Genomic DNA, 55,898 nt, shown 5'->3' with positions numbered 1-55,898 from the left:
ACCACTAGTAGAGTGTAGAAGGTTGATTAATGCTTCCTTTTCTTGTTTATATAATTTTAATGCATCTTTCCTAAGAGTAGTTCTAGAAAAAAATTGTGCATTAGGATTATGTACAATTTTAATATAACGTTGTCAACTTCTTTGTTCAGTAAAACTTAGTGGTTGATCTAATGTGGCTATTAATCGTGCCATTTTCATACGATCAACTTGCGGATCATATTTCCATGTGCTTAGACCGCCGGTTTGGCGGTCAAACGATAATTGCGTTTGGCGGAGATCAGCTCCGCCTCCTTGTTTTTGAAGACACTTTTCAGAGTGTCTTCTTAAGTGCGTAGTGCCGTGAATAGTGTTACCTTGTAATTTCTCACCACAATACTTACATTGAGCTACGTACTTAATGTTACCGTTATTGTCGACCTCCTCGAATGTGTTGAAGTGCTCCCAAACTGCTGAGGTACGCTTGCATTTCTTCTTACTCTTTTCAGGGGGGGTTTTGGGCCATTGTTCTGATAATTAAAAAGACAAGGAACTAAGTCAAAGTCCTAAAGTCGAGAGGAAAAGGAAAAAGATGACCATTCTAAGCAACGACCATTCTAGACGACGACTGCTGAAATGCCTCAACATAACGTCGACCATTCATATGAAAATGGTAACGACGAATGCTCGTGACAACCAAGGGTCATCAGAGCCTAGAAGCCAGAGACTTACATTCAACCAGATATCAGAAAAAAACTATCCTGCGTGGGTCAAATAAAGCATAGTAAGTTACCATCCTCTACATTTTGCATATCAACACATGCATATGATTCACTGGGAAAGCCAGTAAAATCATACATCAACACAAATAAGCAATGATTAAAGCTTACTGGTAAGTCAGAGTCTGGGCGGAGTCTGGAAACCAACTAGCTTCACGATGCACCAAAGGAAGTAAGGAGCATAAGTCAGAAATTCACAAGAAGAAATTCAGGTAGAGCAACGACAGTTCTAAAAGTTTGGGAAAGAATGGCTTCGGTTCGAAGGATATTTAAGGGGAAGCAAGCCCTCGACCCCTGACCGTTGGATAAAGTTCATGAAATCCAACGGCAGGGGCATCTCGCCCAAATCTGACGACAGCAGACAAAGGCGGGAAAATGAAGGGACGCGATCCAAAGGCTCACATTCGCCCTTTCAAAATGAGGCCTCACGTCAGCATAGGGAAGCGACCGACGCAATAGTTGCGTTCCTCGAGGAAATCTGAAGCATCCAGACCATCATTGCAGACGAAGGCTCAGGATCAGGTTCCCACACCCGAAGCACGAAGGTACGACCGAACCTAAGTTTGAGGCTGTCTGAAAGAAACCCTCGACCTGGGGGGGCAGCTGTTGTGTGGGAAAATGTGGATGACGTGTGGAAAAACAACAGTGTGACACGTGGCCTTGCTTTTCCTCAAAAGGCAACAACCCTCGACGTTGGGGACTCCCTTTCCTTCTGCTACAAAGGAAGCCCAACTTAGGATGCCGACTCTAAGTGACGACGACAGGTCGTACCGTCGACCTTACGACGGGAATCCTTCGGGAGAAAATCAATTGCCAAGAAAGACAACTAGGCTGAGCAAATAGAGACGACGAGAGGAATGCCCCAAAAAGGGGAAAGCCTGACATCGCAAGTTACGTGCAGAAATAGGGGATGTCTACAGTACATGCATTAATTGCAAACCCTTAAACCGCCCTATGGGGGACAGAAAAGGGTTACAGGTACGCACAGAGCCGTAATGGAAGACTAATTGGTTGAGTGAACAGTTCGCCAAAGTGATTAGTGGGCTACGGTCTGGGCCTAGAAAGGCAGACCACTTGAGTGCTTCTGCCTACAAAGGAAACCCACCCGAGGAAGGAAGCTCGGTTATAAAAGGGGCGAAGCCCCATACAGGAAGGAGGTTGGCTTCCTGAGAGAGAAAAAAATGAGAGAGCAATTGTTGATGTAAATTGTAACAATCTCAAAAGGAATATAAAACTACAGTGGATGTAGCTCTTCATTTATAAGAGTGAACCACTATAAATTTTGTGTGTTCTTCTACTTCAAGTATTTCTTCTCATATTGATCACCATTTTAAAAATACAACAAACACTTCATTGCATGTATTGAGTGTACAGTCAATATCAAGATGGTAATCCAACGGGATACCTAGAGGTGACCCGGCCTATTTCTGTTGATGAGTTTTCACCGTCAACAAGTACCATGAATCCAAATTAAGGATAAATGTTTGCCAAACATTTATCAAATATGAATGTAACACCTCGAAAAATTAAGTAAGATTAATTATATTAATTGATATTTACTAGTGTGTTTAATCTAGTTTAATTAATTAATTATGTTCACTAAATGTTTTTAATATTTAAGTTTAAATATTTTTAAGGATTCTAAATATTTTCAATATTTTTATTTTTATCTTGAAGTGTGTGGAAATACATTTTCTAATCTACTTTCTTAAATATCTTTTAATATTTATCCTTTACTTTTTCTTTATTTCTTTTTCCTCTCTTTTGCTTTCTTTTTCTCTCTTCCTCCCACCGCACGTCACTCTCTCTCTACCTTTCAGATCTCTCACTCTCCCTCTCTTCCCTCTCTCTTGTTCTCTCTTTCTCTCCTCTTCAAACTCATTTCCAAGGGAGTTTTTGACTAAGAATTGAACTAAAGGAGAACTTCAAGAAGTTTTCAACATTAAAGGAAGAATTTAAGGTAAGATTTCTGAAGAAAAAAAATTTTTCTCTTGAATCTTGGATTTTTCCTTTGAAAAAACTTATTTTCAGTTTAAGTTTGATTTTGATAGATTTTAGTTGAAATCATGGTGAGATTTGGGGATTTATGGTTCTTTGAACTTGCTTTAGTAATTAGAACCTAGATTTGTTGATTCCCTTTTGAAAATATCTCAGATTTGAATTCAGATTTGCAGGATTTGACCTCGTTCTCCATGGATCGACCATTTTGGCCGACCTGCTTCGCTCCCACCAGTCAACCGGTCTCCTCTCCACCGGCTAACCGGTGGAGATGAACCACTCTGTCACCAGTCGACCGGTGCACACTTGGTTTGACCCTGATTTACCTTCAAACCTTAATTTTGGCCCAAATTTCAAAGAGAACCCAAATTAGCTTCATTTGGGAACCTAAAGTAGATGGATTAACATCTTTAATCCATGTTTTGAGATCAAAATCCTTGGAATGATGATTTGAACCATGAGATGATTTGTGAAATTTAGAATTGGATTAAGGCACACTAATAGGAAATCAAAGTGTATGATTGAGCTTGATTTGTTTTAGGAATAAAGATTGAATCCTAAAACATTATTTTGTGACAATGCTAGTTGAGGAATCATATTAGAAACTTTGAAGGAAGCGGAGGCTAGGATACCGAGAGGCTAGCCACAGGTTCAGCATTTAAGAGGTAGGATTTCTTGTCCTTTTCACTGTTAGCTTGTTTTAAGAGTTTTTGGCTTATATAAATGTTTTAAAGAAAAGACATGTTTGATAAAGAAAAGTACTTTAACACGAAAGCTTGATTATTGCTATTGGAATCATAATGAGTTGTTCTAAAATTTTAATGAATGTTTTCTTAAAATAAGATATCTTGCGAATTGGTAAGCTCGCTGATGGACTAGATATGATATGCAGAGTGTATCCTCGGGGGTAGAACCCGGACCGGGCCACTACGGTGGTGTTAAGGCTTGTGCATATGGTTGTGTAAGTAATTTATCATAGTTATAAATTACTTGATGATGCCTGTCATACAGAATTTTGAGATTATATTTCCTTTCAGAAAAAAGATGTTAGCTTTCAGATGTTGTGCTGGGACTGAACACTTCTATTTATTTATTTACTTGTTTATAAAGCTTTCTTAAATACATCCTACTGGGCCTTCTGCTCATGTTTTTCTTTTGTTTCTATATATTTAACCCATTACAGGCGACGCTAGAAGCAGTGATGAGTAAGTAGTAAACTCAAGTAACTCTAGCTTGTGCAATCCAAAAGAAGGAGTTGCGCACTCTTCCATCCTTGTTGTATAATGTAAGAGTTGTATATTATCAGAATGTAAACCTTAAATATATCTAGACTGTGGTTGATAACTGTAAATGTTTCTTTACATGTTCATGTATGTACAATATTGAATATCCTGTGGAAGGGAGACCCTGAATGATGCTAGAGGCTTGGTTTTAAACCTGTTTTATCAGAAAAATGTGAAAGTCCCCATCACTTTCTGGTAATCTAATTTCATTAAAAATGTGGGGCTTGTTTGAAACTTGCTGTAATGTTTTACTTTTGACTTTGATTATTATGGCCTCGTTCGTTTCGATGATTCGAGTTTAAAATTTAAGTTGAGATGTGATTGTATGTGAGAGCTTTTTACTGTAGTAAAAAAGTTAGATGTGATTGTTTGTGAGAGCTTTTTACTGTAACAAAACTCGAATCAGCGAAACGAACGAGGCCTATATTTTCAAATACTTAATTACTTTTTTAATTATGTTTAACTTCAAAATGAGCCTCTACGTCACTAACTTTTAGGCCCCGTTCACTTTGCTGATTCAAGTTTAGAATTCAAGTTTTTCTACAGTAAAAAGCTCTCACATAAAGTCACATCTCAACTCAAATTCTAAATTCGAATCAACGAAGTGAACGGAACCTAATCTCCACATCACTAACTCCTATTTCAGGCGTGTCAATAAATTCAACAACATTTAAATAATATATTTGATAATCAACATTCTGATAAGAAATAGGATAAAAATCCATTTAACATTTTCATGAAAAAAATGTTTAAGAACAACTTTGCTTTAGAGGAAGGGTGAAAAAATTATGAATTAAATTATATAAAATTACATTGGGTTGGTTAATTTATACCTTGTCAATTCACTTTTTATCGTACAAAATTAACCTTTTTGTTTGGTAGATTACTTCTCAAATTTTATTTTTAAAAGTTTCAGTCCCTCATATTAAAATTAACCAACGACTTATGAAAATTCTCGGGAATAATTAGATGTTAATGGCATTGTAACCGAAAGTTTTGCACAAATAGAGACATAACACAAATAGAGGCATAGTAATTGTTAATTACCCTTACTCTTTAATTCTACTATCATTAACAGAAAAAAAAATCTACTATTGAAAAAAAAAATTATTCAAATAAAATCTACAGAAATAACATATAAATAAGAAGAAAAACCCTTTTCTCATTCAGATCCTAAAAGAAACCAGAGACAATAAAACTTCATCTTTACCAAAAGAACCCTCTGAGCGAAACCCCATCTTGGCCATTCTTCTTCCTTCGATTTTCATTTGTGCACAGAGAAGAAGAGAGAGATGCTGAAGTTGCAGAAAAGCAGTATTTTCTTCAACAGAAACGCCATTGAGGGTATTTTCTCTCCTTCGTCCACTCTTTATCTCTTCAAGACTTGTATCGCTTCCAATCATTCTAAAGCCTCTCCGAATACTAATAATAATAGTAATAATGGCCGCCATAACAATGCCAAAATAACAACTCTTGATGATGCTTTGAACATGTTTGATGAAATGCTCCAATTGCGTTCTCTGCCTTCTGTTGTTCGTTTCAATCAATTGTTGGCCAAAATTGCCAAAATGAAACGCTATTCTGTAGTGGTCTCTCTATACAACCAAATGGGTTTTCATAGAATATCAACTGATGATTATACTCTCAGCACTGTGATTAATTGCTTTTGTCATCTTAACCACATGGGCTTTAGTTTATCTGTGTTGGGGAAATTCATTAAATCTGGTTATGTACCAGACACTGTGACCCTAACAAGTCTAATAAAAGGGTTTTTGCGACAAGGAATGGTCGACGAGGCAGCTGAATGCTACCAACAAATGACAAGGGGAGGTGTTAAGCCCGATATCGTCACTTACAACACATTGCTAAATGGGTTTTGTAAAGTGGGCAACACTAGTGCAGCTGTACAGTTGCTTTGGAACATGGAAAAACATAGGAACTGCAAGCCTGATGTAGTTGCTTATAGTACTGTTATCAACAGCCTTTGCAAGCACAGACTAATTGCTGATGCTTTGAATCTCTTCTCAGAAATGACTAGTAGAGGTGTCATTCCAGACGTTGTTACTTATACCATGCTGATTCACGGAGCATGCATGTTAAGCAAACGAGAAGAAGCTATGAGGTTATTTAATGAGATGGTAGGTCGAAATATCACCCCTGATGCACACACTTACACTGTCTTGGTTGATATGCTAAGCAAAAAGGGGATGGTTGCAGATGCACAACATATGACGGTGATTATGGAACAGAAAGGCTTCAAATCTGATGTGGTAACCTATAGTTCACTTATGGAAGGTTATTGCTTGCGAGGAGAAATGGATGAGGCAAGGAAAATATTTGATATGATGCTTGACAGGGGTTGTGAAAATGATATTCATGGTTATGGCATTCTGATCAATGGTTATTGTCAAATTAGGAGGATAGACGAGGCCCTCGGTCTATTTGAAGAAATGCCATCCAAGGGACTTATTCCAAACATTGTAACTTACAGCTCTCTTATTGGTGGCTTCTGTAAAGTAGGAAAAACCCAGGCTGCTTGGGAGCTAATTTGCAAGATGCAAGATTGTGGTCCGATTCCTGATATTCAAACATATAGTATTTTACTTGATGGTCTATGCAACAATGGACAACTTGAAGACGCGGTGTCATTATTTCAAGATATGGAAGAGAAGAAGTTACCGATTGATATCGTGGCCTACAATATCCTCATTGGAGGGTTGTGTAAAGCTGGCAATTTGGTCGCCGCAAAGGATCTCTTTTCCCAATTACCATCCAAAGGCCTTCAACCTGATGTCATAACATATCGAGTAATGATCAGCGGCCTTATTCGTGGAGGCCAAATGGATGAAGCCACAAGCTTACACAAGCAAATGGAAGAGAATGGATACCCCTCAAACAGTGGCACTTATAATTTAATGATCCGTGGATCTGTCTGTAATCACGATCTATCAAGAGCTGTGCAGCTTGCTAATGAGATGGGGGGAAGGGGTTTCTCTGCAGACGTTTCAACCGTGGATATGTTTCTTGATTTAATTTCTAGTGGGAAATTAGATCCTTCTCTGCGATCAATGTTCCAAAAGGAGTTATGAGGTGTAAGTCATTTGAAAGGGGTTTTAGCAGGGAAGAAACTTTTTGTAAGTGTCTTTATTATAACTCGAGAACTTTTTCTGAAGTTTAGTGCCTTGGATATTTCATATTGTATTGATTGTGACGATTGTATTGATTGTGAATTTTATTTAGGATGAAGTTGATCGATGGCAGAAACCAACAACTATTTGTATTTGTGCGTGAGAGACTTGTAAGCTGCTACAAACTCAATGTTGCTTATGTTAGAGAACTCCTTGAATCCCATATTGGATTACCAAATTAGTTCTTTTTTATTTTATTTTTTAAATATTCCGCTTAAGTGTCACTTCCTTTTCATGGATGATTTATGAATGTTTGAAAATTTTCCAAGAAATTCATCATTTAGTCATTCAAGAACATAAAACTAGTGGAAGGCGAGCAATTTGAGAATTCGAATTTTTTTATTGTTTTTTATTTATTTTTTATGAGGTAGATTTTTTATTTTTTCTATTTTTTATTCTTATATATATAGAATAACCTAGGGTATTCAGGCCTCTTTGAGCACCTAATCCCTAAGGGTGTGTGATTTTGAGGTAAATATTCTAATATTGGTTTACTACGGAAGTGGTTAGGGAGGAACCATTTGGAGCAAGAGTCATGTTTGGGTAAATGTGGGACTTGATTCCGGTGGATGGAATTCCAACTTTGTTATTAGATGATTGTTTCTTTTGCGTATAAATCATAATGTAAATACCAGGTTCTTTGCAGGGTAAACGAAAATGGTTCAACTTTCAAAGGATGTTTGGAAGAATAATTCTTCTTTTTCAGAGTTGTTTCCAATAATTTTTGCTTTTTTGTACGGATACCCCTTTAATTTTTTGAATTTAGCAATTTGGTCATTGTTCTTTTTTTTTTCTAGCAATTGATCCCTTCAACTTCAAAATTTTTGCAATTGACGACTAATAAAAAACGGCGTCTGTTTTTTTCTTTTGACGATTTTGATCACATGAACACCTATTAAGGATAATGAAGGTCATTTCTCACCTTTGTAGCGTCTTTTGAGGATAATAATTGACCCTTGAAAATCAAGAGTTATTTATTACAGTTGATTGTGTTCGGATATATTAGATGACTCTCACATCTATATAACTGAACAGCTGATTCTGTAGGGATTTCTCCATACAGTAAAACATCAAGTACTTATATGATATTAAAGATCTAAGTAATTTCAAGGTATGTCTTACCAATCTCACTAATGATCATTTGATTTTCCTCTTCTAATGTTATGTATCTTGTTTGGATATTAACTCTTAAATGAGTTTGCTTTTATGCTTTGGCAGGCTAACACGGATTACAAAGGTGTATGCCATATTGCTCTTGCTCAAGAAGATCATTGCAGACCTGCAGAGGTGCAGTTTCTCAAATCTTTTGGTTTATTTGTCTTTGAAGATTTTGTGATTTTGACTAATAAATGATGTACAACGGTCTCCATGTCCTGCTAGGTACAAACTCTCACACCTGCACCGCGGGGGCTTTTGGCCAATTTTCTGTTGGAATCAGGCATACTGATGCAGCTCTTGTATTGGGCATAGGGAAGCTTCTGCTCAAGGTATTGTGATTGATAAAATTTAGTTTTATGTACCATTGGAAAGAACACGGTTTTCCTATTTTAGGAAACTGTGCTGTAATTGAGTGTGTGATTAATTGTGTATCCAGATTGTGTTGTTTCCGGATTCTAAGTGATTTGACTTTTCTTGATTTGTAAATTAGGAGATTTCTGGTTTATTCTTTCCTAATTTAGTCTCTATTGTGTAAATATATATACGTGTAAAACAACCCTAGTAATACAACTTTCGATCGATTATTTCACATTCTAAACTCTGAGATGGTATTAGAGTTCTAGGGATTTCATTGCTTCCGTTTATCGATCCTTGTTTTTCTGGTTCTCATTCCAGAATTTTTCCATTTAATCGATTCCCTGTCTGGTTTCTATTCAAAGACTCTTTTCTTTTCTTTTGCCTTCTTTCTTGCTCACTTCTTTCTCTTCATTCCGCTTGAGTCACGTCCATACATCTGAATCTCAAGTAACCAGGGTTCAGACCACTGAAGACAGCCACTATGATGTCAGAGAACTGGCTAATATTCAGGTAGTGTACAAGCTGAATGGAAGGAATTATTTGAAGTGGTCTCAATTGGTGCAGACACACTTGAAGGGCAAAGGAAAGCTGAGCCACTTGCTTGGTACCGGTCCTAAAAGGGGAGATCCGAAGTATGATGCGTGGGATGAAGAAGATTTGATGGTGATGTCCTGGCTTTGGAATTCTGTCTCCAGAGATTAGCGATGCCTGCATGTTTCTTAATACCGCTAAGGAGATTTGGGAGGCTGTCACACAAACATATTCAAAGGTTCGTGATGCTGCACAAATCTATGAGATCAAAACTAAAATTGATGCTACTAAACAAGGAAATTGGACAGTTACTGAGTATTCTAACTTATTGCAAAATCTTTGGCAAGAGATGGATCATTATCAATGCATTCAGATGAAGTGTAGTGAGGATGCAACCATGCTTAAGAGGTTCGTTGAAAAAAATAGAATTTATGATTTTTTGGTAGGTCTTAATATGGAATTTGATGCAGTACGGGTGTAAGTTCTTGGCAAGGAGGATTTGCCGTCTCTTAATGAGACAATTTCCATAATCCGGGCTGAAGAAGGAAGGAGACGAGTCATGATTGAGAATGCTTCTTTTGAGAGCTCCGCATTGGTGTCAAAAACAACAAGTGAGAAGAATGCCGTGTTAGAGCAGTCTTTCACTGAAGAGAACAAACAATCATATCCGTCAAAGCCTTTTAACAGAGATAACCTGTGGTGCACATACTGTAAAAAACCTCGTAATACCAAAGAGAGGAGTTAGAAGCTTCATGGTAGGCCGCAAGTTCCAAATAAGAATGGGACAGGAAGAAACGGACAAGGGAGAGGACAAAGTCAAGCTCACATGGCTGGAATGTAGACTGGCAAAATAAGGAAATTAGAGAGGAGAGAAACTGAACGAGAGAGAAGTTTTGAGAGAAAAGAGAATTCTCTTATTCTGATTTAATCATGTACATCCTACGATTATTATAGGCTAGAACCACCAATCATGCTAATCAGTACAACAACAAAATAAGGAAAGTAATCCCACAAGTTTGGGAAACTTATTCTATACTCTAATCAAATCTGATATGATCATATTTGTTTCTATTTCCTAAAAACATAAAGAAATAATTACAATAATCAGAAAGAAGCAATTACAGTAATTGCTTATTATCATAATCTTTTAACACTCCCCCTTAAGCTTGGAATATATGTTGATCATTCCAAGCTTGGAACTTAGCTCCTCGAACTTTACTCCAGCAAGTCCTTTAGTCATGATATTTGCCACTTGTTGATGAGTTGATACGTGATTCAGTGTTAGAATTCCTTCTTCAATTTTTTCTTTGATGAAATGTCGGTCAAGCTCCACATGCTTAGTCCTATCATGATGGACAGGATTCTTAGCAATGCTTATTGTTGCCTGGTTGTCACAAAATACCAACATTGGTTATTCTGTAGGAATTCTGAGTTCCTTAAGTAGTATGTTTAGCCACATCCCTTCACAGATACCCTGTCCAAGCACGCGAAACTCTGCTTCTGCACTACTTCTCGCAACAACTGACTGTTTCTTATTTCGCCATGTGACAAGGTTGCCCCACACGTAGGAACCTGTTGTGGATCTTCTGTCAACGATTGAATCTGCCCAGTCTGCAGCTGTAAAGATTTCCACCTTTTGATTCGTTCCCTTTTTAAAAAAAGATTCTGTGGAAAAAAGTGTATAGAGTTGGAATACAGGCTGGAAAGCCATGTACAGCTAGGTGATTTTAGGCAATTAGTTTGATGGATTATTTCCTTAGAATTAGATATAGTTTCCTAATTTGTTAGTTTCCTAATTTGATAGGATACAGACTTAATGGTAGGGGTACTGGAGTGAATGTATATATGTATGCAGTGTATACCGTGATTAATATGAATGAAAATAAGAAGTTTTCATTTCAGCTTCTCTTTGTCAATTCACCACATGGTATCAGAGCCTTAGGCTCGAATTTCTGGGATTGAAATCTGTGATTGGCCTTCATTGCCGAAGCTTCTTGGCCTTTATTGCCGGTTCTTGCTTTGTTTGTTCATCAGTCTCTGTCCAGCAATTCCTACCGTGTCTGTGAGTCCATCATCTTGCTGTCCGTCCTATCCATTCTCTTGCTGCCATCTATTCTATCGCTGGAATCCAACATGTCAGAAACAGGGAAGACTAAGGCTGTCCAGACAGAGGAGATAATCAGGCCTCAGCAACCTGGAGAATTGCAGAACATTCAGGTTGCGTATAGACTAGATGGATCAAATTACCTTAAGTGGTCACAACTCATCCGTACGGTGTTGAAAGGAGGAGGAAAGATTAGCCATCTTTTGGGAACGGGTCCTAAACCAGATCCGAAGTTTGAAGCGTGGGATGAAGAAGACTCTATGATCATGGCGTGGTTGTGGAGTTCCATGATTCTTGAAATCAGTGACACTTGCATGTTTTTGGCTACTGCCAAGGACATATGGGATGCTATTCAACAGACTTACTCCAAAGCTAGGGATGCAGCCCAAGTATACGAAGTTAAGGTGAAAAGTATAGCGGCAAAACAAGGTAATAAGACTGTCATTGAATATGCAAACCAATTGAAAACCTTATGGATGGAGTTGGATCATTATCGAGTTATTAAAACTAAATGCCCCGAGGATGCAGCTATCTTAAAAGAATTTATTGAACAAGACAGGGTCTATGATTTTCTAGTTGGACTCAACCCAGAATTTGATCTAGTAAGAATATAGATTCTTGGGAAGCCAGAGGTTCCAGGTTTTAATGAAGTAGTGGCTCTAATTAGAAGTGAAGAGAGCAGAAGGGGGCTGATGCTTGAACTAGAAACCAATAATAGTTCGGCTATGGTGGCTGCTGGGAATAACAAACATGTCACAAACATGGAGAGAGGTATAGCACCAGAAGGAGAAAAAAACAACCAGCCAAAGTTCCAAAATCGTGATAGTCTTTGGTGCACTTATTGCAAGAAGTCTCGTCATACCCGTAATACATGTTGGAAGCTTCATGGAAAGCCACCAAGCCGTGAATGGGGCCAGAAAGGGAATCAGCCACAATGCAAAGGACAAGCCCATATTGCTGTGACTCCTCAAGCAGAATCAACATCAAAGGAATTGAGCAGTCTCAACCAAGAGGAGATTGAGAAATTTAGAGCACTCATCAGCAATCTTGGTAAGACTGAAGAAACTCTAGGTACTTGTTCCTTGGCATATTCAGGTGAGTTTCCTTTCTCCATTAGTTTAAATGTTTCGGACACAACCCTTGCCAACTCCTGGGTCATGGATTCAGGAGCAACCGACCATATACAATGTGTTTTCAACCTACTCTCCATGTCCAAGCGATAGGAAAGTAACCACAGCCAATGGATCCTCAATCACTGTAGCCGGTTTAGGGAATGTCAAAATAAGCCCATTTGTGACTTTGAGAAATGTTCTTCACGTTCCTAAACTGTCCACAAACTTGATCTCTATACAAAAACTCACTCAAGATTTGTGTTGTAATGTGTTTTTTCACAATAATTATTGTGTATTTCAGGACAAGGGCTGCCACTATACCAAGAGTTGCAGAGAACAATCCGAACTGAGGCAATCTTTCCGGATTCGCTCTGCCTTACAGCCTTGCTTCCCATTGTAATTGCCATTGTAGCACGTGTGTGGCCCAGCCCATAAGGGCCATGCGGACTTGACGTCATCCCCACCTTCCTCGAGTATATCACCGACAGTCCCTCGTGAGTGCGGCACGCACCTTTTTGTTTGTTTCGGAGCCGTTTTGGCAGGGCACCCACTACGTACCACACCACCGGGCGGCTCGCCGGAAGGCCGAGTCTTTCTCCGCCGCAAACTCGACGTCGTCGTCACCTGCAAAATAAGGCCAAAAACTGGACTTTACTAAACAAGCGAGAAAGAAAGTATTTTAGTGAACCCAAGTCTTTAATTTCAAACTCAAAGGCTAGGGACCTCTTTAGACGTTCCATTTCAACTGTATTATCCCCGGTGAGAATGATGTCATCAACATATACTATAAGAACAATTATCTTCCCATCAATAGAATGCTTTGTGAACATGGTATGATCTGCTTATCCCTGAGCATATCCTTGCTTCTTCACAAATTGAGTAAACCCCTCGAACGAGGCTCTTAGTGACTGTTTTAAGCCGTATAGAGACTTCTTTAGTTTACACACCTTTGGTCCATATTTTTCTTCAAAAGCTGGAGGTGGATGCATTCTTCACATCAAGTTGTTGAAGTGGCCAATTTAGATTAGCTGAAACTGTCAAGAGTACTCTGATAGTATTTAATTTTGCCACCGGAGCAAAGGTTTCAAGGTAGTCAATCCCATATGTCTGAGTAAACCCTTTAGCTACTAGGTGTGCCTTGTATCTTTCTAACGATCCATCTGATATGTGCTTTGTAGTGAAATACCCATTTGCAGCCAGCAGTCTTCTTCTCCTTTGGCAGCTCTATCACTTCCTATGTCTTGGGCTTTTCAAGAGCCCTCATTTCCTCAAGAATAGCCTCCTTCCATTCAGGAACTTTTAAAGCCTCCTGCACATTTTTGGGAATCTCCACACTAGACAGTTGTGAGGTAAAAGCGGAAAACACTGGTGATAGGTTTTTATAAGACACGAAATTCGGGACCATGTGGGGAAGATTCGGACCCAGATGGGTGACTTGCAGGTGCCGCTGCGGAGGATGGAGGCACTGCTGGCGGCGCGGCCGATGGCCGAGGAGGCCAAGTTGGGTCGCAACGGCGAACGACAAGACGGGGAGAGGCGAGATCGCGCGCCTCGGGGCGAGGAGAGCCCAGATCGCGTCAACCTAGGCGGAGTGGAGGTGCCAAATCGGGCGAATCTTCGGCGGGAAGCGCCGATTCGCGAAGATCGAGGCCGCGAGAGGGAGTTTCGACGCCGAAGAGACGTGGGTCTCATGGAGGAGCGCGAGATCCGTCGCGATCTAGGCCTAGGTGGTCCGGATCTGTAGCGCGAGGGTTTGTTCGACGACGGGAGGAGGGCAGAAGGAGGTCGTGACCGTCGGGAGAGGGTGGCGGAGCTTGGTCGGCGACGGGAAGTGGAGTGGGAGCCAGAGTTAGAGGAGGAGAGGCTTGCTCCGAGGCTGGGACGGCATGGGCACCCTCGGAGCAGGGAACCCAGCCCGGTTTGAACCAAGCCTAGCGATTCCAGCGTGGAAAGGGCTAGTTCCGGTGCTACGGAGATAGATTCCGGCGTGACGGAGGCTGGGTTTGACGATTTGGCTACTGTTTGGATAGGGCCTCACGATTCCGGCGTGAAAGGGGTTGATTCCGGTGCTACAGAGGCAGATTCCGGCAGAATTGTAGTGGAGTCTCGCAATTCCGACTCGATTAAGGCTGATCCCGGTGAGATTGGTGTTGTTTTCGAAAATTCCGGCCAAATTTGGAGCGGGTCTCATGATTCTAACGATGTTGAGGGTGTTTCTGGCGAGGTTGGGGCTGATTCTGGCCTGGTTTGGACTGGGCTTCGTAATTTCGGCGTGAAAGGGGCTGGTTCTAGTGCCACGGAGGCAGATTCTGGCAGAATTGGAGTGTTGAATTCCGACACCCTTAATGCTAGGTTTTGTGATTTTGACGCCATTGGGGCTAGGTCCGGCGAGATGATGGCCAGGACGTGGAATTCCCATGTGAAATCCGGCGATTTTGGGGCTGAATCCCGAAATTCTGTTCAGAAGTGGACTGGGTCTAGTGTTTTCGGTATGGGCAGAGTCAATTTTGGGGTTGAGCCTCGTAATTACAATATTAGTTGGCCTTATTCTGGTGCAAGGGCAGTCAGACCTCAAAACTTTAACACGTTTGGGGCTGGGAATGGTACGATTGCAGCTGAGTATGAAGAAATTGATGAGAGTGAAGTTGAAAGGTTGATGTCCTGGTTGGCTAAGAAGGAAACTTCCTTAGTGAGGATTGATTTGCCAATATTTTTTGCGACCATTGATGAGCTTGCGCAGAGAGTTTCAAATGAATTGATAGACGTTGTGGTTGCTTTCCAAGATACAAAGAAGATGGAGAAGAAAGTAATTGATTGACTCTAATTTGAAGACGTGACTTACAAGGACAACATCAATTTGGGAACTCCAATCAAGGAACTAACAAGGCCTTTTGTTCTCAACCTATCTCTTATTTATAGACTTCCCTAGATTCTATTAGGAACTTAATATTTAAAAATCTTTTTCAATAGTCGTAAGGGGAATATAAATAGGGGGTTTAGTTGCTAAGGGAGATGGGGATGAGATTTGTAGAGTGTCTAGTGTTGTGCACTATTTTGGAGGTCAGGAGTCCTCGAAACCGCCCATCTATCATGTAATTTTTCATTTCTAGTGTTGTTAATGAAGCTCAGATTTTCGGGTTCCTAATTCCCCTGCAGCTTCTCCTACAAGTTTCCCTTACAACTAACTAAATTCAGTTACAAGCCACATCAGCCTAATTACTAATGTCGCATTTCGTCTTTCTGCTACCCCTGGCTCTCGTCTTTCTGCTACCCCTGGCTCTCGTCTTTCTGCTACCCCTGGTCTTCCCCCCCCCCCCCCCCCCCCCCCCCCCCCCCCCACACACAGGAACCTTGTCCTCAAGGCTCCTTGCTCCGCCGTTTGGTCCCCCAGTTCTTCCTCAACTGTAGTGTCAGCTCCATCTCCATCTTCTTCATCCACCGCCGCAATGAGAACCTGCAGCTGTGGGTTTTTACAAACATGCCCGAACCGCCATTTCTCCTCACACCGGAAGCATAATCCACGCTCCCTGCACCGCTGCAATTCAGCGTCAGAAATTTTCTTCCTAAAGCTGTCTCCTTTCCTCATGGACTGAAAAGAACTATTTTCTTGGCTCTTGTTGACCGACATGCCCAATTGGACTATGGGAATCCCTTATTTCTTTCCACCAGTTTCGGTGGATTCCAGCTGGAGCCACTACCCGGGCAGCTGGAGCTACTACCTGTAGTGCCTCCAAACGTTGAGTTCTTCATCCCAATTGTTCCGAAAAATCCAGCCCCTTCCCCACTTGCTCTAGCCCGTGAAGTTCTCAACATCTGGGCCCGCTCAAGGGCCCAATTCTTTTCTTCAAGTTTTTGGGCCAAATCCATTACTTGGACGAGGAAAGTAGGCTTCACCATACAGATTTCAGCCTTAATCTCCTCTGCTAAACCATTCGAGAAGGCTCCAATTAGGAATTCCTCTTCCGCCTCTCTCAAGGGAGTTGAGAGCAGCTCGAACTTCTCACGAAATTCCGCCACCGTCGAATCCTGCCGCAAAGCGATCAACGCCTCGTAATGGTTGCCAGTCTGTGAAGATCGGAACCTCTGCATCACGGAGTCCTTGAAAACCGGCCATGAAATGTTACCAGACCTGGATTCCATCCATTGGAACCAGTTCAATGCTTTTCCCTCCGGTCCAATAACAGCCGCCGCCACCCGTTCAGCCTCCTCAACGCCTTGGATCTGAAAGTACCGCTCGAGCCGAAACAACCATCCATGCGGATCTTCGCCGTTGAAGAGAGGAATCTCCCTTCGACGGAACCACGGTTCCCAACCGCTCGGCACTGGTCCATTACCGGAACGATTTGCCGCCATCATAGTACCACCCACCTTCATCACCGCTTGAAGCCAATGCTTTAGCTTGCTCTGCCTGTGGATTCGCATTGCCTCCCGATCTCATCCAACCGATAAGCTCCTTCATATACTCCCTCACGGCTCCCATATCCTCTGAAAGTCGTTTTGAGTTCTCCGACGTCTCTCTCAACAACTTCCAATCTGCCATCCATTTTACCAACTTTTGAAGCTACCATTCCCATACGAGACTGCTCTGATACCAATTTGATGGAAACCTCTCGGATTAACAAAGAACAAGATGAATGAATGAAGTTTATTCAACAAGGAAGAACACTTTACACAAGTGATATTCGAAAGATCACCACTCTCCTATACTCTTCAATCTCTATTCTTTCCAAAGATCCCTAACTTCTCAACCTATCTCTTATTTATAGACTTCCCTAGATTCCCCCGCAGCTTCTCCTACAAGTTTCCCTTACAACTAACTCCTAACAACTAACTAAATTCAGTTACAAGCCACATCCGCCTAATTACTAATGTAGCATTTCGTCTTCCTGCTACCCCTGGCTCTGGTTCTTATCACTTCCCAATATACAGCAGCGGCATCTGCATTGACTGGCTATGTCACTGATCCAAGAGAGTTCTTGCTGTAGGCTATTAAAGAGTCGATAAATATAGATACTAGAATGAGAAGTAAAGTTGTACTTTAACGAGATGAAGTTAACGAGCCGTTTGAGTTTTTGTAGAAGATCACTCTGGACATGTTCTTGAGGTCTTGAGGTGTCGTAGATTCATTATATGCTTATGTAGGATATGGACTCAGAAATCCCCTTGGTGTGACTGACTTTCGAGATGTGTGTGTGTGTATAAAAAATATATATATATACATACATATATATATATATACATACATATATATATATATACATACATATATATATATATAAAGCTCCTTTTTTGTTATTATGCTTGTAGGGGAATTGTTGTTGTTCATAATAGTCACTATTATATATGTTGGGATTAAGATTTTTTATTATAGCTTTGTCAAAGTTCATAATAGTCACTATTATATATGTTGGGTTTTATTTTTTTTTTATTTTTTTTTAAAAAAAAAAAAAAAAAAAAAAAAGAGTTTGTATTATAGCTATTCAGGAACTCTCAAAATTCACTTGGTAAAAAAGAAAATAATAAACAAAATTAAGTATAATAGTGAATTTGTTGCATGTCTAATTTTGTAAAGTAGAATACTGGTGGAGGATAGACAAGGTTATGGTGTGTGGCAGAGAACAGAATTGGAAACGAAACCTTTTATGCGGGTGCTGGTCACCTTAAAATTAAGCAGAAGTACAATACATTTGAATATTTTGGTACTTTTAGTCCATGAATGATGAAAAAATAGATTGTGATCTTAAAAATAAATTGTCAGCAACCACTTGATAAGGAAAAATAATCTCATTCAGTAACCAAGATTTAAGACTACATATGCTAGTAGACATCTAAGTGGACATCTAAGATTCTATTAAAACAAACGACTTTTTGTGGTAGGCCGGCCAATTGATAAGACTAATTTATAATCGTTGAATTTGGTTAAAATCACAACATACAGTTTTTTATACATTTATGAACGTTGAAAAGCAGAGAATTACAGGGAGGTTTTTTTTTTTTAATCCTACTAGAGAAACACCTAAAAAAATACACATCTTAAAATAAAAAACAAGAGACTTTTTTCGGTAGGTCGGCCTACCGGTAGGGTCAATTTTTAAATATTAAATCTGATTATAATTACATCAGATTGAAAAAGTATGTAAAATAAACAGTTTTTGATAAAATTTGACTGTTGAAAAATAAAGCACTTAGGGTTCGTTTAGTTCGCTGATTCGAGTTTTTAATTCGAGTTAAGATGTGATGTTATGTGAGAGCTTTTTACTGTAGCAAAAAAGTTAGATGTGACTGTTTCTGAGAGCTTTTTAATGTAGCAAAACTCGATTTCTAAACTCGAATCGGCAAAGTGAACGGGGCCTTAATAATTCATTTTTTTCCAATCCTACCAAAAAAAAACTCCTAAAATAAAATTTGCATCATTACTAAAAAATTTTACATCTCAAGTTTCTCTCTCTCAGAGAAGAGAGATCCGGTGATATTTACACTAAAAAGTCGATCTCAGTATCGTTGCCAACACACAGGACATTTAACATTTTTCACATGGTACTACTTCTCTTGTTTCGTTACAAGTTATTAGCTTGCACTATTAGCAAACGAGGGGCCAAAACTCTGCTGCAGAAAAGTGTAAGCAACACAAATCCAATTAGTACAAAACAAAAGACAAGTACCACCCTAAGATCAATCATAGATTCTCAACAAACGACATTCTCGGGTGTGATAACTCTATATAATAGAATTATTTTACTTTTAATGTTGTATAAAAATCAGTTTAGTTCTTGAGATTTTAATTTATTTTTATGTGTTTTTTTGTTAGTTTTAATTTATTTTGTTTTATTTTAGTTTTATTTGAATTTTCTTTAATTTTGTGTGCTTTTATTTTATTTCATTATATTTTATTTCATTATATTTTATTTTTATTTTTATTTTTATCTTAGTAGGATTTAAAATTTAGAGCGAAATTTGGACCCTGTAATCAGCCGCTCCATGCCAGTTTGGATGCGCCACGTGGCATCTTGTCGGCGGCAGAATTCCAGCACCCTCCTCTTCTCGCCGCGTGTCGCCAGAGGGCACCCATCAAGGCAGAGAAGAGAAGAGAAGAGAAGAAAAGAAAAGAAATGAAATGAAATGAATAGATATATAAAAATAATAAGATAATGATAACAGGGATTAGGTGAATAATTCTTATCAAGACCATGGGCCTTCTGCACCTACTCCAAAACTTTGCAGCACCATTGCATTGGGCTCACCTGCAACGAAAGGCCCATAAATAGGCCACTTCCCCTACTCAGGAGGACATTTTCCCATTGGCATCCACTTGCCATGCTGTAAACCTAAATCTAAACCGCTAACTCTAGAGGGGGGTTTAAAACATTAAAAATAGAGGAAAAGTGAGCGAAAGGCCCAGTATGATATAATTTTTTAAAACTGATAAATAAATGAAAGTACAGGCCCGAACGAATTAGTGGGAACCAAACACCTTTTTAACTGAAAGGTAAATAAACTTAAATTCCATATTAAAGGCAACTAGCAAGTAATTTAAGTAATTAAATTACTTACAACCAATGCAAGGCCAAACACCACCTAAGTGGCATGTCCGGATTTTGAGTTCCGTCCCCAAGGATACGATCTCCACATCCTGTCTAGGCCATCAGTGGGCTTACAAGTTTCCAAGATAAGGATACGATCTCTATATCATGTCTAGGCCATCAGTGGGCTTACTAGTTCGTAAGATATCATATCTTAAGAAAATATTCATTAAAACTTTAAATCGGTTCATTATAAGATCAATAGCAATAATCAAGTTACTGTCTTAAAATATCTTTCTTTATCAAACATGTCTTATCTTTAAAAATATTTACATAGGTCAAAACACTTTAAAACAAGCTAACAAGAATATGGACAAGAATATCCTACCTCTTGGATATCAAACCTATGGCTAATTTCTCATCACCCTAGCATCTGCTTTCCTTAAAACTTTAATATTCAATCTTCTCCACTAGCTTTATCACAAAAGTAATATTTTAGGATATAATTCTCATTCCTAAAACGAATCAAGCTCAATCATGTCTAGGTGCTTCCTATTAGTGTGCCTTGACTCAATTCAAGTTTAACAAATAACTTCACAATTCAATTTGGAGTTCTTTAAAATTGAGATTCAATTCAATAGTTTGGTTTTTCCCTCTTTAAATTTCGGCTTAAAACGAGTTTTTAAAGAAATTTTGACAGCATACCGACAAAAATGAGGAAAATACCAAACCTGCAATTTAAGTTCAATTCGAAAACAAATCCTCAAGAAATCATCAAAACCAGTTCCCAAACACTTCAATAAGTTCAATAACTGAAAACCCTCAAATTTAATCTAAGTTCAACCACAATTTATTCAAATCTAAACCCTAACTAAAATTTATCAAATCTAACTAAAATCAAACTTTCTCAAGTTTAAAATTCAAATCAAATAATGGGTTTCAAGGGGTTTAACCTCAATTTGGTTGATGGGGCCGTTCTCTCTCTTTTCTCTTTTTTTTGTTCTTTCTGCTTCGGCAGGAGCAACCAAGAGATGGAAAGAGAGAGGGAAAATGAGCGAAAGAGGCCGGCGAGAGAGGGAAAGGGAAAGGGAAAGGTGGCCAGCGGTGGGAGAAAAGGGGAGAGGGGAAACCGACAGTGGAGGATCAGAGGAGAGAGAGGGAAGAGAAAAAGAAAGAAAGAGAAGGGGGAGAAAGAGTAGCTGCGGCAGGGAAGAGAGAAGAAGAGAAAAGGATATAAAGAAAAGAAAATGAGGAGAGAGAAAAGGAAAAGAAAGAAAAATGAAAAATGAAGAAGAAAAAGAAAAGGGAATTGAAAATTTTTAAAAATATACAGTAAATGTTGTTTAGAGGAAAAGTAAAAGTAAATGTATTTTCAAAATTGAATACATAAAATTTTTTAATAACATGATTAATTAAGAAAAACTAATACTAGGCACATTAATCAATCACAACCTGTTTAATTCTTCAAGTTGTTACAAGTTATCATCTTAATTGGTTGCTATGTATAATTCATAATCCCGTTCTTGGTAAATAAATTAATGTGATTAATTTATTCGTGCATTAATTAATATAATCTATAGAGTATCTCAAAAATTTTATGAAAGTTTTTATTATACAAGATACGAGTAGTTTCCGCATCCGAAATCGTTTCAGAAACTAACAACTTGGACCTCTAAAAGCAAATGTTGGGGGTCCAAATAAAAAAGAAATGTATATCTTCCGAAACTTTTTGTGCAAATAACCCTTTCTTCTTTTTAAATATCTAACTAATATTTTTTTATATTTATTCTTTCTATTCATAAACTAAGCCTTTTTTATAATTTATTCATAATTCACGTTTTAAAAAGAAATTCAATTACAACTCAATGCATGCATAGCAGATATATCAACTATATAAATATCCAAAATTCTATATCCTTATCTACATATTGTTGTACGTATCATATGCTATAAAAATTTCACTCAGAACTCAATATTTGCATAGCAGGTACCTAAACTAGTTTTAGGAAAAGTATTTAAGTTGGGTATATTGCAGGAGAATATTCTAAAATAATATTTTAGGAAACATATTTAAGTTGGGTATATTAAGGAGACGTTTAGTTCATGAATTAAAATCATGTGGTTAGAACCATTTTCAATTTACGTGTATTTTTTTATGAGAGATAACACTGTAACGAACTATGAACTATGATTCACATTTTCAATGTCTATTATTTTAAGGCAAGCTGTACCCGCTATTATTACTGCTGCCTAATTTGCTAAAATTCAAAGCGCAACAAGTAACCTTTACCTACCCCCCTAATCTCTATTAGGGAAAGAAACGAGGAGGAGAGAAAAAAAGAGTGAGTTGGCCAGAATTCGGAGACCGTTTCGGGCGTGTCATTGGACTTCTGGTCCTAAAATTTAGTTATGAGGCTCGTATCGTTGTGCGTTTTTCAATGGTTGTAACTGTGTTTAGCGGGGTGACTTCGTTAGAGCGAATTTACTTTCGTTTAGGAGATGAAATCTAGACGGCTTGGAGGCGTTCTTTGACGCATTTCTCATACGGTGTTTGTTCTCTTTTGGTGTTTTGTTCTGAACGAGAGGTGGTGGTGTCGGCTCGATGGATCGAAAGCTTCCATTGATAGTAGTGGTTTTAAAAAGAGCCTTATGCATACTTAAATTAACGCGTCCAGGAAGTTTTTTAATATTAGGTCTCGTTTTGCATATCTTCCTTGTGCTTCATCAGAATTTACTCATAGAGCTAGTTTTTATCGAGTGTTTTGTATTGTGTACGACGGAGTTATCCACATTATTATTAGTGTATGTAAGACTTTTTAATTGAATTAAATTTTACCTTAAAAGAAAAAACCAAACTACTATAAATCAAAGTTGAAGTAATAATCTACCAAGAAAAAGGGTTCAGGAACGAAAGTGGCTATTATTTTTGAACAAAAATCATACAAAATTTTATACTAACAAGAGGCAAAATTTAGTTTATAAGAATTGAGAATCTTAAGACTAAGATTAATTAAAACAATTTCTTTTTACTTATTCTTTCCGTTTTTTTGAGATGTGAAATTAATTGGAAATTTTGGGAGTGGTATTTTTCATATAGTAGAGCTCGTTCGTCAATGCTGCAGAAAAAAGATGCTCTCTTATCCAATGTCATTACTTAGGTAAGTTTGGTCCGTTAGTTTAGATATGAAAAGGAAAAAAAAATAAAAAAATAAAAAAATAGTAAATATAACGGACAATCTTGACTGTTAAGCTCTGGAATGACTACTCAAAAAGGAGGAAATTGGATTAAAAAAATTGCAACTATTTACAATTAGTAAAACTTTTAGGGGACGTTTGATAATAGAATTCATATTATGACTTTGAAATCCGTCGAACCAAAACAACCTCTAAGTTTAAAGTCTAAAACAAAATCCATTTTTCATATGGATCTAAGAGAAACCCAGGGACAGAGAATTTCCACTTTGCCATTCTTCTTCGTATTCCATTGAGCTCTGATATTGAGATTTTAGGGCACAAAAAGAGGAGAGATGCTTAAGTTGCAGAGAAATGCTCCTAAAGCGGGTCGTTTTTTCTTCAACAGAAATGGTGGTATTTGCAACGGCATTGGAGGTATGTTTTCTCCTTCGTCCACTCTTTCTCAAAATCATTCTCAACCGTCTCCAACCAACAAAAGCCATGGAGGAAGCGCTGAAATAACAACTCTTAAAGATGCTTTGAATTTGTTTGATGAAATGCTCCAAATGCGCCCTCTGCCTTCTGTCGTTCGTTTCAATCAATTGTTGGGGAAAATTGCCAAAACGAAACATTATTATGCTGTTATTTCAAAATACAACGAAATGATTCTTCTAGGAATCATGGCTGATGTTTATACTCTCAACAATGTAATCAATTGCTTCTGTCATCTAAATCAGATGGGCTTCAGTTTATCTGTTTTGGGGAAATTAATCAAATCTGGATATGAACCAGACGCTGTGACGCTGACTTCTCTAATGAAAGGGTTTTTGCTCCGAGGAAAGGTTGACGATGCGGAAGAATGCTTTCGCAAAATGACTAGTGGAGGTTGTAAGCCTGATGTCATTACTTACACCACATTGCTAAATGTTTTTTGTAAATCAGGCAATACTACTGCAGCTGTTCAGTTGCTGAGGAACATGGAAAAAGAAGAAAACCTTAAGCCTGACATAGTTGCCTATAATACAGTTATCAACGGCTTTTGCAAGCACAAACTAATTGATGATGCTTTGAATCTTTTCTCAAAAATGATTGACAAAGGTGTCTCTCCAAACGTTGTTACTTATAACACGTTGATTCATGGTGCGTGCACGTTAAGCCATCAAGAAGAGGTTTTGAGGTTATTTAAGGAGATGGTAGGTCGAAATATCACCCCTAATGCACACAGTTTCAGTGTCTTCGTTGATATGCTAAGCAAAAAGGGGATGGTTGCCGATGCACAACATGTGATGGTGATTATGGAACAAAAAGGCTTCAAACCTAATGTGGTAACCTATAGTTCACTTATGGATGGTTATTGCTTGCGAGGAGAAATGGATGAGGCAAGGAAAATATTTGATATGATGCTTGACAAAGGTTGTGAAAATGATCTTCATGGTTATAGCATTTTGATCAATGGTTATTGCCAAAATAGGAGGATAGACCAGGCCCTTAGTCTATTTGAAGAAATGCCATCCAAGGGACTTATTCCAAACATTGTAACTTGCAACTCTCTTATTGGCGGCTTCTGTAAAGTAGGGAAAACCCAGGCTGCTTGGGAGCTAATTTGCAAGATGCAAGATTGTGGTCCGATTCCTAATATTCGAACATATAGTATTTTACTTGATGGTCTATGCAACAATGGACAACATGAAGACGCGGTGTCATTATTTCAAGATATGGAAGAGAAGAAGTTACCAATTAATATCGTGATCTACAATATCCTCATTGGAGGGTTGTGTAAAGCTGGCAATTTGGTCGCTGCAAAGGATCTCTTTTCCCAATTACCATCCAAAGGCCTTCAACCTAATTCCATAACATATCGCATAATGATCAGTGGACTTCTTCGTGGAGGCCTAACGGATGAAGCCACAAGCTTACACAAACAAATGGAAGAAAATGGATGCCCTGCAAACAGTTCTACTTATAATTTAATGATCCGAGGATCTGTCCTTAATCACGATCCATCAAGAGTTGTGCAACTTGCCAATGAAATGGAGGAACGGGATGTCTCTATGGATGCTTCAACTGTAGATATATTTGTTGATTTAATTTCCAGTGGGAAATTAGATCCTTCTATGCGATCAATGTTCCAAAAGGATTTGTGAGGTGCAAGTCATGTCAAAAGGGTTTTAGCAAGGGAGAAAATCTTTGTAAGCGTATTTATTATAACTCGGAACTTGCTCTGAATTTTAGTGCCGTTGATATTTCATATTGTATTGATTGTAAAAGATTTATTTCCGATTAAGATGTTGATTGGGGGCAGAAACTACCAAGTATTTATATGTAATCAATTTTTCTGAAACTTCTCCTTTTGATAAGCTGTCTGAAAGACTTGTTAGTTGTTAGCTGCTACAAACTCTAAGTGTTGGTTCTATTAGAGAACTCCTTGAATCCGCATTGAAAAACAAATTAGTTTTGTTTTTTTTTTTTTATTCTGCTCAATTTTGTCATTGCCTTTGCTTAAAGAAATGATTTATGGATGTTAGAAATTTCACCATTCAATCATTCAAGAACGTAAAACTAGTGTAAGGGGGTGGGCAATTTGAGAATTCCAATTTTTTATTTTTTGTTTATTATTATTTTTTTTCATTTTTTTATGAGGTAGATATTCGAACATTGGTTTAATACGCTAGTTGTTTTAGAGGTACCAATTTTAGCAAGTCTGATTCTGGTATCTTCAAATAGTAAATGTAGGACTTTGATTCCAGTTGATGGAATTGCAACTTTGTTTCTAGATGATTTTGTAGCAATTATTGTAATTTCTTTCCTCAGATGATTGTTTATTTTGCCTATGACATCACTACCAAGTTGTGTGTAGAGAAAAGGAATAAATTCAGTTTTTTGGACAGTGTTCGGAAGAAAAATTCTTCATTTGTCAGCGTTTTTTTTTTTTTTTTTTGGTTGTCCAAGAGTTTTTCATCTGTGAGTTTCTCGTTAGAAGGATTTTTTTTTTTTCTTCCCAAAATTTAAATGAGAGAAACATCTCTTTCTTTATTTTTGGAAAACATGTTGGATGCTTTTGCTTTTACTCCTGTTTGAGATAAGCGAGTTGGCTTTTGGCTTATAAGTCTTCTCATTCCCAATTTCATGGACCTTCTCTGTTTACTAATGCTTTTGTCCCCATTCAGCTTTTGTAGGGTTGGTTACTTGTTGATGGTAGAATTTATACTCGCAGAGAATAAGGCCTCATATCTTCTTGATTGAATTTCTAAGCGGAGACCAATTGGATGTAGCGACAAATTTGTTGGAAGAAATGAAAGAAAATGGATACCCTCTAGGCAGTTTACTAATTAAATTATGCAAAGGGGTCTTTCTGCAGGTGCTTTGAAACGTAGAATTGTTTCTTTACTTGATACAAAAGGTTTTATGAGCTGTTTATGTGTCCTTGAAAGGTTTACTTGTTATTACATGAAAAACTAGTTATGTTTTATTGTTCAAGATATGGCTGCAGAAAAGAGAACTACAGCTTTGAATATTTATCTTTCATGATTTTATACTCCGGCTGGCTACTTCTTGAAACAAGGTTTAATGTGGTTAATAGTTTTGTTTTGTTTCAGCAGATGTTTTGCTTTGTAGCTTTCAGGTACTTGTCTGTGTTTTTCTTTTATTCTTTTTTTCGGTGAAAGCTTCAACTATAGAAGTTAGTTGGTATGTAAGCGCGAATTAGATTTTTCTGCATTGACAGTTGACACAAAATCTTCCATAAGGTGGGCTCAAAAATAAAATAAAATAAAATAAAAAACCTTCCATAAGGTAAATCGAAAGTGTCGAAAACACTTATCATACCACATGTCTGTCCATGGAAGAATTTATTTTTTTTCTTTTGCTTCTACTCTTTACAGTTTCAGAATAGAGACTTAGGCTTAGTTTAGTAGTGCTGTGAATTTTAAAAAAATTGTTTTTAACTGTGCTGAAAGGAGAAGCAATTGTTACAAGAAGCAGCTAGGTATTTAGTAAAATGTAATTACACTAGCTGTGATGGTTTTAAAATTAGTGTAATAGCGTTTAGTAAATTTTGAGGCTGAATTGTTATGGGTATGTAAAATGATAAAAATAGACATTTGTATGAAACTTAAATATATATAATTGTTTTTTTTTTTACATTGTCATCTGATTGATTCTCTTCATAAACGAAAACATCTGAATTATTCTCGACCCTTTGAAAATGTCGATCACGCTTATCATGCTTCCTAATGTAGTTGCTTCGCAAATGAAATTTGAATAGAATATCAAAAATTCTACCTTTTTGTTTTGCGGATTCGAATTGAAAATTATAGTTAAAAATGGATTTATGTGAAAAAAAAAAGTTAAAAATGAATTTATGTGAAAGAAAACATTATAATAAGAAGTTTTGAGTTGTAATTTTCCCAAGTACGAGTTGAAATTTGAATTGTCGAATGAACGTCTTTGCAAAGGGCTCTTTAGTCAATCATTATGGTTACTAGAGGGCAACCTAATCTCTTGATCAAAAGCAAGGCTACAACATTTTAGGCACATGTAGTGGAATGATTTAAAAGAAAGCTCCAATGAAAGGCTCTAGTGATAGGCATACCACTAATAGAAGTAACACAAACATCCAGAAAAGAAAATTATACATTAAGGATAGAAACTGAAGTTGAATGACAAAATAAGTAAAGAGCCGTCTCCAATCTATCAACAATATTAGAAACTTAAACTGCTCTGAATATCTCTAAATTGATTGAAAACGGATGGACAAAGATCCAAATGACTGAACAACTAAATTCATCACAAAATTGCAAACTCAGTATCACATGTTGCTTAGGCACTCTGTTTCTTCAGCTTTGCAAGCTCTTGTCGAGTAAGTCCAACTTTCTTCAAATACACAAGGCCTTTTGTTAGCATGGTAAACGGCATGCAAAAGGCTAAAGAAATGAAATTTTTAAAAGTTGACAGGAAAGACAAGTTGCATTCTATCAAAGAGAACAATATTTGAACCATCAATGGACAGAAACATAAAGTAAAGCAAACATAAAGACATGAACGACCAACGGTTAGAGCGACCAAATCAGAAGTATCTCAACGCATTGGTATTGATAATCCAAGTCTTAATTGCAACCTACTCAATGGATCCCCCCGGGCAATGCTCTAATAATATATGGTTCTCATTTTCGAACAAAAAAAATACCAATTAAAGAACTTACAAATGGTACCAATACAAACCTTGATCTTTGCCAACATGAGCTTGAACCTATCGAAGTCGTTGAGTGATGCCCTTCTCTTCTGAACAATCAATTTTCTTCCCCAAGAGCTGTTCTCCCACTTCTTCTTCACATCTGTCAAGTTGCCAACACATACATTAACACCAGACAGAGGTGTGTGACAGACCACAAGTTCACAACTCTCTTTTTCTTTTCAATTTAAGAACATACCGGCAGCTTCCATAGCCGCAAGAAGTTCCTTTTTCTTAGGGACCCTCTTGATGTCAATCGTAATGTCAGTGAGGGAAAGTCTCTTGAAGTTCATTTGAGACCTCACGGTGTCAGGAGCATCAACAAGAGCCTGCAACGAGGACTTATGCAGATTCAACATAACATCGAATAGTAAAACCTTCAGGACATGTGAGTAGCAATAAAAATGCTCAAAGTCTGACATACAAATTTATAAGTACACGATAAATACAGAACACTTCTAATACGCTTCCAATTTTCAACAAATAAAACCATCAAAATAAGATTATTTTTAGCCCTGTCAAAGATAAATACAATCCCCAAAAAAAGCTAATAAAGGGTTGAGAAATCATATTGAAAGGATTTTATAATGTTATTTCTACTGCTCAAACTTGAATTTTGAGCAAATAAACTTCTCAAAAAAATTTATAATCTTCATCCAAAGTATACAGTAAAAGGCCAAAATGCATAAACAATTACCTACGGACTAACGTTAGCAGTAAAACTCGAAAAATAACTCAATACCCATAATCTGTAAAACCCTAGCCACAAAAAATCAGAACCAAATCCAGAGTTGCACTAAATATCGAGTACTTACAGAGGCTTACCTCTTGATCTGATAAGGTAGAGAACGGGTAGTCGGAGGAGGAGATGGGAGACTGGCAAATCGACAATCGCAATTAATTATTTTCCTCTCCCAGAGTCAATACCAAACTAAGCCTTAGGCTTTTGGCTTATTACAAGTCTTCTCTCATTCTATATTGGTTGTAACTTCTCTGTTCACTAACATGCATGTACCCTCTAGACAATTTCATTTATAATTTGATGAACTAAATATTCGTCCTTAATTATGATGAGATACCCAAACTAGTAAAGTTTACAAATGAAATGGCAGAAAGTGGTTTTTCTACAGAAACTTCATCTGTGGAATTATTTCTTCCTTTGGTAACTATATCTTATCAATTGTAAGTTAGATTCTTTTGCTGCCATCGATACAAAAGGTGTTATAAGTTATATATGTGTGTCCTTAAAAGGTGTATTATGAAGAACTAGTTTTTTGGCTAGGATTTCACGAAAAACTAGTTCTTATTTCCATATGTTAATCCTCCTTAGAAAGAATTTATTATATTGGATGGTTGTTCTTGTAATTTTCTATCTTATAACGGGGTTTGTTATTTTTCTTTTCTATGTATTTCTTCTTTTTTTTTTTTCCTTGGCTTAGTGAAGTATATCTTACCTCTTTGCGGTTGGGTTTCAACTTTTTTTCTCTCACATAATCGTAAGGGCTTTAAATCATGGCATTCTATTAAGAAACTGAAAAATGTCGATTAAAGCTGACGAGTGAAATTTAGCTGTCAATTTTTATCATGTTCACAGAAACATCTAACAATATTCTACAGGGGAAAAAAGTAATTGTAAAATATTCTCCATTTATACTATGGATTAACTAAGGCTCCGTTCATTTCACCGATTCGAGTTTTATTACAGTAAAAAACTCTCAGAAACAGTCACATCTAACTTTTTTGTTACAGTAAAAAGCTGTCACATAAAATCACATCTCAACTCGAATTAAAAACTCAAATATGCAAAATGAACGAGACCTAAAATTGTATTACTTTCTAGTCCGTGGGCTATACGCCCACTCCATGGTTAGCCATCCTTAATGTAATTTTTCTTTCCTTTGCACTAACAAGTTCTTTATCACTCTAAAGACTTATTACACAGATCATACACCATTCCAGCCTACTTTTGTTTTCCTTCCTGATCCATGTAATGCCTCAACATAGTGCATGGTTCAATGTGATTGGATCAAAAGTCAACCAAAATGCTAAAAACCACTATGTAATTAAAGTAAAAGATCATAACAACACCACATTAAAAGTGCGTTTGTTTTAAGGGTTCCGCGTGTTTTAAATTATGGTTCTTGATTCTGTTACAGTGTTTTCCTCTCATAAAAAATTTATATTTCAAACGTTAAATTCATGTACCGTGGTTTGAACGCATGAACTAAACGGACCCTAAATGTTACATTTTGACGTGTAACAATGTTGTAATACTGCCATGTGATGTTGGAAACATGGGTTCCCTTTACAATCTCAGTAGCCACCCTGGCTTCGTCTTCTCTCCCCTAACCTCGCAAAGAGACCGACTGCGGACAAACTTGCCACCCTAACCTCGCAGATTTGGATTTTTCCTATAATCGCGGTGCCAAAAGGATTATTGGTGTCGTCTAGTTATTTGCATAGAGATCCTTTCCAGACAATTAGTGATGACAATCATATCCATAATGACTGAGCAGTGTTCTGGGGCATAGCGAGCCCCTGCATCACACAAGACATGAGGTAGGCCTGCCCCGTGTATCTTGCGCTGCTGAGAGGCTAATGGCAAAAATAGCCCGAAAATACAGTAATAGAATGAATCGATAAATTTTGGCTCTTTCCAATTCATCTTTCACATGCTTCATTCAGAAAGAAAACAAACTATGAGAAACAACACACAAGTAGTTTATTTATTTTTGCATGATATGACAAGATCAAATCTCTCTATTGATTCTGCCTTTCACAACCAACTATGAAAAAGTTTCAGTGGCCATGTGTTAAGCAAGTCAAATGGAAACATCTACTTAGAATAGCTATCTTTGATGCAATCTTAATCTAACTTGAATTTTGGATGTCAGCTGCTGAAAATCTGCATTTTGAACTCACCTTGCAATTCCTCCTGTCAACTAGGGATGAAAGTAGTGCGGTTTGGTGGTGCGGCTGTTTGAAGCATTTTTTTCAATCCGAACCGCTATTTTATTTTTTTGGAAGCTAGTCGATTTGCCTATTTGGTTCATGGGTTTAAACCCATAATTTTAATTCAGAATTCAAGTTTATGACAGATCTCATTAATGGAAAATTTTTTAATTCAAGTTTTTTGTGTAAGAAAACGTTGTAACATAACAAAAAATATGAGTTTAAACCTGTAAATCAAACGATCCCTTTGTTTTTTAACTTTTATCCGGTGGTCGTTTTTAACTTTTTTACTTAATAGGTGAAATTCCGGATGTAATTCTAAAAAAAAATATTACAAAAAAAATAATAATAATCCTTCCTTTTTTGAATAAAAAGATAGTACCTTGCTTGAGGTTACATCATGGGAAGGTTCTACGGAAGTAGCCGAATTAAGAATGGAAGGGATTTTTTCTAATATGTCTCTTTTAACTGTTAAATTTAATTAAAATTATATTAAATAAAAATATATATATATATAATAAACAGTTTTTATATAGATATGACGAAAAATTTTAAAAACTTTCAGTAGTTTTTTATTTTCTTATTTTTATTTTTTGTCCAACCAAAAAAACCCACATGAAGAAAAGCCATATTTGAGTGAATCTTTTTTAACGTTTTAGGTAATGTTTAGTTTGTTGATTCGAGTTTTTAATTTAAATTAATATGTGAATTTATGTGAGATCTTTTTACTGTAATAAAAAAGTTAAATGTGATTATTTTTAAGAGTTTTTTATTATAATAAAATTCAAATCGGTGAAATAAACGATGCCTTAAAATGTGAAATGGGAACCGGTAAGAAAAAGCACGTCACAAGAAAAAAGGTAAACAGACACTTCCATATACCATCCATAACAACTTTGATCCACTGTAAAACACAGTTATCTACAGTCAATTAAAAAGAAACTTTATTTATATATGAGTCTAAATTTTTATTTTTTATTTTTTATTAATATTTTTTGATTAATATAATTATTTATTTAAAAATATATATTAATTAAGATAAGAAATAAAAATTTAAATTCATTCAAGATATTTGTCTCTTATGAAGATAATTATGTGTCATTGACTATTATCACTATCCCTTGGGTAGAAATCACTAGGCCAAATTGTAATAATTGCTTAAAGTTAATTAACCGACGTGTCTGTCCAATTTTTCTCAGCAATGTTTCAAGTCAACGGCAAATCCATTGATTAGAGTACTAAGAACTCCATTTTCATTTTTTGCTCACGGAAATTAAAAGGCCAGGATAGAATATATTTTGGAACCAGGATGTTTCTAGTACAATGCTTGCCTGATAGTATTAAACCGTGTTACGTCTAATTAAAATCATATCGAATTAAAACACCATACAAAATAGATAATTTATAATCAAGATTTGACGGTTACAAATTAAAAACTACAGGTAACTTATTGTTTCAAGACCTACTATAGAAATCTCCCATATTGTTTAGTATAAATGCCTAAATAATTCATTTGAGCATATGCAACTGTAAACAAAATATGTTAGAGCATATGATACCAATCATAACAACTCTTTTAGGACATAATTCAAGAATTTGATCAAAGAAATGATAAGTGGAAGTTGCTAAAATTCTTGTTTAAGAAAGGAACAAAAATACTTGTATTCTAAATTGAGCTGGTCAACGGTTATGAAGAGCTTGCTTTAAGAGACCTTTTTCTTTTAACAAATGAAAAACTTCAATTTTAAGGAGATGAGTATACTTATCGGTATTGCATATTTTAAATATCGGATTAAATTATGACTAGATAGGTGAAAAATTCTATCTATGCATTAGATATAATCTAATTAAAATCTAATTTTTCTCAACCCTATTACATGGGGATTAAGTGATGAGGTTTCTTGAGAGTTTAACCAAGTTTATTTGAGAGTCAAGACTTCAGAAAGAGCTAAGAAAACACAACCAATAAAACCAAAATAGATTAACAATAATCATGTTAATTTATCAATTCATTTCAAAAGTTTATTCCATTAGGAAATGAGCCAACAATAATTTTATATTTTCACTCCCCCTCACATGTGAACTGAATGAATAATGAACAATCGTATGAGTAAATTAATTGAAAAGCCCGACACATGAACATTTGATAATAAGTCTGAAACATATTAAAGACTCAATACATTATAACAATTTAAATGAGGATAAAAGATGCAATTACGGGAATTTAAACTCAAAACCTCTCGCTCTGATACCATGTTAGTTTACTAATCCATCCTAAAAACTTAAGCTATTAGGCGGTGAGACAACAATAATTTTATGCTTTAACAAATCAAAACCACACGAGCTTTTCTTCTATGACCAAGAAAAACAGAGTCCACCAAATTTCAGCAATCTAAACACTCTAGATATAAAGTACTTCAATATTTACAGTATAGGAAACCAGCATTTAGCCAAGTATGAAGCCTTTTCTGCTAGTACTGTATATGAAGTTTGTGAAAAAGTAATCCTAGCTCAAAAAAAAACAAAAAAACCGGGGGGGTTAAAAAAAAAAAAAAAAAAAAAAAAAAAAAAAAAACATATATTTGAAAAGAAAAGGAAAAAAAAAAATCAAACATAAACTGGTTGAAGACAAATCTCAGAAAGACACTCTTGTCTCATCAACTTTCTCCACTTTGCTTCTGTTGTCAAACTGTGGGTTTCTTCATCTCAGCAGGCTTACAAAAAAGAAGGAAAGATCAAGGGGGGTAAAAGGATTCTATATAGGCTTGATTCTTTGTCTGTCATTCCTTTCTTGACATCTTGGAGCTGCAAATAAAATGATTAACCAGACTAAGCGAAAAATTCAACCAAGGCAAGCAACCGGAACTATTGATGTTCGAATCAACTAGAATGATTGCAAACCAACGTACCAAGTCCATTAGCCTCAGAGGTCCTCATGATTCGGAGCCTTTTCACCGAGCTCAAGAACATCCTAAAACACAATTAAGAAATTCACAATTCTGTAAGCAATACATAACAAAACACATAACAAACACGATAATCATGATGACAAGAACAGAAATAAAGTCAAGCAATTTCATTTTCTACTACTTACGATTTCTATGGATGGCATCGGTTATTTTTAATTATAAAGATATCATTGATTATCACATGGTTGGGAAAATAATGATAGGACTTCAAACTTTAAGCTTAACATGTTAATACCAATTGACAAGGCATGTAAGTCTTGTTTAAAAAATTATCTCGTCAATTAATACTAAATGTTACATCTACTACTGGGTTGAAAAAGCTCATAAGCCCCAAGGAGAGAAAACCTATTGAAATGGTGTTCTTCATTGGAACTACGTGCTTTACTATTACTATTATAGACTTATGTGGAAAAATAATACATGAAGAGTGGTAGCATACCCCCAAGGGACATCTCCTACAAGCATCCAATCACCATCTTTGTCTTCATAAGTGAGAACAAACTCAGAGGAACCATCCAAAAGCTTAGAAGGTTTTGTTACTTGCTCCTTCTCTCCACCTGACCATAAATAGATAATAAGCACAATGTGACTCAATACCACAAAAGACAACCAAACCAATAACATAAAAATCTTCCACGGTTAACCCGTTTGGATCGTACCCTAATCGAAATCGATACATTAATCAAACAAAACAAACCAACATAAACCAATACTAATCTTAAACATAACTAACTAAACTAACCATTCAAATTCAGAGTCATGCCGGGCCGGAAGAACATGTCCTCGAGCGTTTGTGCTAAGGTTTCATAGCAAGTGTGAGCATTCAAGTCCACTTTCCTCCCAATAGCTATTCCATCAATGTTCACTTTCACAAATCCAAGGTTCCCTAGTTCCTTAACACCAACATTTGTGTTACCACCATTGTTGGTTTTTTTATTCAGAGCAAAATCTTTGGAATTTTCCTTGTCCCCTGCAACCACCTTTTCCTCTTCAGATCTTGGCGTCTTTGCTTGGTTAACTAAGCTGTACATCCTTGAGGCTCTAATTGGTGGCCATCCCACAACCTGACTGCTTTTTCAATAAAAATCGGCAAATTTGAATTTTAACTTTTAGTAAAGTGAAAAATCAAATGTGAGGAAATATAATTTTATTGTGAAATATCACCTGTCTATAAGACAATTCTTAAAACTAAAGGGTGAAAAGGGATGAGAAAAAAATAAAATCCTTGAAGAGATAAATTCTTCTTTTTTTTTTTTTTTTTAAGGATGGAAGAGAATTCAAATAAGAAAAAGACAATAAAGGTCCATCTTCTATCTAGGGATGAAACCAAACCAGTACAGAAAATAGATTATATAAACCGTGAAAAAAATAGTCACTACTCACTAACATATAATCTCTATACATTAGAGATTACTCACTTTTGGAGAAGTGCATAATCTAATACAAGAAGATAATTTATTTCGAAATATCACCTGTATATAATTAAGACTATTCTTAAAACTAAAAATAATTTGGCACATTACATTATACATACACATCTATACACGTATAAATCTATATACATATATCATTTACAAATATTCTTCTTTTTTTTTCTTTTTTGTCCTGCTATCCTGAGTTTCCATTTCCAACTTCCAAATCATAACAGCACAAACTCAAGAACTAAAATTCTTTCTTCTCCTAACCTTTCTCAGAAACCAAAATCATTCAGAACCAAAACCAACACACACACACACATATATATATAACACTTCTTAAAAAAATAGAAGCAAAAAAAAAAAAAAAAGAAATCACCTGACAGGAGGAGAAGAAGCACCCTCTTGGGAAACAGAGTCAGCGGCTCTTTTGGTTCCGGAAACGGCACGAGAAGGGAAATCCTTGGCCGTCAAGATGCGACCGCACGTGGTTACTCTAGACTTGGCCGCATCGGGACCGGTCCTCCCGCCGAGGCTGAGGCCCAGGCCCAGCTCGAGCTCTGCCTCGGCTCCGTACGACGTCGCTTCGGACGACATGTTTTTGCTGACAACGTAATCTTCCTCGACCTTGGACGCAGGTGAAGACTCGTTGGAGGAGCTTCCGCTTCCAGAAGACGAACCCAGAAGACCCTTCAGAGTTGGTTTCATTCTAGAGAGAGAAAGAGAAGAGGAGAGAGAGAGAGAGATTGTTGTTGTTGTTTGTGGGTTTTGGGTTTTGGGAGAGAAGGGAGAGAGGGGAGGTTTATGGAGGTTTGGGAGAAGAGTGTAAAGAGAAATAGTGGTTTATGGTTATTGGACAGAGGAAGAAGAAGGGAGGAAAAAAGGAAGACAGAGAGAGAGAGGGAGAGAGAGATGGTGGAGGGAGTGATGATGATTGTGGGACCTCTGTGTCTGGGAGTGCGCCTAGCACTCTCACCACCACCCAATGAATCTTAGAAAATGGACAAATAAAAAAAAAGGGAAAAAGAATGTATTTTTTTTTACATGATCCATTTCATTAAATCCTCAAAGAAAATGTTTTCGTTGGTTTATAAAACGCATACAAACAAATTACACAAAATTTACTGATAGATCGATCATAAACGTTTTAAGGAGAGGTACCGTCATGACACATAAAGGAACCTTGTTAAATGATTGTGAGCCCGTCTAGTTTATAAGTTGACAAAAATTTAAATTTTATGAAATAAAATACTAACAAAAAAATTTAAATAGTAATTTGAACCTATGAATATGTTTTTTAGAATGAAAAAAAAATGTCCTTTTATTGTAAAATTTCTGTTGGTAGCAATTTTCATTAAATTTGTTGAGTTATTTTGTCTTTAATTTAAAAGTGGGGGATTTAAATTCATCATCCAAATCAAACTAAGCGTGAATTTATCACTAAATTACGGTTGTAACTACATGTTATTCTGATTTACTAGGATTATGATGTGATTCAAAATTGTTCTTCTAGATGGAGAATATGTTTTGCATATATATGGGAGAAAGGAGATAAGGGGATGGAAGATACGAGCATAAAATAAAGGCTAAAGTGTATGGGAGCAAGAAACAAGGGTTGGTTTGTTCTTTGTAATCACCTAAATTACAAAGATTATCTTTGTTTCAGTTTACTTTTCTTTTATTTTGTAAAAGATTATTATCTTGCTTTTAAGATGACATTAAAAATTGGAGATTGATGGTTCTTGTGTATGTTTCGAAAACAACTACATTATTTTAATTGAAATTCCGCGAAATTTGTGGTGTACATATAGGAGGCCTTCAAAGAATATTGTTTATTTTTAGTGGTTTTAATGGGATATATAAAAGAGAGATTGGAAATGATGCAAAGTTGTTTGCTTTCTTCGCTAGAATGATGGTTCTTCTCTCTTTTTGTTCTTGGTGGTATGATGGTTAATGATATAATGAACAACTTTGGACTCTTCCGAGCTATTAAATTGCACACCATGCAGGTAAATCAATGGGTGACTATTGGCATAATACACTATTATTGATCTACTCTTGTACCCTGCAAAATCATGCAAGTAAATAGTAAATAGAATAATGGTGGTATACCCTTTACAGTTATTCATTCTTATTAATAGCCAAAAACTATTCTACAACCAGCCTTCCCCCTTTTTTTTTTTTTTCCTAAACGTACCATACCGGCAATTTATCAGGCATTGAAAAACAGATAAATCAATTCGAAAGTTTAAAATTTGAGTTACTTTTATCAAATAGGACTCGGCAACAAAAGAATAAATTTTATTACTTCAAATTTTATTAGAATTATCATCCAACACAGGAAAATATGTTGTACATTGCGACCAGAATCGACGGGACAATTTGATTCATTAAGGAAATGAATTTTCCATTCAAAGTTTTGTGTTTTATAATCAAAGAGACTTTTCTCCTACATTTCTGTATGGGACAGAATTTTTTAGAAGAAATTGAGCTGTCAATTCCATTATTTCTTACTGTGTCTAAGTTCTCCTACAGATTGATTGAACTCATGGAAAAAATAGACTTTTGGGTAAGAAAAGTTTGATTTAAGATAATAACCTCTAATCTTTACTATGGTAAATAAATTAAAAAAAAAATTAAATTTTTTAAAAAAATTAAAATATTCTCCAACAAGAAAAGTGCAACCATTCAAAGGGAAAGGGGGCTCCTTTTTATGTGTCTGTCTGTCTGTCTGTCTGTGTAAAATGGATAAAGATTCAGATCTAGGGCAATTAGCATGCATTGTATAGTACCTTCTACCACCTAAAACTAAACATATACGCATTAGAGACTAAAAAAAAAAGTTTAGTTGGATATTAATGGCATTAGATAGAGATCAAGTCAGGAATACAGTAGTCTTAATTTCAGATTGTCTTTTTGGTAAGCTTTTATCATAAAAGTATATTGATTTAAGACTTTAAAAAAGTCTAAAGGTAGAGTCAATTAGAAGCAAAAGCATTAATTATTCTAATCTCTCTCGTCTCTCATTCTCTTTCCTTTTCTTTTCTTTTTCTTTTCATCTATGTGCTGTCCACTATTTAGAAGACAAACAGCACAAAACCTTGTTTTAGAAAGTTGAGACCTAAAGAGATGCATTTGACAGTGGGTGGTGGGCCCCAAAGAAAAGAATAAAAAAAGTAAATAAAAAAAAAGCTGTTTTGGAGACTAGGAGGATTCAAATCATGTGATTTGAACTATTTTTTATTTATGTAAATTTTTTATGAGAAAAAATACTGTAGCAAATCATGAATCATGATTCGAATCAAGGAACGAATCCCTTTACCAAACATCTTATTGAACATGTGTGTAACGTTTTAGTCTCAGTCGTTAGATTACAAAAATAAACAATTTTATGCATCATTTTTAGTTCTTCAATTTGAGTTTTTAATTTTAATTTGTTACAGTAAAAAGTTCTCATAAAAAATCACATTTAATTTTTTCTGCTATAATAACAAGCTCTCACAAAAAGTGTTCGAATTGAAAAATTGAATCGAAAAATTGAATTAGCCGTTGAAAAAAAAAAATTATCAAATTTTTAGTTGAAAATTTTAACAGCATCCAACGGCTAAGGCTTAAAATTTAGTTGCATTATCCATATAAATCTGGAAAAAAATGAATAATGTCTACCATAACTTCTTAGAGAAGTTATTGAGAAATTAACAGGAAAAATCGGGGTGGTTTATTTGGAGAATATTTTGATCATTATCATTATAACGTACAAGGATTAGGGGACCACAGCTAAACAATTTTGTTTGGTACAGTTAGTCTAATCAATTGATTGTTTAGGAAATAAATGATGAAAGAGAATTAATCAATGTTGTATTTGCATTAATCCCTCTCCTACTTTAGCATGCACAAAAGAAAAAGGAAAAAAGCTCTTCCTATTTTTGCTAGACCTTATTCCATGTGTTGTAAAAACTTCCTTGACATTAATGATTAAAATATTTCGTATTATCAAAAGTAATATGTCCGTTCACTTCGCTAATTCGAGTTTAGAATTTGAGTTGAGATGTGATTTTATGTGAGAGCTTTTTACTGTAGTAAAAAAGTTAGATGTGATTGTTTGTGAAAGCTTTTTACTGTAGAAAAACTCGAATTCTAAACTCGAATCAACGAAGTGAACGGAGCCTATGTGTATGTATTCAGATATAAGTAGAAGATAAAAAATAAAAAGATTGCAACTATCATATTTTTAATCAAGTTTCATTATAAATTGGGTTTTTTTTTTGTGATCTAAAAATGTATATTGATATTCAATAAATAAGAAATTTCTTCATGCTCTACAATTTAATTCTCTTTATAAATAATCAAAGAAGAACTATCCTCAAAGAAAAAGATATTATTAAATCCTTGATTAATTAATATAATTTCATGCATCTAATGACAATTAATATGATTCCATGCATTTATATACTAAAAAAATTGCCTGACTATAGTATGACAATTTAAATATGGTAGAAATTACATACACCATCTATTTTATTAAGTCCATTATTATAACTGTTTACTTTTTTGTAATATTATGTTTCTATCCACATTCTTAAATTAACCTTGTAATGTCAATTTTATTCTTTTTGTATATATTGATTTGATGATTATCATAAAGTTGCAATTTTCATGCTAATATCGATATTCAGATATTTGTGTCATTAAATTAAACTTATGTTGATTTTAAGGTTTAATGAAGAAAAAAAAAAAAGGGAAAAGGTGTGCTTTTCTCTTTATTTTTATTTTTATGATGATTTGTACTATTAGCTCTTGAGTTGTCTTTTGAACTTTTTAGTCCTAAATCATAAAATTGGCGATAAATTTTATATGTTTTTTAAGGAATTTATATGATAACAACCCTCATGTTTTTATCTAACTACATAAATTATTATTTTAACGGTTAGATTAATTTTTTAATATTATAATCTATGATTAAGAACAATTACATATCACATGGATATTTATAAATACTACCTTTAAAAATTCTAATCCAACGTCTAACTCAACAATTTCTGCTGATGAGAAAAGATAACATTCCTACCATTAAAGTTTTCTAATTTTTAGATTAGTACAGAATAACAGGCTTCTTCTTTGGCAATTACATTACAAATATAGACAATTACCAGCGATGCTAAATTAAATAAATAAAATTCAACCTAGACGCCGTAATGGGGACCGATAATATTTTCTTTTCTTTTCTTTTTTAATGATTGCTCAGTACAGGTGATATTTAAAAGATATTTGATAAAAAAATTCGTTTCTTATTCAAATTATGATTTATAGTTCATTACAGTATTTTTTCTTATAAAAAATATATATAAATAAAAAATAATTCAAATCATATAATTTAAATCCTTGACTAAACGTCCATTTAGCACTGGGCCACTTGTTTTTGTTGGAGGTGAAATAATCGCGAGAAGACTAGTTAAGGAGAGTTTGGGGAAACGGGAAAATCTGGATCCAAAGGTCAAAGGTTGTCGCTATCAAGGGACAGGGGGACAAGGTGGGACCCACAATCACATGACTCAAAAGCCTTTCTTGAGCGCCACGTCAGCCGACAGGGTACGCGGCTGTCCTGGTTACTGTGGGGCCCGCCGGACCCGACCCTAACTCCCCAATTCCCTTCAAATTCAATTACTTCTTCTGGTTCGAGACAGCTCGATACTCCCTATAAACGACAATTACAAACAAACCTTCTCTCTCTTCTTCTAGTTCTAGCAAACTTTTTTTTTTTTTTTTAAAAGAATACGATAAAAAATTTACAATCCTTCTCCTATTCTCACCACGCGCTAGTTCTCTCTCTCTCTCTCTTCTAGTTCTAGCAAATTTTTTTTTTTTTTTTTTTTTTAAAACAAACCTTCTCTCTCCCTCACCTTTTTCTTTTAAAGAAATATTTATCATCTTTCGTTCTCTTACATTCTGGATAGTATATATAAAAATTACCTTTTTAAAGCGAAAAAAGGCCGTCGTACTAAGAAAAAATTGCACAAATGAAACGGAGAAAAATACAATTGCAAAAGATTTTAAATTTAGAAGTTTGTGTATTAAATTAAAAATTCCATCGATAACTAATGTAAATAACCCATCAATAATGTTTTTTTTCAACAAATACATTATGTATCAAATTATTTCGACTTACTTCGTACGAATCACACGATGCTAGCCGGGAATGTTAGTTGGTGGTATTGAATATTGCGTATTACTGTATTTGGTGCGAAATAATATACTTGAGGCCCCTCAATTATGTGGTTCTATATCCGTTGTTTAATTTTTAATATCTTAATTAGTGTTTAATTAATTAAATCATACCACATTATTTATTATAAGTATAAAAAAATTAGTTAAAAAGTAATTTAATTTTTTTACATGACGTGACATTTTTTAATTAGTTGGACACTAATTAAGACACTAAAATTGTACAACATATTTGAGTCCCGATTTTGTACTAATAAAAACGCCCGACACACATTTTTTGTGATTTATGTAGAGGTTTTAGCATGTTTAGTGTAAAAAAGATTACTCGAAATTAAAAGGATCAAAAACTATATTGATCTAAAAAAAAGAAAAAATATATTAGTCTCGATACATTAAAAGAATGTGTCTTGCTTGGACCATATTTAGCGTAATTTGCATGATACCATATTTATTTATGAGAAAATTTTAAGTTTAATCATTTTTTTTCAATTTTATTATTTATGCTGTTATACAAAATTAATGCTATTACGGAAAATAATGGGGTGATAATCTACATGTTATAAAATATAATATGTAGGTTATAAAAGATAATATGTAAGTTATGAAAAGATACCCTATAGATTATTAGTAATATAAGATAAATTTAACAACAACGATAAAAATAAAATAGTGTTACTTTATTGATGATATTTTTAAAAATTATCTTTTATTAATTTTTTTAGAAGTTGATCCATCTTTAGAGCTGGTTATAATGGTCTTTGAAATTTTAATTTTTATATATAAATTAAAAAACTTAGAATTGTGCTCTAGGAGAAAAATTGAACTCTAGTTTTAAATCATCTCTTAAATTTTTCATCTTGCCCCTGTACTCTGTCATTGGAGCGAGAATTATAATTCTAACCACTTTATGTAAAATCAGATCATGTCTATGATAAATCTTATAACGAAGCCAAATTAAATCACTTCGCTTGGTAAATAGATTTAGGGTCCGTTTAGTTCGCTGATTCAGATTTTTAATTCAAGTTGAAATGTGACTTTAAGAGCTTTTTACTGTAGTAAAAAAATTAAATATTACTGTTTCTGAGAGTTTTTTACTGTAACAGAACTCGAATCGATAAAATGAAGGAATCCTTCAAACGTTAGTGGTTTGAATCTTTATGGCTTGAAATAAAAAGCTTGAAAAATATGATTTGAATATGTAGTTTAAAAAGGTGTTTGAATATGCAGTTGATATTAGGGTTGGAAAATGAATAAAATCTGAAACTGTATTTGGGTTTATAAAATTATTAGTTGGTTGCACGATAAAACTGATTTCTTGAAACAAAATCACCACAAAATTTGGGTTCAAAATTAGGTACATCTAAAAAATATACACTTTTTGAAGTTAAAACGGTTAAATAGAAGTTCAAAGTAGGCCTAAGAAAAACTTACCAAACACCTGCTTATGAACTTTTTTGTTTTAAAATGGATGAATCAAGTTACAAAGGCTAAAAATCATTACCCTACCTTTTACCCTATCGCTAGGATAGGATCAAAAGGCTAAATTCAATCTCGAGAATCTACACATTGTTTCTTCCGCACAAATTCTAGTCTAAATCAACTAAATAATAATAATAATAATAATAATAATAATAATAAGAGCTTCTTTATTTACACTCAAACTCAAATAAAATTTAAACTCAAATTACAATTTTATTTAAATTCATGTTCTTTTATAAAATTTGAGTTTGAATTTAAATTTTAACAGTTTGAGATTTAAATCTGAGTTCAAGTTCTCCTCAACTTAAGTTTCTAAACTCAAACTCAACCTAATAAACAATATTTTTTTTTATTTTTAAAAACGTTATAACTTTTTCGTTTTAATTCCGATTGAGATGATTTTTTTCTATGCGTTCACATTGAAAAGACGAATAAAACCTCACCATGTACCTTATTAAAATTTTTATCACCATTAAGTTTTTATTAAAATATTATCTAAATACAAATTCAAGTTTTGACCCATCCAAACACAAATTCAAATAAATTCTCAATTCAAACCATAACTCAAAATGTGCACATCCAAACATAAACTCAAATTAGAGTTATAATTCAAACTATACTCAAATACACCTTAACTCAAATCAATATATGAACTCAAGTCACCATAATTCAAAAAATACAAATGAACGAGCCCTAATTGAAACCAAAAAAAAAAAAAAGAAAAACAAAAGAAATCCTTTCCTTCTTCAAGCCATCACCGGTGAACTCCACCACCTCCGGCTACGATGACGCGTGTGGCGGCGAGTGGCAGCGAGTGGCGGCGACGGTGAAGGGAGGTGAGTTCGACGACAATCTTGCACCCACCCCCCTAATTCGACCCTCCTGAGTCAAATGGTGGGGTCAATTTTGACCAATTCCGCCTCTTAAGTAGCAGGTTGGAATTGAAGTTTTCGGGAAAAATTACGACTTGAATTTCAGCTTTCCAGTGGTGGACCTTCAAAATTGATAGAGGGCTTTTGTTTCTCATGACCTTCTGAGTTCAATGACACTAGTGGCGTCATCAATGGCGGTAGGAAGAGGGAAATCTGAGAGTGTCGAGGGCGGCCTAATTACGCAGCTCCGGCGTCGGTGTTCCGGTGAGAATTGACTGGTGTTGTTGGATGGATTTTGTTCGTCTCATTGTTTTGAGTCAATAGAGACTGGAATCACCTCGATCTGAGGTTGGACGATGAAGTTACGTCGATTTGAAATTCGGTTATTTTTGAACTTTTCGCCTGCGATTGCGGCGGTTTCTAGTCAATATGGAGGTTGCAGTCAATGAACTCAGCTCGTCAAGAACTTTTTTTAATATCGACACCGAAAATCGGCGGTTGGTATAAAAAATCGACGCCGAAATTTTGGTATGGATGGTTGTCGTCCACGAAGAAGAAAAAAGGGTTTTTGCAGATTTTTTTAATATTAAATCAGGTGTTGTGGAATCCATTTTAGTTTCTATGAGACCAATCATTCTGGACCGTTCATTTTTTATTAAAGAGTGTGAATAAATTTGCACTAGGTAAGATAAGTTGGCTCACCCCACCATAAACTTCCCCTTAAAATATTTCAAAATACGGAAGGGCATTGTTCTTCCTATTAATGCCAAATTTTCATATCACCAACAGTATCTGTTGTTGCAGCAGATCAGGTGGCGCGTGGAGGAAAAAAATGGGCAAGCATGATGTACGGAAGTACTTTTGTAATAGGGCCCACAAAAAAGTTGGGTGTATATTCCCCCCATAATTGGATTTAGATTTAGACAGCTGCAGGCAGGCATTAAGATTAATAAGATATGTGTTTGGCATCATTTTGGGACTGTTTAGTTCGCTGATTTGAGTTTTTAATTTGAGTTGAGATGTAATTTTATGTGAGAGTTTTTTATTGTAGCAAAAAAATTAGATGTGATTGTTTATGAGAGTTTTTTACTGTAACAAAACTCAAATTTTAAACTCAAATTGTGTCTCCACGAACTCCTCCTTGCCCTTCTCTTCTCATGTTTTCAACACAAGTAACATCCACTTGATCATATCCAACTTTTCTAAAAATAAAAAATTTAATGTATCACAATTTAATTTTTTTATGTTTCCTAGAGGCTTGTGAAGAATTGCTACTCGGCATTTTAGATGTATCTTGGTATTTAATCACATTGGTAAGTTGTATATTTTATTTGGATGTAATTCACGTTTTCAATAGTTACTTCAATAGTGTTATAAAAACTAAAGTGACAAATGCTCTTGCAATGATAGTTGATGTTATTACATGGTCGGTACTTGGTACTAGCTCTGTTCTTGGGTTTTCTTCCAATTTAACAATTGTGCTCTTTTCGTAATAAAATTAGCCAAAAAAAAAAAATGTTGAATTTGAGTTGTTTGTCTATGTTTTACTCCGTTTTCGAATTTCCTAAGGCATACATCACGTATCTCGCATCTCCAAGCCTTTTAGGCGACCTTCGAAACTTCTTGGCGACAACTCGTTCACTTCGCTGATTCGAGTTTGTAATTCGAGTTGAAATGTGATTTTATGTGAGAACTTTTTACTGTAGTAAAAAAGTTAGATGTGATTGTTTATGAGAACTTTTTACTGTAGCAAAACTCGAATTGGTGAAGTGAACGGGACCAAAGTCTTTGTAAAACAATCAACAATGTTATTTTCCCATACCTTGTACACTGTCACATCCTTGCAATGAACTATCTCCGACATCATGTGACAATTTCGTTCTATGTTTTTCCCCCTCTTGTGACTTCTTGATTTTGATTGTTATCACAATAAAGTGTCATGTGTGTGTCACAAGTGATCAATAACAACTTTTAAATCCATAAAAAAAAAAAAACAAAAACCACACTGTTCCTTAGTTGCTTTAGAGACTACTCCATGTTTGACTTCTATTGTGGAATCAACATACAAAAAGTTGAGAATAAGATCCACCGTAAAGGATGAAAACCGAACTAGGAGTTGATTTTTTTTTTTTTTCAAATCGTTATCGAATGGAAAATCAAAATTCACTTATTAAATGGAATCAATTTAATCTCCCTTAGAATAGACTAGCAAATCAAAGTATTTTGCCAGTAAGATCAAAATTTTCGCATTTAGAATAGATCTCTCAATTTGTTCTTTAAAAAAAAAAAATGAACTAATTCTCATTGATTGGCGCACTTAACTCAATTGATTTTTTTGACTCTTTTATTATCACTAGTTATAAGCACACGCCCCCCCGCACGTGCATTCTTTATATTTTTTATATGAAAATCTAAAATTTCTTTTAAAATTTAGTTGTATTTATTTATTATTCACCTAATAATTAAGTTTAGTAAAAAAGGAAAAAAGTTTAATAGAGCACATTTAAAAGGATCACATAGTAAATTATTTATGAAGTACATATAAAATGAATTATTTTAAATAGAATAAAAAGAGAAAAGAAAATTATGAAAGTATTTTACAAAAAGATTAAATTATAAAAGAGCACTTGGTAAAAGATTAAAAGAACTATGAAGAAAAAAAGTAAAAGAAGAATAGAAATAAGAAAAAAAATAAAAATAAACAAAAAAAAAGATTAGAAATAAGAAAATGTAAAAAATAAAAATAAAAGAGAGAAATAAGACGTTGACATGTGGCAGAGGGGAGAGCAACATCTTTCCATTTTTATGTACGTTTGATTAGATATATTCCCTTAAGACAACAAATCTAGATGACTCTTGATCTGTATCTCGCGGAGCATAAGAAGATGGAATTAAACGACATCTATCTGGTCCTAATACACATGTCGTTACTAAGCGCACCTTGTCGTTTGACAAACAAGTTGCTTATGATCAGGTGCTCTCTAATTCATCAAAGAAAGGACCATACAAAACGTCGTACCTTTTACAACCGTTAGATCACTCACCACCTATAGGAAATCCGTACCATTCCCTATTGTAGACTTTCCCATTCTATAAAGGGCGCACATTTCATAAATAAGAAATTCACGGTTAATATTGTAATTGTTGATGAGAACACGTATTAATCATGCACATTCGTTTCCCACATTACCATTGGATCTTGATAAACGGTTAACAAAAACATGACCTAAAAGTTCCACTACTAATTACTACTATTAGTATTAATTAAAGATAATATCCAAAAACACCCACTGTGTATTTTGTCAAAATATCACTTTCGTCTTTTCCATTATTTAAATACCAAAACACCATTGTGTTTAGACCCAAAATACCCCTTAAAAAACCTAATTTTTTTAAAAGGGATTTTTTAAAAATGCCTTTTTTTTATGCTAATGTTATTAAATTTAACTTATACCACTAATAATTTATAGGTTATTTTTCATAATTCGTAAGTTATCTTTCGTAACCTGCTAGTTATTTTTCGTATCCTGCAGATTATCTTTTGTAACCTAAAAGTTATCTTTCATATCATGCAGGTTATTTTCCGTAGTGGCATAAAAATTTTATACAGCGACGTAAATAATTGAGTTGAAAAAAATAATGGTTAAATTTAAAATTTTCTCATTTTCAAAATATCAAAATTATCCTTCTCAATATTTATTAAATACTATTTAAAGCATTATTAAACCAAAATATTAAGTAAAATCAATCTTAAAACATGAAAACTCTCAAAATAATTGAAATATTCATTTCAGTATTTAAAATTTTTTCTTTAATTTTTTAGTTAAATCATATCTAAAATAACATTTACAATAGATTGGAAGGTTAATCATGTCTTTTTAAAAATTTAATTACTTCAGAAAATGTTTTGGATATGTTTTTATAAATGCGGGAGGGTGTTTTGACCATTTACATAATAGAAAAAAGGTGAAAATATTAAATTTTGACAAAATATGCACGATCTTTTGGATATTTCTCCATTAACTAGAGAGTTCCCCAAGATTAGCTCAAAAATAAATTGACATGTGTGGAAGAAAATTGCAGACACAAAAGAAAAAGAAGGGGACAAAATATTGTGTGTCTTGCAAAGGAAGATTCTCAATCCCATAAAAGACAATTCATATCCAATTTTCTGTTTCCAAACTAGTGATGGGCTTGGAAATTGATGTGTAGGATAGAGACAGCTGGCTAAGAGTGTCCATTTATGAATCACTATATAATGTTACATTTTAGAGAAAATAATCATAATTTCCCATTGTACAACTATAATGAAACCACTCTTGTTTGCTTCTGAAAAAAATACATATATAGTTGGGAAAGACAATGATCCTGTTATATTGCATAAAGTCATTCTCAATAGGTGTCGCAATCTATAACCCCTTCAAGCAAGACAATCTTCAAGAACAATGAAAATGATATACATAATATCTAACCCATATAAACATCAAGCCCATGTCCTTTTTAATAATTCAAATGGACATTAGCACCGAAAAAATTAAGTAAATGATGTATCCTTTCATTTTTTGTGAAACACTATAATGAAAATGAGAATAGTGAAATGTTCTAATGAAAATGATTGATTTCACAAGGGCGGGGACATGTTAAACGTGCAAGCTTTGGATTTGGACTTGCATGTGAATCATTTCTTTTTACGGGTGATTTTCTAGTTAAAAAAGAATTTCTGAAGTGTGCCATTTCTCGTACTAAAAAAATTAAGAAACCGTTAAAGATTTTCAGTTATGTCGATAGGTCGTAATCATAGGTGTTTTCACACATTAATATCGGGAGACAAAACATAAAAATTAATAAATATTGAGCTGATAGTCTACAAATAGTCTCAAGTACTTTCTATCGGACTCAAACTTGAGGCTTCCTAGGTACCAAACTATTTGAAAATAAGCTTGTTAGGTCCGTTTTTCAGTCGGTGTCACAAAGAGTGTTGCGCAACACTAGTTGTAACACTTATGACAGTAAAAGTGTAGACGGATCTGTTTTTTTTTTAATTTAGTTTCAGTGATTGTGAGTGCAATAAAATAACATAAAGCATAAAGAACACACGAAAATGGTATCGCAGTTTGGTGTGCACACTTACTCTGCGAGGCCACGCTCAGACATTGAACAATCCACTAAGTTACAAAACACCAACTGGACTTATACACTCAAAGACTCCCTCATTGACGTTGTCGCCGTCGTGTCGCATCTCCTAATGTTAAGTCTTGTCCAGCGAGCACCATTCGTATTTAACTGCACGGCGAAATCCCTTCGACTGGCAGTGCGCTTTCCCCCGAAAGCTTCTAATCCTTTTCCTGAAGAACGATCTTCAATCAACACATAAAGGCTCACTCTCACATAGACTTTTTTTGAATATTTCTTCTATAAAAATCATGCCCCATAATATGGCCAGCTTGGATTGTTTTTTAAAACCATAAAACACAAAGGCTCATTTTTCTCATCCAAGACCATCACTTCACGTACACACATGCTACATATATAGCAATAGCACCAATCCGGATTTTTCCTTATTTTTCAAAGCACATGCAGCATATACTACTTTGGCACCAAGATCAATACCATTTACACTTCAAATCAAATATCCAAGATATCTCTTCAAATCTATTCAAATCAATTATGCAGCAAATCACTTTTCCATATGAGCACATTTTCTCCAACAAATCTGCAAATATCTTAATTTGAATATGTCAATTAAATCTTCCAAATCTTCTCTGAAATGTCCTTCCAAATATTCCCAAGAACCCCAAAATGGACTAATGCTGTGCCTAAAGCTTTGAACCAATTGTATTATTCATCAAATTAAGCCATAATTTGTTCATGATGACTAGAGCTTGTTTTGTTAGTTTGCGACTATTTTAAATTCTAATTCTCTTGCAAAATAATTGTGAAACTATTATAGTCATCTTTCCATCACTAAACATTAATATTTATTTCAGTTGAATGAAATTTTGACTTTTTTTTTTATTTAAAAAAAAGAAGATATTTTTTTATCCGTAGCTCCATGAGAAAAGGGTTAATTACTTAAGTAATTAATTACTTCCCGCCTCTTTATATCTAGAGACTAGAGTTACTTGGAGCTGATAGAAAAAGTTGAACAAAAATAGGTAGATATAATTATAGACAATTAATACCCACACCACATTATTGATACTTTAATATAAATAAATTGTTCATATGTTTATGGAGAAACTGATATTACTAATTCTACAAAATCCGACAATGATTTTGCAGAAATGTAATTTTGTATATGATTGAAGGCTCAAAAGAATGATTATATGAAATACACAACAAAAAGGAATACAAAGAAAAAAGCAAGAGAAGACAAGACTTTGGCCTAACCGACGTGATCAAATCCCATACATCTCCGGCGCCGCCGCATTGCCCCGTTCCGAAAACAAGACCCCTGAGACCATCGGATTCAGGTTCGTTACTTGTAATTGAGATTTTCCGCCGAGGGGCTCCGAATAATTCTCTCACTGCCACTTCTCTTTGAACCCGAAGCGCTGCCGGACCCGCAGACAATGGAGCATTCCACCCCACAGATGTTACTGAAGCATGAGAACAGCCCGCTGCCGCCGTCCGTGTGCCGCCGATTGTGGTGTGACTCGGTGGACGGGTAGCTCGAGAACTCACCACGGTCATACACCGGGGGGAGCTCCGTGCGCCACCGCTCGAGCTTCGACCGCAGCCCCTCGACGCTCTCGTCCACGCTCCACCCTCCGACAATCGAGCTCTCCGCCTCGTCCGCAGGCTGCTTCGCTAGCGCAGCCGCCACCTCCGATGGGGAAGGCCCTAGCTCCGACTCCGTCAAGAACACCATCCCGCCACCGCCCATCAGCGTCGACTTCCTTGGAGTTCCATACTCGTACGGCGACTGAAACTTGCTATTGTGGAACGGAGATTTCCCTTGCTGCCGCTGCCGCCGCGGCGTGGCTTTGTACGGGCCGCCACCGTGATCCATCAGATTGAATCTCGGTGACGGCTTCACTTTCGGCGAGCTATTCACCGGCGGGGGAACGGCCTCCATTGCAACCAAGGGCTTCAAAATAGGCTTAACCTCCACAACCTTTTTTGGCGGGAAATACTCCTCATCAGCTTCCGAATTACCGTTAATTATCGAACTCACTTTTCCACTTTTGCCCTTCTTAGGTGGGTCCGGGCCCACACTCACAACACTATCCGAACCGTCAATCACAGAACTCGCTTTTCCTGTTTTGCTCTTTTTTTTATAATTTGTCTTTTCGGCAGCGACTTCCAAGTTGCTGCTTACAACAGAACTTGCATTTCCAATTTTGCCCTTCTTTTTATTATTATTTGGCGGGTCCACAACGACTTCTGAAGCACCGTTAACAACACAACTCGCTTTTCCCTTTTTGCCCTTCCCTTTCTTCCCAACTTCCGACCCTCCTCCGCCGCCGCTGACCACCGAACTCCCCTTCGACCGCCCTTTATTCCTCGGCAGCTTCGACCCCGTCTCCGACCCGTTAACCATCGAGCTCGATTTTCCCTTTTTGCCCTTTCCCCTAAACTCCCTTGCCCTAATTTCCGACCCTATCATGGAGCTCGTATCGCTCTTCGTCCGCCGCAGCTCCTTCAATATCCCGAGAACATGGCTGTTGCTCTGCGGAGTTCCGCTGTTGTTGTGGTGGCTGTGGTGGTGAATCGGGTCTTCTTCGCCCATCAATTCGCGGTACCCGACTGCAGAATTGCTCAGATGGGAATAAAGCGGCATGCTCCGCATGGCGCTGTGGAGGATTGCGACACCGATGTTAAGAATTCCCTGCGGTCGACCGGAGGGCCGGCGGACCTGCAGCGCGACGAACCGCATTCCGAGCTGGTTGTAGTTGTTGTGGCTGTGGCCGTGGCCGAAGGACGACCCCGCCCGGGGCGGGGGGATGAGGTTGCCGACGAGGATGCGGACGGTGCCGACATGGACATCCTTAAACCAGTGCAAGGCGTAGATCTCGATCATGATGGCGGAGGTATCGGTATGGAGAAAATCCTCGTCGACACGGAATACGAACTTGTCGTTCCACGTGGGGTTGGTGTGGCCGTATGTGTCCACCCGGGTCGACAGTTTCCGGTCAGGGTGGACCCACGCAACGGCGTAGGTCCGCATCGATCGCGACACCGGCGCAAGGTCCTGCGCCGAAATCACGTTCAGCTCTAAAAGCTGGAACGGATTCAGAATCGCCATTGTTGTAATATAGTATTGCCAAAAAAAAAATATAGGATATTATTCCTCTTTAAATAATATTTTTTTATTCAACGCCGACGTCGAAATGGATCCCGCTGCCGCCGCCGCCTAGGAGGACGACGAGGGAAGGGGTGGCATGATCTCAAGGTGTGGTAGAGGCAAGAGGAGTAATGGAAGGGGAAGAACAATGGGAACGAGGTTGATCTTGATCATGCATTTGTTTTTTCTTATTATTATTATGATTTTTTTTGTTTCAAATATTGGTTTCTTTATTTGGAGGAGTTTTTTGTGTTCAAAAGACAGCGAATCTGATGGGGGTAAATTGGTTAGTTGGGAATTGACAATTGGTGCTGAGTTTTTGAGTTTGACCAAGGTTTTATTTATTTGTTTGTTTATTTATTTGTTTGTTGTTTTTGTTGCTCTTTGTGGTCTTTGGACAGGTGGTTTTGGTTTGAGCTTCGGAAATTTGGAGGTGTAGAATAGGCTAATTCGGGATAATATACTTGGGGTTTTGGACTTTTTGTTCCAATTATTTTGGAGTGGAATAAAATATTCTTTGTCTTCTCCAGGTAATGAAATTGGTTAGGGACTTCAGATTTTAGGTAGCAACGTGAGGCCTTATCAGTCTCATTGACGTGCATGGGTAAATAATCTTAAAATGGACTCAAAAACAATAATACCGAGAAACTATTCAAGAAGAAAAAGAACACTATAATACTATGGGACCTAGACCACCATTAGATCCGATTAAAATCAAATCAGATTGAAAAAATATGTAGAATAGATAAATTTTTATTCAAATTTAAGATTAAAAAATTGTGAACTATCAATAATTTATTTTTTCGGGAACTACCAGATAAACTCTATATTACTATAAGTGTTTTTCTATATATGATTCTTCGTTTTCACTGTTATTGGATTTGGAAACCGGTAAGTATGATGGAATTGATATACAAACTAGTGAATTACTATTAAGATCATCTAACGTACATGATTTTCAACAGGTACGCACAAAAAAAAGGAAAATAACATAGTTTAAGAGGGTTCTAAATTATTAAAATTAATGGTAGAAATTGGGGAAATAATTGAGAGCAAAAAAAAAAAAAAAAATTGAGGAAAGGATAGAAGAAAGGGGAAAAAAAATTAAAGAAGAGAAAAAACTAGATTAAGTAAATATTTTATTTAGAAGCCATAATAATTCCTAATGATCTGCAGAAAAAAAGAGAAAACTTCAAGTTTAACCATTGTTTCTTTCAATTCTATTATTTATGTCATTGTACAAAATTTTGATGCCACTATGAAAATAACCTATAGAATACGAAATGATAGTTTGCAGGTTACGAAAGATAACTTGTAACTTACAAAAAGATAACTTGCACATTACAAAAAATAACATAACCTACCAATTATTAGTGGCATAATATAAATTTAACAACAGTGGTAGAAATATAATAGCGTTATTTTAGTGGTGACATTTTTAAAAATTCCCTAAAAAATAATCTGGAATGGGTTAGAATGATAGCCCATAAGAACCCATGAAAAAAAATAAAGAAAATTACAGATTCTATATTTTTAAGTACTTTACTTGTTAAAAGTGTTTTTTTTTTAAATTCTACTTTTAACTAATTTTAATTTAAAAAGTAAAAATATATAAACTAATATTAAAGGGTAGAAATAAAAGCAATTGTCTCAAGAGTATTTTAAAAAAATGACCCCAAAAATGTTTCTTTTGAGGTCCAATCAACTACAGGCCCGATGTTTTACCTAAGCCCACTCTCTGGCTGAGAAGGTTTAAGATGGGCTAGCCTTCAGTCCACAAGTAATTCCTATGGCTCGTCACTGAATCAACAATACACAATAACGTACATGTTACCTCTTGCTCCTTCGCTGTGAAGCACCAATACCCATTAAATGAAAAATCATAACCTAAATGCTAAATCATGGAAAGCGTACTAGTCTTACGCTCTTCAATACAAAGCTAGCTTCTATGTATAGATATTTTTATTGGTGGTTATCTATTAAATATAGAAATTTAATGATATAGTGTGATAAGAATTTAATTTTATTAATTATTATATATTTTTTAATTAATTGTTTAATTTATTAATATCATACGGCTAAAATAATAATACTTATCAACAAATAAATATTAAAATAACTATTAAAACCACAAGTTATATGTGTTTTAATGGTTATATAAAAAAGAAAAGTATGCCTACATCAAAGTTCTGTTATTGCATTGTGTTTTTTTTTTTTTTTTTTTTTTTTTAAATATGCATCTTATTATTCTAAAAAGATACTTATTTTTTTGAAATGTATTGTATTAATTCAATTTCAATAGTTAGATGGCCAAAAAATATCCAAATCATAATTAACCTAATTTGTCAATGGATTAAAATCATTTTTTCATCATCTAATAGTTTAAACTTAACTACATGTTCAAGTACAACTCAATTAGTTTTAGTGTATTTAGAGATGTTAAACGTGCCAGCTTGGCCCAGCCCAACCCATTTATTTTGGGCCCTTTCGTGCTTCATGTTATGGTTGTGCCGGTCCATATAATAATTGTATCGTGTTTTTGTCGTACTTTTTTACAATTGATAGCGTCGAACCCGGCTCATGACCCATCTGTATTCATATTGTACTCTTAACGTGCTTGTGCTTTAATCGTGCCCCATATAAAACTCATAACTAAACAAGAAAATACGCATTGAATAGAAAAAAATATTAATTTTTAACAAAAACAAAGCATATTATTATAAAGGAACAGTAAAATTAGAATTTTACCAAGCTAAAATTAAAATGGGACAAAATCTCGATAAGAAAAAAAATCACATAAAGGCCAAAAAATTATACAAAAAATACATAATAAAAGACGAACAACATCGTGCCATTATTGTGCCTGTGTTCATGTCGGGTTTTTAACGTGTCATGTCCTTACCAATTTTTTTGTTAAAAAATCGCATCAAGTACGATTCATCTAATAATTGTGTTGGATTAGGCTCGTATTGATCCACTAAATCAGACTCATTTTGACATCTCTAATATTGAGGAAAATAAAAGAAGAAAATTAATTGCATGTACAAACGTCATTTTTGCAAGATCAAGAGGGTATTTAGTATGAAGATTTGTGCCATGGTTCGAATCATGATTCGTGACTCGTTACAGTATTTTCTCTTATAAAAAAATACGTAAACCAAGAATGATTATAAATTATAATTTTAAATTTATGAACCAAACATCCACACATGCTAATGCATGCTGATAAACCTACACTTACGTTACGTGTGTAATTAATAATTATTCGTCTTTGAAGATTTTGGCAAACAAA

At 35.4% G+C, this 55,898-nt stretch overlaps 5 protein-coding genes across 5 annotated transcripts; 2 read left to right on the top strand and 3 right to left on the bottom strand.

The window, feature by feature from the left end:
- Positions 1–5,328: 5,328 nt before the first annotated feature.
- Positions 5,329–7,413, top strand: LOC21412100 (putative pentatricopeptide repeat-containing protein At1g12700, mitochondrial). The gene is made up of 2 exons (XM_024171352.1): positions 5,329–7,170; positions 7,277–7,413. The coding sequence occupies exon 1, from the start codon at positions 5,329–5,331 to the stop codon at positions 7,123–7,125; it is 1,797 nt and encodes a 598-aa protein (XP_024027120.1). The 3' UTR covers positions 7,126–7,170; positions 7,277–7,413.
- A 16,144-nt stretch (positions 7,414–23,557) lies between these two features.
- On the top strand, positions 23,558–25,562 carry LOC21412098 (putative pentatricopeptide repeat-containing protein At1g12700, mitochondrial). Its single transcript, XM_024171357.1, has 2 exons — positions 23,558–23,615; positions 23,918–25,562. Exons 1-2 carry the CDS (start codon positions 23,589–23,591, stop codon positions 25,322–25,324), a joined length of 1,434 nt encoding a protein of 477 aa, XP_024027125.1. The 5' UTR covers positions 23,558–23,588; the 3' UTR covers positions 25,325–25,562.
- A 2,411-nt stretch (positions 25,563–27,973) lies between these two features.
- Positions 27,974–29,307, bottom strand: LOC112093253 (60S ribosomal protein L14-2-like; the record flags this gene model as incomplete). Its single annotated transcript, XM_024171351.1, has 4 exons — positions 27,974–28,052; positions 28,401–28,513; positions 28,610–28,739; positions 29,236–29,307. Coding segments are annotated over 4 exons (369 nt in total), but the record flags the coding sequence as incomplete, so codon positions are not given.
- A 4,638-nt stretch (positions 29,308–33,945) lies between these two features.
- LOC21394531 (auxin-responsive protein IAA13) lies at positions 33,946–36,501 on the bottom strand. Its single transcript, XM_024171361.1, has 5 exons — positions 36,126–36,501; positions 35,074–35,399; positions 34,771–34,888; positions 34,272–34,333; positions 33,946–34,167 (listed from the first exon to the last, which is right to left on the bottom strand). Exons 1-5 carry the CDS (start codon positions 36,452–36,454, stop codon positions 34,118–34,120), a joined length of 885 nt encoding a protein of 294 aa, XP_024027129.1. The 5' UTR covers positions 36,455–36,501; the 3' UTR covers positions 33,946–34,117.
- Positions 36,502–50,797: 14,296 nt separating this feature from the next.
- Positions 50,798–52,567, bottom strand: LOC21394529. The gene has a single exon (XM_010106906.1). It carries the CDS (start codon positions 52,565–52,567, stop codon positions 50,798–50,800), a length of 1,770 nt encoding a protein of 589 aa, XP_010105208.1.
- Positions 52,568–55,898: the final 3,331 nt, after the last annotated feature.

This window comes from Morus notabilis, unplaced genomic scaffold (genome assembly GCF_000414095.1).
Source record: "Morus notabilis unplaced genomic scaffold, ASM41409v2 Scaffold542, whole genome shotgun sequence".
NCBI classification, from domain to species: Eukaryota; Viridiplantae; Streptophyta; class Magnoliopsida; order Rosales; family Moraceae; genus Morus; species Morus notabilis.
This window is presented reverse-complemented; position numbering and strand designations above follow the sequence as displayed.

What these genes read in the sequence shown, in the direction of transcription:
- LOC21412100 (XM_024171352.1), top strand. Translation starts at nt 5,329, where the DNA reads ATGCTGAAGTTGCAGAAAAGCAGTATTTTCTTCAACAGAAACGCCATT.
- LOC21412098 (XM_024171357.1), top strand. Translation starts at nt 23,589, where the DNA reads ATGGTGGTATTTGCAACGGCATTGGAG. An exon ending in TATTTGCAACGGCATTGGAG is followed by an intron (nt 23,616 to 23,917) that starts GTATGTTTTCTC and finishes CATCTAAATCAG; the next exon opens with ATGGGCTTCAGTTTATCTGT.
- LOC21394531 (XM_024171361.1), bottom strand. Translation starts at nt 36,454, where the DNA reads ATGAAACCAACTCTGAAGGGTCTTCTGGGTTCGTCTTCTGGAAGCGGA. An exon ending in CATGACTCTGAATTTGAATG is followed by an intron (nt 34,889 to 35,073) that starts GTTAGTTTAGTT and finishes ATTTATGGTCAG; the next exon opens with GTGGAGAGAAGGAGCAAGTA. An exon ending in GTAGGAGATGTCCCTTGGGG is followed by an intron (nt 34,334 to 34,770) that starts GTATGCTACCAC and finishes ATTGTGTTTTAG; the next exon opens with GATGTTCTTGAGCTCGGTGA.
- LOC21394529 (XM_010106906.1), bottom strand. Translation starts at nt 52,567, where the DNA reads ATGGCGATTCTGAATCCGTTCCAGCTTTTAGAGCTGAACGTGATTTCG.